Raw genomic sequence first — 54,999 nt, 5'->3', positions numbered from 1 at the left:
TCTTGGACCTACCCCAAAAAGTGGCCGGAAATGGCCGATCACGGCGGTCGAAGTTTTGGCCGATTTTCAATTCGAAAATTGAGTTGCCTACGCTAAGAATCGATCTAATCCTACCCAACCATCAGCTAGAGCAGCTCGAGAGGTTCAAAATCCATACCTGGGTCGACGGAATTGGTGGCCGGAGGAGGGAGATCGACGGCGTTGAAGTTCCGGCGACCTCCGGGCGAAAATCGCCATTTTCCGGCTGCTGGAGCGGCGGCCGATGGCGGGGATGGGCTGAGTCGTGACGCCGAGGTCGAGCCGGTTCTTTTGACACCGGCCCCGTCCGCAGCCGCGGCCGGTGGCCGGAGTTACGAAGAGAGAGAGAGGAGAGGAGAGGCCGACGGGAGAGAGAGAGAGAGGAGTCGCGGGAGAGAGAGAGAGAGAGAGAGAGAGAGAGAGAGAGAGAGAGAGAGAGAGAGGAAAACCAGATTTTATAAAAAATCCCATTTCGAAATATTTACGATTATGCCACTGGGCTTCTTTTGACCATATCTCTCTCGTTACAACTCCGATTCGAGCCCACTACGTGTCTGTGAACTCGTCTCAGTACGACCTATCCAAAAATACAAGTCGCGGTCCCAAACTCTCTCCGGTTAAAAATATGACTAAAATACCCTTAAATAATTAAATAATTAAATAAGGATTAAATTTGGGGAAATTTGGGGTCGGGGTGTTACATTAATTATGTGATATGATGAGTTTTTACAGCATATAAAGATCATGACCAGAAGTTCCTTGATCCTTATCATATAATTACATCAGGACCTAAAGATCCTTGATGATGATAATGATATGACAGCTGGCAATCTCTCCGGTACTATATTTGTAAACAAGTGATCGGACCTGAAGATCCTTGATCCTTGACATGTAAATAAGAACCTGGAGTTCCTCGATGATGTAACAATACCGTATTGGTCAAAAGTGCCGTACACATGAATAATAACTATACTGACAAATGTACTGTACACATGAGTAGAAGTATTCATGACTTGATGAATAGTATCGTATACATGAATAGTGACGTATGCATAAATATTAACCATTTTGGGTAAATCGTAACTATATACAAAAGGGAACCTGCAGTTCCTTAAACTCATGGATGAACAATTAAATGAGATGTCAAAAATTCCTCAAAAATATGGACACTTATGTAAGGGTCTGAAGTCCCGAAATATGTACGGGAAATTATAAAAATGTCCATGTCATGAGAATATGTGATTTTGGCCTGGAATTCAAAATCTAACAGTATTGAGAACCTGAAGTTTCAATAATTAAATAGACAACCCTTGAGGTATTATTGCAAATTGTGGTACACCACATATTTCTTTGGCATAAGAAAATAAGGAATTTAATAAAGTTCGATTATGTTACAACTGACACCTCAAGGAAGAAATATATGTTCTGAATTCCATTGAATGACATCAGGATAAACCTCAAAGGATGAATTGAGGCTCCCCACATATTTTGTCATATTATTTGATTAGGGCCGAAAGCCCATGGATCCCAATATATGAAAAGTCCCGAACCTGAAGTTTTGGGTATATATTAGTTAATGCTCTTCACTATTATATTGCAATAATATCATGACTTTTCCTCAATTCATATTTCATGCCTATTTGAAAAAGGTAAATAAATTCTGAGGTTGTGTTTAGCCCGGGCCAGAAGTTCCGGACTCACATGCGTTGAAATATGTAATTTGAGATATTTGATGTGTTTATTTGAACCTATAAGGCACAAGATTCCAAACCGTCATTTTGAAAAGACGTGAAAACCAAAGGTGCAAGTTTAAGAATTTGCCCAATTATTATAATAGGAAATGAGCATACAATAGATAGATTCTTTTCACCTGCAAGGAAAAGCAGCCTTTGTAAAATTTATAAAATTACATTATGTTCAGGAAGCCTCTGAAGGTAGAGGACGATGCCTCTTAAGCTTAGCCATGAGCCTCTCGTGGTCTCCTAAAATTTTTTCATTGGAAATCTGCAGCATGTCAAGCCTTGTATGCGTATCAATGGAGTATGAACTCACCAGTTTCAACAAGGCCTTATTTTCCTCTTTAAGTTTCTCAGCCTCCTGCTGAGACCTATGAAGCATTCTCTGAAGAGACGAATTTTCAATGTTCAACTCCCGAATCTCATTTGCTCTGGCACGCAAATGATCAGCCATATTAGAAACAGAAGCAACACTTTGAATGCTAAAAGCCATTGTCATCAATAGCCTATTCGTCAGGCCTTCCTGTTAATAGAATTTCATCTATAGGAGTAAGGAAATTCCTAGCTACTATGACAGCAGTCGTATCATTCATCATCACAAAATCATTAACCGTGAGATGACGATTTTGGGATACAAAGGATGGATGCCAAACTTTGGCGTCACAAGTTGTTTTGGGAGCAACATTCAAATCAATATGCTTTGGGGGAGCCATTTTTAGAAGGTTTCGAGGAAAGTCTTCGAAAAGCTGTATTTCAAAAAATGGAGAAGTTGAGTTGAAACGCAGTTACTCCAATTAGGCCTTGCAAAGGCAGTATCTATAAACGAAAATGTGGCACCATTTTCAGGATCCCAATATGTTCTCGGATCCCCATATTCTCTTTTTCCTTTTCCCAGACTCCAAAACTTCATGGGGCCTCCATTAATGTCTGTCGGCAGTGTAGGCATTTTCAAGAATTATTTCGTCAAAGCCGATCTTGTTTTGCGGATTTAACGGAGCTACTTTTCAAAAGCACCCTGAGAATCTCGCAAATTTTCTATAGTTAATTTGAGATTCACTGGACCTAACTATTCTTCTCATTTATGTATAAATATGTTACTAACGAAATTTTCTTTGCATAATACATCTAGTTTTCTCCAGTTTTCTCCATATCTAGTGTGCAATATCCACCTATTTTTCCTATCAGTGAGCACTCGATGTGCTTGAGAAGTGAGACTATCTCTGATCATCCATTCAGGAAGCAAGACTATCCGTGATCATATTTCTGCTAGATCAGGGAACTCTAAGGATGACCACATGCTCTGATCTCCTAAAACTCTTCTAGGCTAAGAGAAATAAGAGTTTTTGTCTGTTACCTCACCAGCTTCCTTCCTTGATTGCTTACCTTACCTTGCAATCAATATCACAATTCTTTGTATCTTTTTTTTCTTTTTATAACTCTCTATTCATAAGGGATTTGATTTCTTTGGAACGAACATCTGAAGAAAGAATCCATGTAGTGATCCTAAAGATAGAAGAATTGTGATTTTTGCTCTTGCAGGATATAACTAGATCATCAAGAGTTACATTATATTTGTTGGGCCGATACAAGCTTGAATGATACTTAAGCAAAGTTTCTCCCACCTAAGGATGTAAGCACTAATTGTGTTATTTCATGCTTGTACTCTTATTTTGATATTTTGTACGACATCCTTAAAGGTAACCAAATGGGGAGATAAGGCAATTCCAGAAGAATGACTTGCTTAATAGATCGTTCTAGAAGAACGACCTGTATTATGACCATTCCAAAAGAATTGCTTGTATCATTCTAATATGTATTCATGAATTATTAATGCAAATCTCACAGATTGCAAGTTCGATACATTAATGATACACTGCATAGATTAAAGTCCCATAAGAATAGAACATGGGTATAGCAGTGATCAATATGATGCACGCCTGTTGTGTAGCAAATGATATGGATTGAAATCCCGGAAGGACAATCCATTTACATGTCAATATTAATACGGTGCACGCCTAATGTTTAGCAAATTATCTGGTTTAAAGTCCTAGAAGAACAATTCATTGACATGTGTATATTAATTTGTGGCATGCCTGCAACATGCAGATAAATGAGTTCTAAATGTTCCAACTCCCTGAATGGACTCATCCACCGCCCACTGCAAAATAACGCTCCACTAGAGGTTATGATCCACATTCTCACATAATTCGTCCTATAAGAGATGTCTGGCTGGAAAGAGACAATAAAATCCCCTGAAGTGGCTTGGATACCCAAAAGCACATAAATACTTATAATTTATGCATGCGCATGAGAATGGTGGGATCATGAATTGATGAATGACAATTTTTTTGATTTTGGAGTAGCTACTCAAATCATCAATGGGCTGTGTTGATTGGAACCACATTCTATTATTAAATGTCGACAATATCATTGGCCAAAATGGAAAGAGGCAATTCCATTGTAGACGAGAATGAACGTGAAAGAACAAACTCATAGTACGAACCTCAAAAGATGTTAATACTGAAAGTTATATTGTCACGCCCCAACCTTGGGTTAAGACGTGATTCACACCTTAATTATAGATTTTAATAAAAACTATAACTAAAATGTGAAGAAACATTTAAATAAATAAAATAAATATTTCACATAGAATATTCAGTGGAAATGACAACATCTGAAACCTTAAAAAAATTACATTATTTTACAAGTTAGAACTACTCGAGAGTTCACTAAAAGAATAGCTCATTATTCATCCACAAGCTATGTACATAATGCACTCTATAGATATGCCCAAATCATCACAAGCTCTAGATTTCAGGTTCGGTACCTACAAAATCTATTAGGGGTGAGCAAAACCACAGCTCAATAGGGACATAAACCTTTTTTTTTACAGGAAATTGATATAACTAAATTAAGTGACATACAATTATACAACCAAATATCACATTATTAATAATAATGCATGAATGCTCTACATCTAATCCCGTTAATTCATATAACTAGACAAGCAGACCTACACGTCCCATACCAGGCTTATACCACTTGGTCCCGAATGTCCATTTATATGAATTAACACCCATCTTAATCATCCCATAATTCCCCATTTTGTAAGTCATCTTGTCTAACTCCCTGTCGCCACTCCCGAATCACCCAATAAAAACCATGTGCACTGTGGGATCCCTGAGACCTGGTACATGCCAAGAGTTAGACTCAACTACACAAAAGATTATTTCCATTACCCTCTTTTCCACCATTATTTTCTCAATCCCAGAATTCTAGCCAAATTCCATGACATGATATAATTATGCCCTTCACAACAATGTAGCCATTTAAAATATCACCAATGCATATATAATTATGCCAACATTGTTCAAATATTAAGAGTACGTAAACACTCAATACAAGGAACGTCAATCAAACAGTACCACGCATAATATAATGCTCACGAAATTTAATTAAATCAATCTCTGTGTAATAGGCCCTCTAAGAAACCCTACCTGTGTGTAACCTCTAATATTACACAAGGTTATTATCTAGTGTTTTCAACAACAATAGAGGGCCTATTTATACTTAGAGAATGTCGGTTCTTACTAGTGCTTATTTGGCAACCACTATGGATAGGTTTAAACAAAAAGGAGAACTTGCCTACTTATTCTCCAGGGAAGAATATCTACTCTATTTAATGTTTTTATACTTGCATGTGGATGCAGGTGTTGATAAAATGAAAACTAACTTGCCTCCTTATGCTAAACTGATGTCAGCTAGTAGTAAAAGGCTACTTTAACTTTACTTGCTACTTAATCTTAATTCAAATACAACATAACATATATGTATAAAGGATAGGTCGGCTACCATTGGCGGTTTATGTACTTTTTACCCAAGTAAAGTATATATATATATCAGAGAGCTTCCATTGAGGGATCCCTCAAATAAGCTTATTTGAGGGACACCCCTTGTAGGCCTCACTCCGGATTGTATTTCACTAATCCAAACGTCTATTTTGTAGATACTCATTCAAAGATCATCTCTACAAAAAATCACTTGAATCCGATATCATGTGACCACTCAATTGAGTTATTGAAATTTTAGTACTTTTCTTAAAGCACCGTGTTCATTGATTTTGTAAGACACAATTGGATGTCGAAACGGTTTCCGATTTGTCTAATTTTTTGTAAGGATGATCTATGAATGAATACCTAAAAAATAGATGGTTTGGATTATTGGGAAAAGAATTGTAGGGTACCCTAAAGGGTGTCCCTCAAATAAAATTATTTGAGGGATCCCTCAATGGAAGCTCTCTGTATATATATACACACACATATATAATAGAATAGGATATATGTAGTAGAATCAGATAAATATTTCTTACGTAAAACTATATATATAACAATTATAATTATATTTTAATACTTATCAAAGTAATAAAATATTAATATTTTTAAAAATAAGGATTCTCACATATACTTGGGTGTTCGGAATAAAAAGGAATATACCCACTTTGTATGACACAATGTTTTTGGCAGAAACAAGGAATATTGAGTTTCTCCATATTTACAGATGCAATCTTGCCTCCTTATTGCACATTTACAAAGACCAACATGTTATCTTTAAGGGTTATTAAATGTACAGAGCATATTGCTAGAAGCGATTCCCTAAAGATGTATAAATAGTTGGGTTAAAGCTTTATAATGTGTCATAAAGTGTAATCCCTCAAATAAAATCCTTGAATGATTGAAATTGCATAAAGCAAGTACCTAAACGACATGTGCCTGAAGCACAAATTTTGTACTCAATACTAATATGTATAAATTGCCTCAGTGAGTACATTAATTATGATATGGTTGCAACACATTACAACTCCTGAAGAGTTGATAATTGATCAAAACTCCAGAAGAGTTAATACTTGGTTAAAACTCTTGAAGAGTTCAATAAATATTTATCTCGGCCTAAAGATTGAGCATTATGCCAACGAGATTCTTGCTTATACTAAGAATGTATTGAAGCATTTTTATGTGATTATCTGTTAGGCACTTAAATGATTTTCCGAAAGTATACGAATTAGGTGGAATACAGTGATCTAATCTACACATCAAATCTTTCAAATGCCAAATTTGGTAGGGGACCAATTAATTATTGATGGTGCTCTACTTATTCTCTCGTCATTTTCAAATGGCAAATTGGGTGAGGGGACCAATTATAGTGAACAAGGATAGTATCTATGAAAAGTAAGACGAGAGCAAATGCAAACCAAAGGAAGGAAAATGGAGCACATCAAAACCAAGTCTTTTCTGTTCTTTCTTTTACCTTTTTGCTTGGCAAATATTTGTACCTCATCGCAAATTAGCCAAACTGGGAAGAAGCATTTTGTGTTGATCCATGGAGATTGTTAGGGAGCACGGTCTTGGTATAAGGTGACAACTCTGCCCAAATATTCAAGTCACAATGCACAGCCCGACTTGGGAGCATCTGGCATTAACCCAATTCAGATACAACAACTCCCTTTGCTGTCGGAATATGTCAAGCCATTGACGAAGCTCATGTCTTTGCCTGGTGGTGGAGCCAAGATTTCACATTAGAGGGGACCTTTAAAAAACTTGTCTTCTCTTTATAATTATCATGAATTTCATATTTTAAATTGGTTACATACTAATTTCATCATCTACACTATTAAAGATTTAAAAATTAAAATTTTATATTTCAACAAAGAAAAGAAATAGAAAAATAAAGAGTTCATAAAGCACAATATTAAGGTACCCAACTCATACACAAAAAAATGAGGAAACTAAAAAATTCACAAAGCTTAAAACAAAAGAGGAAGAAGAAGAAAGGTTAAAACTTTAGGAGTTTTTAGTGCAAATGTCTTAAACTAACCTATAAGATTTAAGGGAAACGAGTAGAAGAGAGATCAAAAAAATTTATGGTTAATTTGTAGACTAAAAGAACCTAATATATTATTTTATTTTAGGGTAAATATCCTAAAACTAATCTAACATATTATAATATTATATATCATATATAATATACAAATAGAATAGGTAAAAATAGAGTGAGGGCCTAAGACCACACTGATCCCATGCTGGCTCCGTCCCTCTTTGCCGCCAAAGGAGAAGGTCGTCATTGTAGCTCACAGCTTGAGTGGGGTTGTCCTATCTATTTTCCTGGAGAGGTTTCCTGAGAAAATTGCTGTTAAATTTGAATTGGTTTTTCTAAAATGTCTTTGCAACTAAAATGTACAGGTTGGTAAAAGATTGGACGACTTGGACACTCAATATAGATACTCCAACGTCCTTTCTTTTTGGGCCCAAGGCCTTGGCAATAAAGTTATACCAGCTCTCACCACCGGAGGTGAGTCTCAATCCAGCTTAGAGTTGCCTTGCTACTGCTTTTCCTTTGTTTGATGATGTTTTAATGGACATGATTTAACACTAGGGTCTTGTTAACATGACATAAAGTACTCCATGTAAATCTTGTATTTCATTTTCTAATGAGAAAAAGTAATAAGTTATATGATTGTGAGATTCCTCAATTTTGGGAAATTATTATATGGTATTGTAATATCATTATGTGGTGCAATTAATTTAAATGTTAAAATTTGAGTGGAGTGTAACATCATGTGTTCATGTTACGTTGAATTGTACCTACATTTATTTTGTTTTTAGAAGAAAATAAATGAAAATAAATAAATAAAGCACAATAAAGGTCTAAGCGATATAGCAGCTAGCCTCTTATGCCCAAACCAATATTATTTTGAAAGGCCATTGGCACAAGCAGGCAAGACAATTGCCTATGGTCCCCAAATTAGGCCCAAACCAATATTATTTTTAAAAAACTATATTATATAAATATTATGTTAGGCGCAAACTAATTATTGTAATATAAAAAAATTACTTAATTATTCAATTTAAAATTAAAAAGAGGAAACTCAATAAAGGTCCATTCATTGTAAACAAACAAAAAAAAAACTTTGCCCAATTACTCAATTCAAAATTAAAAAGAGAAAACTCAATAATGACCCAATTATTTTTTAAAATTATAGCTTAAATCAATTAACCTAGTTGAATCAATTAGGAAATTGAAAAGGACAAGATAAAAAAAACTTGATTATGTAAAATTAATTGATACTTTTGAATAGAAAAATGCAAGCCGAGTGAAGTTGCCACCTTATACCAAGACCATGCTCCCATGAATCAACACAAAATGCTTCTTCCCACTTGGGCTAGTTTGGCTTTGGTTTTGAGGGTTATTAGGAGGTGGCGGCGATGGCGATGAGTTACAAATTTTTGTAAAGCAAATAAGTAAGAGATAAAAGAGAAAAGGCTTGTTTTTCAAGTGCTCCATTTTCCTTCTCATTACCATCTCCTTCCTTGGGTTTGCGTTTATAGGAAATATCCTTCTTCACTATACAATTGGTCCCTTCACCCAATTCGGCATTTGAAAACGACGGAGTAATAATTAGGGTTCAGAAGATTTGAGGTGTAGACTAATAAACTTCCACGTTGCAAGCGAAGTCTTTATTTCTATATACATTTTTGGTCAAGGAGTAAACAGAAATGTAGGTAGAAATAAAGACTTCGCTTGCAACGTGGAAGTTTATTAGTTAGTTTATCAACAGTTCTAATGCTGCCACATGTTAGAAGATTGAAGAAAAGAGTTGTTGAAATATTGTTAAGATTGTTAGGCAGTTTAGGCAAAACAGTTAGTGTTTTGTTAAAGAAGTCAAAGGTTAAGAGGTTAGAAAACGTGTACACAAAGTTTTAACAAAGCTAGCATAAAAACCATCAATGTACTGTGTTGAGAAATTATTAATGAATGAATACATTAAATGGTTCTGTCGTTAATTTTGTTAGGATATGACCATTTGTCCTAACGAAATTGAAGTTGACGAACCACGGGAACCATTTTGAAAATTGAGGTACTCAAATGCAAATCGGATCTAAATTTAAGGACTAATAAAACGATTAACCCTAGAATTTATTAGATGATGGAGTTTTGTGGATTTGAGAGGACTTTTGAGTGTAAACCAAAGTCATGATTACTCTGGCGCTGGCCTCCCCTCCGTAGGAAGGATTTCATACAGAGGTTTAAAATATATTATTTATGGTTATAAATAAAGAAAATATATCATGTCTGATTTTTTTTTTTTTTTTCAATAAACTCGATAGGATACAAGTATGTTAACAAAAAAAAACCACAACAAAACTTAATACGAATTATACCTACAATTATTTTGTTTTTAAGAAAAAAAATTTGAACATCAAAAGATAAATTGAAAATAAATAAATAAAGCACAATAAAAGTCTAAGCCCGATATATAGCGGCTAGCCTCTCAATGACATTTTGAAAGGCCATGGGCGCAACTACTAGAAAGAAATAATTTTCCAAGATATATATGTTGTGTACGAAACAAATTCTGTACAAAAAGTCCAGGCAATGAGCACGTTGAATAATTTTTTATTATTATTATGCGGATTGGAAATTTATATGTTTACTCCTTGACCAAAAATGTAAATAGAAATAAAGACTTTGCTTGCAACGTGGAAGTTTATTAGTCTACACCTCAAATCTTCTGAACCCTAATTATTACTCAGTCGTTTTCAAATGCCGAATTGGGTGAAGGGACCAATTGTATAGTGAAGAAGGATATTTCCTATAAATGCAAACCCAAGGAAGGAGATGGTAATGAGAAGGAAAATGGAGCACTTGAAAAACAAGTCTTTTCTCTTTTGTCTCTTACTTATTTGCTTGGCAAAAATTTGTACCTCATTGCCATCTAATTACCCTCAAAACCAAACCCAAACTAGCCCAAGTGGGAAGAAGCATTTTGTGTTGATTCATGGAGCTGGTCTAGGAGCATGGTCTTGGTATAAGGTGGCAACTTTACTCAAAGATTCAGGCCACAATGTCACAGCCCTAGACTTGGGAGCATCTGGGATCAACCCCATTCAGATACAACAACTTCGTTCGATCTCGCAATATGTTGAGCCATTGACAAAGCTCATGGTGTCTCTTCCACCAAAGGACAGGATCATCCTCGTAGGTCACAGCATGGGTGGGGCAGTCATATCTACTTTCATGGAGAGATTTCCTGAGAAAATTGCTGCTGCAGTATACGTCACGGCTTTCATGTCTGGTCCTACTCTCAATTACTCGACTATATTGACAGAGGTAATGAGTTCACAAGCACACACCAAAGTTGCAGCACCAAAATCCATTGTGTATATTTATTAACAAATTATATTTTCGAAAAATGTACAGGTTAATAAAAGATTGGACTATTTGGACACTCAATATAGATACGATAATGGGACCAACAACCCTCCAACTTCCTTTCTTATTGGGCCTAAGGCCTTGGCGTTGAAGTTTTACCAGCTCTCCCCAGCACAGGTGAGTTGTCTCAAAAATAATTCAAAAATTATACTTTTTTTTTTTTTTAATACAAGCAATAGTCTAACCTACAAGGAGAATGTGGTTTATTAAACACATTACTAAGGTATTATGGGGATTCGAATCTGAGATCACATTTCTACCTTTTTTTTTTTTTTGGTGAGAAATTCTATGATTGCATTCATAATTTAGCCAAAAAAGTCACTAGCCACAAAATACTAATACAAACTAGGCACAAAATGGTCATTACAATAACAGAGCGGTCTAACATCAAAATTAAGACAATCTAGTGCACCTCTACTAACGATCACGCAAGATCGAAGAAACTCTGGCATAGGCATCCTAACTAAAATTACAAAAAGAGATAAAGCTTGAAAAAACCAATTCATAAAAATACAAATAAAACTCTCACAATTGAGATGAAAAACTCTCACAAAAGAGGAGAGGTAAAAACTACACAGATCCAATGTCGAGACGCAGTAGTCTGTGATGGTTGGACGAAAATCATAACAAAACGAAGACAAATAGGAAAAATCATCTGTCTTTGAAAATGGAGAAAGAGGTGAAGGGTGGAGGAAGAATAATGGGCCTAAGTAGGCCATGGGCAGATTTCTTTCCACGTTGCTGCTACTTTAATTTCTTTTTCCCTTTTTTTTTTTCTCTTGTTGTTTTTGACATTTTGTTTGGTGACATATTAATGGACAGGATAAAACGCTAGTGTCCTCTTTGATAAGATTTTCTCCTCTCTTCAATTATGATGTAATAAAGCTCACCAAGGAGAAATATGGATCGGTTCGTAGAGTATTCATTGTGTCTGGGCAAGACCAGGCAATAGTGTTGGATGTGCAGAATTACATTATCAGGAACAATCCACCAGATGAAGTGAAAGTGATTAGCGATTCTGATCACCTGGTCATGATCTCTAGACCATTGAAGCTCTTCTTCCACCTCCAAAACATTGCTGAGAAATATTCTTAGAAATGATTTAGGATATGTTAGTACTATTACACACCGTCATTAAAGAAGGTATTACAAATAACCATTTGCCATCACTTTTTTCTAGCGTCAACTTTGACGCTGAGCAACTTGATGTCAAATTTATCATGAATTTAAATAGTTTGGTTGAAGTTTTAAATTGCAATAAATAAAAAAAACAGAAGCGCTAAAGAAGGTCCACCATGGATTTAACTTCTCGACGTGACATGTAAATCTTGTTTCCATTTTCTAATGAAAAAAGTATTAAGCCATATGACTGTTAGATTCCTCAATTTCGAGAAATTATTTTATATGGTACTAAAACATTGTTACGTGGTGTAATTAATGTAGATGGCATGATATAAGTGGAGTGTAACATCACGTCATCGTGTTATGGTGTAATGCAAAAATTATTTATAAACTTCTTGTATCAGAGAAAAATGTAGTTGCAACCAGTTATATATGAACATTTAGTTACTATTTACAATACAAATTGTAACATTTTATTGTTGGACTAGGTGCTCCAACTACCTACCGTGACACTTGTATTTAACTGTGGTATTGGTGATTTGTCTTATGTATAGCTTGGAATTTATATAGGGATTTTTTGGAAATCTTTATGGAGGTTGATTTAATTAAATTTCGTGAATATTATATGATTGTTTGAAATTATTAAATGATGATATTTTTGATATTATTTGATTGATGTACTTGAGATTGTTTGGATATCAAATAAATTTTCGCATATGCTTATTGATGATTGGTGATTATAATTGGTTTATATGCATATGAGAATGGACTGGTGAAATTGGGAATTATTTGAGGAGACATGTGACATTCCGTCCCAAAATGTCGTTTTATTTAATTTAATATTTCTAAAATTGCAATTTTGACCTTGGGCATAGGGGGATTTTGAGCACTTTTTGTTCGGAAATAGTTTTGGGAACTCTCACACAAATTATTCCCTCATCTTCTCAAAGAATTCTCTCTCAACTAATCACAGTATTCCAAACTCGTCAGATCTGTTCATATGTCTTAAACTTTATTCTTCACAGCTTAAATCGAAATATTTGCTTTTTTAATGTTGTTCATCTGGTTGTCTACTAGAACATATTTGAAAGGCTTTTTATCACAAATGGTCTCTGAGATTTGCAAAATTATCACCTGGTCCTTTATGTTTTTTGGTGACATTATTGGTCCTTTATGTTACACCTCACACATCAATTTGGTCCCGTCATCATATTTCGTTAACATTTCCGTTAGATTGTTGACGTGGATGCCACATGGATTAAACAATGCTTTAAATATTTTGAGTTTTCTCACAAATGGTCCCTGAGGTTTGCGAAATTATCGCCTTTGGTCCTTTATATTTTTTCAGACATTATTGGTCCTTATATACCTCACACATCAATTTGATCCCACTGTAAGATTTTGTTAAATTGTTGACATGACACATATGTGGTGCACACATAGCCAATGACAAAATGTCAAGTGGATCTAAATGAAGAAATGTTTAAAAAAAAAAAATAGTTTAACATTTAAAATCTTTTTTTTTAAAAGTGAGAAAATTTTCAAAACAACATTTTTTTATTCAAATCCACTTGGCATGTTATTAATGGACATGTAGGCTCCACATACATGTCGCGTCAAATCTGTTACGTTTTCATTGGTTTCTACAATATTGGCAGATTAGATTGGATCAGAAAAATAGAAATCCAATTGGATCGATTCGGATGGCTGATTGAAAATTGAAAATCCAACCTAAACCGAACCATTCCAATATACACATTAATATACATTCATATTGTATAATATCTACACCTTCATCTTGTTTCTCACTAATATATTAATTTTACTTTCAAAAAAATAAAACGTTAACATATTAAATATATTATTATATTTTACATTAATATATTAATGTCATATCTTTGATCATATTGAATTTTGTATTATATGTAATGAAAGATTATGAAGTTTTTGGATTGGATTGGTAAAAAATCATTGGTTTCAAACCGATGCTCACCCCTAGAAAACTCACACATGGGTACTATGGAGAATTGAACCCATAACCACTTAGAGAACTTCCACCTCAAAGGGCAAGGGCAAGGCAAGGTTTGTCACTATTCATGTGAATAGTTGCAGCCTTGCCTTTTTTGATTTTACCCCAAAAGGCAAGGGCAATGGCAATTACTATTCACTTTAATTTATATTCTATTTTTTATACTTAAATCATTAATTTTGATAAGTTTTTCAGATAAGATTTTTGGTTGTCACGTGTCAATATTTATTATAAAATTCTCACCTAAAAATTTAGATAACATTTTCAAATTAAATTTTTGAATAAGATTTTCGGTTGCCACGTGTCCATATTTATTATAAAACCCATATCTCACTCATCATACAATTGAAATACCTACTCATTCATCATACAATTGAAATACTCCCTCATAGTTTGACACAATCGAGTACAAGGACGACTCAATCATTGGCAGAGGCGATTCCACGTGATTATGACGTAAGGGAGTATATTCCTTTGGATGACGTAATAGTGCCATTATTTTCGACATGAAACGCACCACTGGAACCAACTGCATGCATTGTTCACTTGAGAAGCCATGTGTAATGGTTTTCCTCTTTTTTGTTTTGCCTTCAATAATCTATTTTTTTTTAAAATGAAATTGGAAATGCAAGAAATATATATTTAAAAAATGACATTAAATTGAATAAAACAGCACAAAATTTTTTTTTACCTCGTCACCGAGATTTTGACCTCTTTGAACGTTTGTCCACGACCCTCCAGCTTCGATGGAAGAGGCCATTTGTATTTTAACACAAATAAAATTTTGTAGTAGAAAATTTGGTATGGAAAGTGAAAAATATTGGAATGAGATGAATTTGTATGAAGATTTGGTGTGGAAAGTGAATAATATTGGTACGTATTTGTAGAAAAAAAAAAATCTGAATTTTTTGATATTTTTTTCAATTTTTTTAAAGCCAAAAATTGGGCATCCGTTGGATTGGGCATGATTTTTTTATCGGAGGTTCCAAGAGAAGCCACATGGCTTGTAGCCGTTGGGATATGTGGGCTGGTGCGTCAGCGCTGATGTCACACTGACATCAGCAGCCTTCGGGCAACAGCACAGTCCATTTTTGCATGTGGGTTTGCTTGGGCTGGTAGGTCCCATGCCTTGTCCGTGCTGGGTTTTCTACGTTGAAGGTGGAAATCGGGCCTTGGGGGGACTTTTGCCACGGCCATGCTATGGCTAGAGGTGCTTTTAGGTGTATTTATCAATGTGAATTTTTAAAGAGTCTAAAGTGTTGAGGTATTCAATTAGGACTTTTCACAAAAAAGCTAATGATATTCAATTAGGACTTTTAGTATTCAAAAAGTTAAATAATTTTGTGTATTTTGGAAGCTATTGAGAGTAAATTTTATTATACTAAAGTCACGAATTTTGCAGCCGCCGCCCTCCGTATTTGAAAGGAGTTCTGATGAAGGCAAGAAATTGTGGCTATACAGAAGAAAAGAGACTATTTTCTTCCTCTGTTCTCTGTTTTGCCGGCCGCCTTGCTTGTTTTGTCTTCCCAAAGAAAAAAGGGTGCTGGAGTGCCAATTTCTCACGGCACTGCCACTGGCTAGTGCTACGGTTTGCTCCTTGACCAAAATGTAGTTAGAAATTAGGACTTTGCTAGCACTTGGAATGAAAGATCAAATCTTCTGAACCCTATTGTTGCAGACACGGCTCTCTAGTCGTTTTCAAATGCCAAATTGTATGAGGGGACCAATTAGCGAATAAGAATAATTTATATACAAGTAAGAGACGAGAGCAAATGCAAACCAAAGGAAGGAGAAGATGTTAATGATAAGGAAAATAGAGCACATCAAAGACAAAGAGAAGAATTCTATTCTATTTTTTCTTTTATTGGTATTTTTCTTGGCTAGGGTCTGTTCTTCATCGCCATCCCCACCCAACCGGAGTGGGAAGAAGCATTTTGTGTTGATTCATGGAGCTGGTCACGGAGCATGGTCTTGGTATAAGGTGGCAACTTTGTTGAAACATTCAGGCCATAATGTCACAGCCCTAGACTTGGGAGCATCTGGGATAAACCCAATTCAGGTGGAACAACTCCATTCGATGTCGCAATATGTTGAGCCGTTGACGAAGCTCATGGTGTCTTTGCCACCAACGGAGAGGGTCATTCTTGTGGCTCACAGCATCACTGGGGCTGTTATATCTATTTTCATGGAGAGGTTCCCTGAGAAAATTGTTGCTGGGGTTTATGCCACGGCTTTCATGTCTGGTCTTGGTTTGAGTTATTCAACTATATTTGCAGAGGTAATGAATTCACAAGCACACACCTACAATAAATATGATGAATAATATTCTTCTCTCTCTCAAGTCGCAGCACCATATCCATTGTTGTTCAATTCTTTCTGTGACTCCTGGCGAGTAATTAACGAACGATATGCTCGAAAAATGTACAGATTAACAAAAGATTGGACTATATGGACACTCAATATAGATATGACAATGGACCCAAAAATCCTGCAACCTCCTTTCGCTTTGGGCCCAAGGTCATGGCGTCAAACTTTTATCAGCTCTCGCCACCAGAGGTGAGTTTTTTATTTTATTTTTATTTTTTAACTGGGTTGCAGTTTTTATTATTATTATTTTATTTTTTTGGTTGTTTTTAATTTTTTGTTTCGTGATTTATTAATGGACAGGATTTAACACTAGGTTACTCGTTGGTAAGATTTTCTCCCGTTTTCGATTTTGATCAAATAAAGCTCACCAAAGAGAATTATGGATCGGTTCCTAGAGTATTCATTGTGGCCGAGCAAGACCATGCAATAGTGTTGGATGTGCAAAATTTTATGATCAAGAACAATCCGCCAGATGAAGTCAAAGTGATTAAGGGTTCTGATCACATGGTCATGCTCTCTAGACCAGTAGAGCTCTTCTCCGACCTCCAAGACATTGCTGAGAAATATTCTTGAAAATGATTCGGTACAACTCGTGTTAATTTAAAAACGGAAGAAAATTAAAGAAGTTGCTATTGAGATGGAGACCATCATTAAAATAAAATAAATAAACATTTGCCATTACCTTTTTCTAGCGTCAATTTTCAAGCCCAGCAGCTTGATGTCAAATTCATCCACAATGAATTTAATTCATCGGTTGAAGATGCTCTTAATGATAAGTTGCTCAAATTACATATACTTAATTAAATTTATGAAACTCAACCCAGCGAATGCTTTCGTTCTTATTAATTAATTTCCTTCTCACTACAAACCCAAGTTCCATAAAGCAATAGCTACACACCTCTTCCAAGCTTCTAGTTTGTAATAAGCTCCCTCTTCTATTGTATTTTTAGTTATAACTAAATTACTTTATTTTAATATACTAAAAAAATACTTTATTTAGCCTTATATTTTTGAACAAATATTCACGGATCAGCAACTGCATGCACTTATATTTTTAGTAAGTTTGTACGTAAAGTAAATTTAGCCCATCCTAGTTCGAAATCTTGGATCCGTCCTTAGTTGTATATGATTATATGCCTATTTTTCAAATCACGTGATAAGAAAGATAAACACATAATTATACACAACTTCTAATAATGAAGTTTTTCTCCTTTATTTGATTATGGTATGCATCATATTGATGTCTAAATCATATCAATGTTTTTTTTGGGTTGTTGTCGATTTTGATTTTAGGCTTACTGACAGGCCTCTCCTTGGTCAATTAGGGTCCAAAATCGAATCGACCCGAACCGTATATCAGTCGTATGTTTGTGCACGTGGGATATACTCACCAACCTAATGATGGCCAAACAGACACTAGCGGGAATCATACAAAAGGAAAATAGAAAGGACCTCACTGAGATGCTTCGAATTGACCATATAAGAACTCAGAATGAGACTTGTAACAGCCCAAATGGAATCTTAAAGATTTGCCTATCTCACATAACGTACGTACGCGTTTCAATATGACTCTTCATACCCACGCACGTCAGCAGCATGCAACTTTAGACAAACCAATGAAAAGAAATTGAAGAGATCGCAGAGGTAGACAAGTTCCATTGAATTTGTTTTTCTTGCAACTTATGTGCACACCTAGCGTTAGGGGGCGGATATGGGCCGGGCTAAAGCCCAATTAAAACATCCTTTTCCTAAGTAAGAAGATGGGAAACAGAAGAGGGGGGGCAGGCATTATTAGACAGACAATACAACATGGCTAATATATAATGTCCAGTGTCCACCACACAATTCTTTTCACGATAAGGTTTTCCATCACTTCATCATTCTTCTTCTGGGTGGTGGCTCCCGCCTCTGCTAGTACCACTTGTATCAAAACAACTAAAGCAGATGCAATTCCCATTTTAACTTTTCTTACCGACTTCCATAACCCTTAAATGGAAAATTTTAAGTTACTTGCCAGCTTGGGGGCGGCACCACATGATTATAGGTATAGCTTGACACTACTCGCCAAAAGACAAAGTTGTAATCAAGGTCTAAAATATCGATTATATCGGAAATATTGGTAGTCTAAAAATATGGAAATTTCGATGGAAATATCGGGATATTATCGATATCGATAAAAATTGAATAAAAATCACGGAAATTGTAAGAAAAACTTGAAAATTTTTATTGAAACTTTGGAGAATGTCAATTATCTATGAGTTTATCACAAAAAATTAGAAGGAAATGTATTGCATGATGGATTTAACTAATTTAAGTTGATTATACAGCAAGCGGGCAAACACTATGAGTGTAAAAAATATGTAATAATTAATGAAAAAAGATTAAATACACCGTAATCATTCATATATAATGATTTACTATAATATTTTACACTTTATACATTGCATGGTAAGATACATGAATGACTTAGTACCACATAGAGTTCATACGATGTTCAAATTTTTCACTATCTTCATCATCTCTATGTGTAGAGTAAGTGTATTGTGAAGAGTAGTCATCAAATGATAAATCCCCAAAATAGTTTTGCATGTAATTGTTAACATACCACCCATATAAATATAAATATTTTAGCATACTATCACAAAAACATAAGTGATATGGTGTTTAAGGTGTTGGAGGAGTAAAATGGGAGGGGTTTATATCCCCTTTGTGCTTTTTTCTCCCCTTTTTCCCTTTTTTTTATTTTATTTTTTTTAATAACTTTTTTTTTCCTTCACATCGATATTTTCGATATTTTAGCGATATTACACCGATATTTTGACAAAATATTGCTGAAATGTGAGCGAAATTATCGACATCGATATTTTCCGATATTATCGTCGATATTGTCGATATTTATATGATATGTACATGGATATTTTCCGAAATATCCGTGATTCAAAAAAACCGAAATATCCTCGATATTTCCTCGATATTATCGATATTTCAGACTATGGTTGTAACAAATTAGTCTCTGGCCACAAAGCCAACAGATTTTGGATTTATTGAAAGGTTTAAAACAAGCATTACAATATTTTCTCAGCCACTTCACATAAGCATCCACAGAGTTGTTCGGGCTTTGAGAGCATGACCATATGACCAGCTTCTCTAATCAGTATCACTTGTGCAGTCGGACCATTCTCAATCATCCACCGTTGAAATTCTTCTTTGACAACTTCATCTCCTTCGCACACTACAAAAACCTTAGTTACTGACCCGAACTTCGGTTCTGTTAGCTGGCACTCTTTGGTCATGAAGTCTTCCAAGAACAACCCGGATGGCCTTACCAAAATTTTAGCTAATTCCAGATCCTGCATGCAAAGACACCTAAATTCAATACTAAAATACAACTTTGTTGTTAATTATATAGTCATTTCATCATTATAAATTAATCAGCATAAGAAACTAGCCTCTGGTTTGCACTGCTGGAACAATTTTTCTGCCATGTATTGTGGACCAAAGACAACTGAGGTTAGTGGATTTTCCTGGTTTTGGCCAAACTTAAGCTCACAATCCAATAATGATTCAACTGGAGTCCCTTTGAAGTACTTTGTTTTCCATCACATGAAAAAAAACAAAGAGATTGAAATGAGCATCTGAAGCAGATTCACAATAGATAAAATAAGAAGTTTGTAAGAATGTAAGAAGTTTTTTTTTTTTTTTTTACTTCTTGTATGAGAACTCCAGGGGAAGAATTGTAATGAGGCATATAGGCTGTGACAAAAACAGCAGCCAAAACCTTCTGAGGAAAGCTCTCCATGGCCAGAGATATAGGAAGGCCGCCATAACTATGGCCAACCAATATGACCCTCTCCTCGAGGGAAATAGAAGCCATGAACTCCATCAATGGCTGGACATAGTCCCAAACGGAAGTGATCTCATGTAGCTGCTTGGAGTTGATCCCAGAAGCACCAAGGTCCAAGGCAGTGACACGGTGACTGGCGTGCCGGAGGAGAGTGACAAGCTTGTACCAGCACCATGCTCCATTGCAAATTCCATGAACCAAAACAAAGTGTTTCGGATTCTCCATTTACCCCCCCTCTCTCTCTCTCTCTCTCTCTCTCTCTCTCTCTCTGTCTCTCTCTCTCTCTCTCTCTTTGCCTGTATATAAGAACACTTCCACCTATTTGTCATGGCAAAAGAAAATGGGAGATAAGGTCAATTACTGTTCATGCAAATAGTATCTGCCCTAGCAATATTTTTATTGTTTTTCACCCATTGCTATATATGGCAACCAAAGAGCAATTACTATTCACATAGGATTAATTTTATTTATATGTATGATATTAATAATATTAAAAATTTGCTAGGTATGTATAAAAAAATTTATTCTGAATTTATTCGTATTTTTAAGTATTTTTTCAATTTTTTAAATTTCTTTTCATTTCTAATGTTATGTACTTGTTGGAGCTGCATTTCTTGGCCTTTTGCCAAGGCTGAGATTGCTCTAAAGCAAGAGGACAAATGAGAAAAAGACCTGAAGTATGGGCTGGCTTTATTTTTCCAAATTTGCCAATTGCATTGTCAACTTTTTCCTATAGAGGTCGCGGGTGAAATTCAATTATTAATGGAGACGTGTCCTTTTGTTTCTCTCTGATTTGTCGATTTGTTCTGATTTGTCGATTTCACAGTGCAACCACACGAAATTGAAATTCTGCCTACCTACCAAGCTTTTCATTGTGATTTAACTCCACCCACCTCCTTCTTTGCTTTTTAATTACCTCATTATCAAGCTTTTAACTCCACGTCTGATTCATACGAGTCTGCTAGTTCGATTACCTGATTGGCCTGCTTGGATCTTTCTTTGGCTTTTCCGAATTACAAATTATATGTATTGGCTCTTGTGTTAGGGAGATCTTTTTCCGTTTCTTCTTTTTTTTTTTTCTTTTTTTTTTTTTTTTTTAAACCCACTCTCTCTCACAGATTTAACCACAAAAAATAGATCACGTGCCAATATTATGGTTGAGGACAACTTGTGCACCATCAGTGAAGGAGCAAACCCAACCATAAAATATGTATAAAGTCGCAATGGACGTGCCAGAAAGGATAAAGATAAATGGAAGCAGAATTGGAAGGGAAGAATATTTACATAAAGAAAGGGCAATCTACCCACTTAGAATTCACTTCTTTACATACAAACAAACCTTGCTTGAAAAGGTTACCGACTCGACACATTCATGTGCGTTTCAAGTCACCGTGAACATGAGAATCAACTTACTTTCAGAAGCAGATCAGCAAAGCGGTACGTACGTAGCTCACGAAACTAATCAGCTAAGCATGGTTGGATGGCCAGTCTGCAGCATCCTTTTGATCATGTCCATTCCAAATGCAGAATCCGAGGAACTGAACAAGGCATCGCAATATTAACTCAGCAGTCTAATCATATGAGATTCGGAGAAATTTTCTAAACAGTCATAACATTGACAACAACAACAACAACTACTACTACTTCTTGTTAAGAAAACAAGAGCAAGATGTTAGGTGCAGTCAGCCATATTCGTCAGTTTGCAAAGAACAAGGACTCATCTATCTGTTAACTAGACACTAGCACTCCAACCTAATGTTACAACAGAGTGCTGCTTTTGGTAGATGGAGCAGGTGTAAACTGCTATGACCAAGTCACATTATGATACATAAGTCGTAATAAAGTAGACCTGCATCAGGCTTGAAGATTCAGAACTTACAGTTTGGTGACTAATTTATTACTCATTGCTAAGTAACCAGTCCACAATTTTGTATCAACCTTTTAAACAAAATACTTTGCCAAATTTTGTATTAATCAATTGTCAGTACTCAGTACATACAATATAGTAACTTAAAATTCTATTTTCACAGAGTATCTTTTTTGGCAGTAAGGCATTTCATAGTAAAATTACTGCATTTCAATTGATCGCATCAGAGAACTACCAACCCCATTCTGCCTTAACAAATGTCTGCAAAGACAATTACATTAATTAAGGTGAAAAAATATTATTAGTGTCAAACAGTGATTGTTTTTCCTCACTCAAAGAGAAGATGTAAGCTATGTGTGCCATGTTTGAAAAGAGATATGAACAAAAGGAGAACCAACCTTGGGATAGTAATTTCATGGGGAAACCAGACTACACCCTCAAGATTCGGTATAGGGGGAACATGATCTTTCTTTTCATTCACAAATTTTATTATTTGGAACAAAACTTCATGAAGAGATGCTTCAAGCACGGCTCTGCGAGCCATTCTCTCTTCCAATGCACTCTCTGCACTCATACATCAAACAAATGTAAAGGTGAGGGTCAGCATAGCTTCCTGAAAGTGAAGCATTAGAAACTATAAATTCAGTTCACAATAGTAACTGTACCTCCTGGATCAATTACGACTTTAGAATTATGAGATTTGCCAGAATGTGCTTTGGGGTGTTGGGCCACATTCAAATTAATATACCACTGTTCCCACTGTAGCCTTTCTGTTTTAGGAGTGAACCATTTTGCCTGTTTGTTTTTTACTTCAAAGAAAGACAAGCAGATCTGCATCACAAACGATGGCAGTTTATTAGGAGTTCTTTCAGAAAAATATTTTGATACTGATGAAAAGCTTTAATGGAACAATGGGAGGATATAACTGGATAAAGTTTTGGATGAGAAATCAAAGAAGTGATCCAAAAATCTTGGTTGAAGAATTCCGTCTCCTAGCATAAATAAATTCTACCTGCAACAGTATGATTAGTTAAAGCAAATGAGAAGCACAAACCTGACTTTTCTTGTTTGGGTGTTTTTCTACCCAACTAATGAATTGCTCAATCTTCTCATCTATTTTCTTCTCAAGTTCCATATCACCACATTGAACCTATACCCAAAACAAAAAAAAAAAGGTTTACGTATAATAATCATACATATCAAAGGCTAAAGATCAGAGTGTAGCCTTTAGCTCAATCCCACATTGAGGATTATTTAGAATGTGGAACCAATACAATCATGAAGATTCATCTCAGAAAAGTAACACACAAGGAAAGAAATCTGATGCCAAAATTACTAGGCAAACAAAAAAAACATGATGAAGGAACTTCATTTCCTGTTGAGGTGTCATTAAGATTGCAACAGAATTTGCAGTTGGAAAATTCATTCAAAGTTGATTAATGTTAACTAACATGCACCTGCGGAAATGTTATACTGAATGGAAAAAAACAAACATTCAGACTTGAACTTTGTTAACTGACATTCATGATGCACCAAAGAACCAATATTTGGTGCATAAAAAACTTACATATGTAATTTCAAAAAGTTCCAAATCAACGTCTTTGGGCCGCACAAGACCTAAAGCCCGATGAAACACTATTGTGTGAAGTATGCCTGCACTCAAATTTAAACTGCTGTAAGCTCACATGAAAACAAATAAAATCATAGCGCAGTGAGTGCAGGATTATGTATTCTACATAATTAAAGGCAAACCGGAGATAAATAATACATTTGTTTACAAACCAGCACAAGAGTTCATAGACCAGACCCAAAAAATGCCCTTTGTTCTGTTGATCATACTATGGTTTACCACGTATCAGGAAATGACCAACGAAATTTTTTCACATTTGCAAGCTCAATTCTTTGAAGCATTATTTTTCACTTCTCAATCCCCACGTTTGATTATAGTTTGGTGCGGAAGTTAGTAAAGTATGTAAAAAAACAAAATTCAGTGTCCTCTACTGCCATTATAAACACAGATTCTTGCAGTATAGAATTAGTTGTTCAAAATCACTGTCGCATTGCCTCATAAAATGCTGACTTTTGGCTAACGGCCACTGCAAATCCAAAACAAACTGAAGGAACGCCCACGCTCCCAGTCTTAAACAAAGCTTATTCTACATAAAGACACTTCCTCGTCCCACGAAACAGATATACCTAAACACGTATCTTAGTTGAATTGCTCAAACAAGTTCTACACTGTACAATTTTTAATCTGCAGAGTTTACCATTGGCAAAACTGATTTGCATAACCATACTAATTATACACAACACATGCGCACATATAAAATACACAGATAAAGTAGGAAAGCACGTAAATTGAGTAATTTGAAATCAAATGTACAAAAAAAGAACCTGATACAGAAAGAAAAGAACAAATTCAATTGGAAACTTACAGCGCAGAACTTCCCGTATCTCAAAGTGCTCAACTTCCTGAAGCACCAGCAAAATTTCAATTTTCAAATATAAATTAATTCCTCAAATTTCACAAATATACTAAGAGAGAAAGATGGAAGAGAGAAGCATACCAATTCTTTGAGCTGGCAAACTTCACAGTTCATGGTGCGTTTGGCGATGAAAGTGAATTGGAGTTCAGAGTGATTACGAAACCCTAGCTTTCTGCGAGAAATTACAGTGGGCGTTTCGTATGTTGAGGAGAGCGATTGGGACTTTTGATCGGAGTGTGTCTGTTTAACTTCAAGTGATCGAAGTCTTCAACTGGAAGTCTAATCCTAATTGGCTTTTAACTTGGCGATGATGAAAGAAACAAGGTTCTAATTTAAATTTGGGCCTCTTGGGGCCTTTTTCGAAAACATAATGGGCTTTGGCCCATGAGACTGGCCTCATGATAAAGCGGTTTAGCCTAATGTTCTTTCTTATAGATTCCATGTGAACCCACAAATTTATTCATTATGCTCTCCAAACTGTTTTCAATTATTTTTCTTAACCCATTTTACCCATTAAGAAAACTTGTAAAACAAAAGTAATACAAAATATTGACCATTTTTAGAAAATATTCGACCAGAGAAAAGACCAGTGGTAAAACACGTGATTGTTACAGTCTATTACAAGAGTTCGAGTCTCATCTTCCTTCTTTTTCTGGAGGTTGGATCTTTTGACTTAAAGACCTCACACAATGGGCTGAATACCACATGACTAAAAGTGTTATTTGATGTTGATATTTGGATTCATATTGCCTTAACCTTACTACACTAAATATATTTTTCAATTCTTTTTCTTACCCCATTTTACCCATTAAGAAAACTTGTAAAACGAAAGTAAATAAATACAAAATTTTGACCATTTTTAGAAAATATTCGATCAGAGAAAAGACCAGTGATAAAACATGTAATTGTTACAGCCTATTACAAGAATTCGACTCTCATCTTCCTCCTTTTTTTAGACATTGGATCTTTTGACTTAAAGACCTCACACAATGGGCTGAATACCACATGACTAAAAGTGTTATTTGATGTTGATATTTGGATTCATATTGCCTTAATCTGACTACACTAAATTTGTTTTTTCAATGCATGGCTAATGTGGGATTCAAAGGTACGTACAAACCTAGAAAGAAAAATTCTCATTAGACTAAGGAAAGTTGTGTGATATAAAGCATATACAGGTGAAACGCATGTTGAGAGACTAATGTTTATTTATTGAAAATATACCAAACCGGTTGGTTCTTATCTTTGTCGTTGACAAGAGAGAATTTTAAAAAGTAATGTCAGCATCATATTATAAAGTTAGAAAACAATTATAATAAAAAGACAGAAGTAGAAGAAGAAAACCAACCATATATTTGTATGTGTGCTTCAAATTCATGAGTGTAATTAGTTGAAAGTGATATATAAATCCTCAATCTTGAATTGTTAACTGAATATTGCTTGCCTCCTTTCCGGTAAGGAGATAAAGAGATACTCATATTTCCAGCAAACACAATATATTACATTGTTGTTAGCAACAGTGGCGGAGGTAGAGTTTAATATTTGGGGGGGCCACAAGCTTTAAAACTATAGGATTTTTTGTGCAATCTATGCTATACTCTTTATACATTCAAAGAGTTTAGAAGATGATGGGGGGGGGCCCAGGCCATCTCAGGCCTATGAATAGTTCCGCCCCTGGTTAGCAAGCATGAATGTATGTAGGAGTTCCTACTTACATGATAAGGAGGAAAATAGTTTCGTTGTTAATTCAGAGTCTTTCAAGAGTGGGATATGCGATAGAGTAAAGAAATTAATTAATTAATTTAGTGTAGTGGAAAAGAGAGATGTAGCAATATTGCGGACAACTACTTCCACCTTATAATTAATTAGACAAATAGACTTTGGAATCTTAAAAAATAATTGTATGAAGAAGCTAGGGCGGCTTGCCTAGCTAGATTTTGACAGTCTTGACCTGACCTACAGTGGCTGGCTGGCTGCCGACTTGTTTATTTACCCACACAAAAACGTACGGGGCAGTTGAAGTTGAAGATATTGCAATCTACGGTAACTATATGGTGTTGGGCAGTTGGGGGTATTCTCAAACGACGTACGATCTTGTCCTGATTAGATAATACATTTATTTATTTATTTATCCATTAATTAATAAATATATTTTATTTATATGTATATATATATATATATATATATAATCTCAGTGGTGGTGTCTGCCGGCGTGATTTGGACCTACCTAAAACCTATTACTTTTATTTTGCCACAGGTCTTGGTCTTGCATTAGGTGAGACTATAAATTAGTATTGATTGAGAATGATAGTGATTATATTTTATGCTTTTCGCAACGATGTGAAACAAACCGAAAATATATACTAGTGTAATTAATTTAATGACAGGAGTGTCACCCTAGAAGGATAAGAATGTTCATAATATGGATTTCTAAATGCAATTATCCGTTCGAAGAACATTAACAATAAAAATTTCGAAATAAAAAATACTTGATTTCTTACATGTTATCAGTCATTTTCTTTACGAACAAATCACAATCGATATGTGTAGATTTTTTTTTATTTTTGTAATTTTAATAAGTTATTTTTACACATATGTATTAGTACCTTATCAATTGTGGTATCTATCCAAGAACTTGAGGCTCAAGTTTCAAGGTGGGTGGTGGTAGCTTGCTTTTATCAGTTATCTGAGTAGCAACAAGTTGCATATATGCTACGATTGCTTTATTTTCTCAAAGTGGTTTTGGAATATTATTTGAGAGCTTCGAGATGTATATCTTCTCGCTAGGGTGGGAGCTGTTGGTGTGTATTGATCAATTATAAGTTAATCACGCAATCACTGCTTTAGGGTTTTGTATTTATTTGTGGTGTGATTGTAAATCAGTCCAATTTATGGGATTCAGCCAATCTGGAGTTCCATAAAATATGAACTGTGGGGTCCATCTGTCAATTTCAGTAGAGAATAATTCAAGCCCTACCCCCATATGGTCCATACCACGCCACTTATCAGCAACATAACATTTGGCACTAATCATTTTCAAACTAAGAAATCTGCGTCCTAATAATTCAAGACTCTCGTTGAAACTTACATATCATGGTTGAACCTTGTCGGTATTATGCATCGCTATCTATTTTTGTTGTTCAACTCTTTATCAACTCGAAAGTAAGTGTTATTGAACTTGACCAAATGAAAAACCGAATATGTAAGTTTTTTTCTTAAAATTTGTTTTATTATTCTCGATCATTGAAAGTAATCTTAATTGGCACAAGAATCTCCTCACAACAATACTATGTGTACACTTTATTTATATTATAATATATATATAATCACCATGTCACGTGATGTTACGAACTATAATTTAAGACGGGATAAAACAGATGAGATGAGAGATTACTTACTAGAGTTTGTCCGCCTACCTGTCTGCTCCGATCACAAACTCCTATACATAGAAAACCAATCCGAGTCTTGGTAAGAGAAATAATAAGGATTTAAGACCCTGGTCGAGGACCTGGCGGTATGCAATAAAGTATACATCTATAGGGATCCAATTATCCTATAGGGCTGTATCTCACTGTCAGTGATAAATTCTCTCCGTTTGTCTACCTCTAAGGTAATTATCAGTCACACTGTTATAAGTTCCTCTGCTAACTAGCTATATCCAATAAGCACCAGCCCACATGCATGCAAAAGCTTTGCCAAGCGACATGATCTATGCAACTTCTGCACCAAGGATTTTGTCCATTCTAGCTTTTGTCAGGTTTGAAACCCTAGCTACCTACTTTGCTAGCCTCCCTCGGGTTTTGCTGAGCATACATATATGACCTATATATTTCATTTCATTATGGTTGCATTTCAATGGTGGTGGAGCCCATAGGGGAATGTTAGGATTAAGAACCATCCATTTTTCTCCTTTCAATGAATTTCGTGTCAACCTTTTCTCAGTAGGAGTAGGCCTAAGCTAGAATTCTATGATATGCGTATCCTTGCGAATTGCAAAATGTTGTTTGGATTCAACAGCTTGGAAAGAGAGAGATGTATGAGGATCCCAAGAGAGTTTGCAAAGGGACAACCCTAATGACAAGCTATTCTTTAAGTGACGTTGTGTTAGATTGTGAATAATCCAAGGAGAAATTTTTCTGTGTGTTGTACGAATTTGGGCCATCAATGGCCCTAGGGTATACATAGGAAGAAGTTGATTGAATTATAAGGTTTAGTGCAATCCAGTTGCAACGCATCGGGCCCCTCTATATGACCAAAGAATATTTGAAGTTTCTATTTGTAAGAATGATGTATAAGTTGTTCAAATATGTCACACGTTCATACGATAGTCAAAATGATCAATAATTCATATTTATGTTCATACGATATTCAACATGATCAATAGTTCAGATTTATAATCAAACTCATATTATTTCTTAAGTTGATAATAAATGAAATTTCACCAAATAAATTACATGACTAAGAATCCAAGTATTTCATTGGCAAACATCGATCATTAACTTGGACTTATTTGTGTTGGATTTTACTTTTCTTTTTTTTTTCTTCTATGTGTTGGATTTTATTTGTGTTGCATAACAAACATCAATAATTTATTAAGTACTCTAGATTTTGGTTTTATGAACGCAAAGGAAGTGAGAGAGAGAGAGAGAGAGAGAGAGAGAGAGAGAGAGAGAGAGAGAGAGAATTATTGACCACTTTAATGAAAAGAAAAGAGGAGGAAAGGTGAGGAGCCCTAGAAAAGCTGTATTGCCGCATAAGGAGAGGACACAGTAGTCTATTTAGAATGTGGAATTTTATCACATCCCATATTCCCATCTCCCCATATGCATATTCTCATGTCGTATCCACTCCCTACACTGCACTACTCACAAATTCTCATAATTCTCCAGACACTAATACAACATAATTAGGTTGTATATACTATTCTTGAAATATATGAAAGCATGTGATTTCATCTTTGATGAAGAAATTTAAATTCATTACATTACATTGTATCGTATATTTATTATCAACAATTGTAATTATTTAGTACGAAATCGAGTAATAATATTAATCATTATCAATACTCATATTTGATCTATCAAATGATATAACTTAAAAGTGAATTATCATGACTTAAAATTAGAATTTTTAATTCCGTATTCATCTCTTAAAATATCAAATTCATCACTTATCATAAAATACATACATCTTTGATGATTTCATCATGCTTGTTTGTTGGTTGTCTAAATTTTACATGGATATGGTCCATATAATTTATTATAATTGTAATAATAATGATAATCATATTAATAATTAAACATGGGTTTAGATTTAAGAAAATTGGAGAAAACAGAGAGAGAGAGAGAGGGAGCAATAGAGTGCCCGAGGATCGAGGAAGGACTGCCCCCCCACTCAAGCCACAGCAAGCATTGACGGCGACCTTGATTACCTGCCCCTTCTGCCCGCGCTGCCCACCCATGTGTATCACAAATCCTATAATCTCCTGTCGTTTTCTGCTGCCCGCACGCTGCCCGACCCTTCACAGATAAAAGCATGTCGGTCTGGTCTCGTCTCAAGTATCGCGCTCCGGACGGCACGCGCGGTCAGGTACGTACGTACACAGTACTACAACATCACCATCCATTCACCAATAATTTCCATGATTTGTTTTCTTTTTCTTTTTTACTTCCCAAAAAAATTTAAAAACTCAAAATTAAAAAAGAAAAAAAGAAAAAGAAAAGGAGGCAAGAGAAGGAGCTGTCTATTTTCATGTTGATCAACCCACTACTGGCAAAACCCAGCATGATTCATCATGGGACCCTTTTTTTCTTTTTTTGCTTTCCTTTTTCATTCACATTTCCTTTTTATATGTATACATGTATTCATGAATTAAGAACCAAAATAAGCTCCTTTTGATTTAACCCAGCAAGCAAGCCCTAGATCATTTGGGTTTTCAGTGAGTGCCTTGGTCAAAGTTGAAAGCTGAGCAGGTTCTGGCTCTGATGTGCATTTCACTTTACTTTACTATGCACACCCTCCCCTTTACTAACTCCATCTTCAATTTATTTGGCACTACAGTCATTAATATGGACTTATGGGTTTCCAAGTATTTGTACATCTTTTTCTTCTCTGTGAGAATGTGTAGTGAAATGCGTTTCATTTTCGAAAGTCAGAAAATTTTGTGTTTATAAGGAATTAGACTATTTCTCCTATTGTCAGTTGATTTTAAGAGGGAATCTCAATTTTCATTTGCGCTACAATCTTGAATTAGCTGTAGTATTCTTTTTTCGTTATTGCATTTTTCTCTTTTTCGGAATTTATTAAGGCCAAGTTTTAATGAAACCATATTATAGTGGCTCCTCTTTTTTGATAATTAAGTTGTTGACGAAGAACTTTATGTCACACAAACGAAATTGTAGTTTAAAATGAACCTAGTATGGGGTTGTATTAGTTTAATCTGTGGTGGGAATGGCCCTACCCTCTAACTAATCCATTTCAATTGCTTTGTGGAGTCAATTACAATTGATTTACTGTAGATTTTTAATTATTTATTAATTTAAGAGTGGGAATTTCCAAGATATCCGTAATTACACATTAGCCTCTCTAATATATTATATCTTAAGCGATAAGATTAGTGTTCATAATCAACAATCTTCAAGTCAAGATGGTGATTGACAAATGGTTCCGATAATTTGAGACATGTAGACCCCCACCCAACCCCATTTTAATTCACATCTTATATTCCTTCCAGATTTTCAAGCAATCTGCAAACATGGATCAAAAAGTAATTTGCATTCAAACCACAAGTTCTTAGAAGGTAGCTCTCGTTCACACAATCATGTAATTTACTGTGGGTCGTTGCCACGCAGAGTTAGAGCATGATTGGTCCAAATAAACTTGATTAGCAGTGATTGAATGGGCAGCTAACCGATAAGGGTTCCATCAGCTTTGATTAATTATTTCCAGTTTGTCTTATGCAGCATGTAATTAGGTAGCACAGTTTTTAAATTCACGCTCAAGCATACATGACCAAGGTCAAAGCTCTACTTTTTAAGCTTTTGGGACATTTCATACTTATTTTCCTCAGAATTTATAATGTGAACCAGTTGATTATGTGATTAAGTATTTGGTCAAGAATGTACTAATTAATTTCTAAAAATTCCATAAGTATGTTTCAAGATCATAGGTGAGTTATTTCTGATAGCGATCCACAGATATGTATTGATGTAAATCTCACTACGAGTTGCACATATATCCATGATTCAGAACCGTCGACTCACGCATAAACAGTATAAATTTGTCAAACTAATACCAACAAAACTCATGTGATCGAGTATGAACTGACTGCATTGATGGAAAGGAACAATGATGAATGTTTCAAATGCAGATGATGAAATGTGCTCATGTGGATGTGGTACTTGATATCAGACAACAAACCACACGTTTGAATAATTAGTTTAATTAGGTTTAAAATTACTCAATGTGCTGAACTTGAACACAGTGGCATTGGCTAGGCCAGCTCTTTGGTGTCGAGGTGGTGTGCGTGGCCATGGGTGGTGGTGGTGTGGGGAAGGCAAAATTGAAGCCATAAGTTTCGGGCAGTGGCTTTATAGTTGGTGTAGGGCCATTGGCTTTACACGTAGTTCCATGTGATTAGCCCACTCCATGAACTTGTAATGATGGTTCTCGAACAGCATCTTCAGGAAGAAAACACAAAAGACCCCCCCACACAACAAAGATTATTCTTTTAGAAAACTTGATTGCTATTATCATTATATATTCTCTTCTGCACTCCCCACTTCCACTAATATAATAAAATTTGGTCTCATTTTATAATCCCAATAGCCAAGCAAATCGCTTCTAATTGATACAAGCCAAAAGCTCTTGCACTAAGCCCCCTTCCCAACATCCTCGAAAAGATTGAAAAAAACACCTATTAGCTAGTGTGAATAATTAATTGTTCCTAATAAATTTGGCTGGGAAAGAGCTGCATGGAGAATACACAAGAAGGTGATTTTAATGCTTCCTTCAGCTGACTGTCATTGGAATCATTAGGGAAATAATGCAGTCTTGTCAAAATTATATTTTCTCATACGACAAAAACTTGGGTCATCAGGCTCCAGTGGAAAAGGGCATTGATTTGCAGATCAGAGGTCACAGGTTCAAATCTCATGGCATTATATTATTATGTGTGTGTGTGTGAAATCCCCCTCTCCTGTAGTTTATCGTTTGTACTAAAAAAAAAAAAAAAAAAAACTTGGGTGATCAAAGGGGGCAGGATAGACTGGGAATTTGAGAAAAGACCATTTACTTCCCTCCAAAAACCACCCACAACTGAATTCCAAATCCACAAAAATACAGCTTTATGGGAATCATTGTGTTGTTTAATTAGCTATATATACTAAAGTTGTGATATATACTTTCTTCCACATGCATTAGACCTATATATATATTAAAGCTCCCACTACCAATCCCCCTCCATTCTTTAACACCCCAAGAATATTTGGCCAACAAAGTCCCCTACAACTTAAGTCTTAAGTCACAAGGCAAGCCTTTTATTTGAATATCAAAGTTCCAACTCAATATATATCCTCTTACATAAATAGTAGCTAGATCACACATACACTAAATACACAACAAAAACCACTTTCTCATATCTCTTTTGCTTTCTCTCCACTAACTACTCCTCAAAAAAGATTTCATCTTTATTTGCTTTTTCTCTTTGTTTTTGGATTGTTGTAGATCTACAAAGAAGAGATCAGAAATTTAAGATGATCCAAGAACTGTTTGGCGGTGCAGGCCTTAGTAACATAGCAGGAGGAGGAGAGAGGAAATTAATCTCCATTCATGGTGGTACAACTTCTTCTCCTTCTCTTTCTCCTTCACAATCTCCTTCTTCTTCCACAACTACTACAACCACCGCGACCGCCACGACGACTACGACTACAGGTGAGAACTTGAGATGCCCGAGATGCGATTCTTCCAACACCAAATTCTGCTACTACAACAACTACAACCTTACTCAGCCCCGCCACTTCTGCAAGACCTGCCGCCGCTACTGGACAAAAGGAGGAGCTCTCCGGAATGTCCCAATTGGCGGTGGCTGCAGAAAAAACAAGAGTGCTACCGTGTCAACGACTCCCATAGGCAAGGCCGCCTCGGGGAAGTTGAAAATGGTTGCATCGGAAATTGGAAGGTCAGGATTCAGCGGGGGGTTCGACAACGATGTCCAAGCAAGCCCAATACTATGGGGCTCCCCTCAGAATTCTCATTTACTAGCCCTACTAAGAGCCAGTCATCAAAATCAAAACCCTAACCCTAACCCTAATCCTATATGCAATTCTGTAAATGTGAAGGAAGAGGGGGCTATGAATATGATTGGATCCCACATGATGACCACTGAGCCAGCAATGAGCACTGCTCGAACTCTGGGGTTGGATCCAGTGTGCCAGGCTCCTTCACTTGGTCTGTGCAGCTCTTTCTGGAGAAACAACAACCAAAATCAACAACCTCCACACCACAACCAACAAAACGGCTTCCCAGTTGGTCATGAGGTGCAAAGCAATATTGGAATTCAAGAACTGTTTCAGAGGCTAAGATCATCGTCGTCGTCATCATCAGGAGGTTATTATTCTGATCATTTAAATAATGTGGTTATGTCATCTTCTTCTTCTACATCCTCCATTTTGGATTCAACTCCGGCTGTTGGTGGCGGCGAAATGGGCTACTGGAACCCGGCATTTACAGCCTGGTCGTCAGATCTTCCCACAACCAACGGTGCATATCATTAAGCCTTTTGTTAAGGGGATTTTTAAATTTGTGTTAGCTAGCTAGGTTCTTTTTTTTACTTTTTCTTTTTTTCTTTTTTCTTTTTTTAAATTTTGGTTATGTTTGTGTGGGTTGTGATATTATGATGGCTTTAGCATCAGTAGCTAATAGCTATCCTTCTCTTTCTTCTCTATCTGCATGTGTGTTTTAAGGTGTAAAGGATATGAGGGTGTACCAATTAAGGACCAAGAAATTAAATTAAACGTTTGTTATTTGTTAGTGTTAATTTCTTGATGTTATCGCATTATTATTTGGCATAAAATAAGAGGGGTTATGCTTAGATCCCTTAGAAAAGTGTAATTCAGCAGTTTAATTATCTTAGTCAAGGGTAATGTGACAAATTTTGGGTTCCCCCTATATAGCTGGCTACAATTAATTATATTTCCTAAAGATCTAAATAAATTTATCTATGTAAGAAAATATCTGGAATAGTTGATTGGATCAATTGAGAGAGAGAGAGAGAGAGAGAGAGAGAGAAACTGCAATTTTGTGATAGAAAAAGTTCACCACTATGAGTTCTTGGTTGACTAAACAAGTTTAGTTATTTGAGAGTTTATTTGGATTATATTAATTGATTAAGTGAAGTGAAGGTGAAAGTGGTGGTGTACAATACTGTTGGGGTGGTGGAAGGCACATGAAGATTCAGGGGTTGTGTTTGGTTACGAGAAAGTGAAGAATGAAGTGTAAAAAAAGCAGCCTTTGGAAAGAGTTTCCCTTTTATGCAGCGATTTGATTCTTATTACAGTCGGCCGTCAGAGGATTCCTTCTATACTTGCAGCCTTTGTAAAATCTGGTGTCTGCTCTCTGCTCTAATTGCCTGCTTCTCTGGAACTTGCTCATACTTATTTATGCCCTTTGGGTGCTCAAACATCAAAAGGGCACCATCTCTCTCTCTCTCTCTCTCTCTCTCTCTCTCTCTCTCTGTGGTATGTTCATAATTCTTTTGGTGTGAGCATGCATCTTTTTGAAGCTTAAAGTTTGCATGTATCAGAACACTTGAGCAAATAGAGGGGGGAAAAAAAGAAAGAAAGGTAAGAAGAGCAAAATTTGGATAATATTCTGGCTAGGCCTATGGGGCATGTTTTTAGTATTTATCCAATATATATAGAACTTTAATTGAGGAAAAAATAAACTATATGAACTCGAGTTTTGAGCAATAAGGATATATCATATAGTTAGCTACTTGATGAGTCGAGGCGCTTGACAAGACCATGATTGTATGATTGTATTGTGGCTGCACAATGCACATGCTGTGTACGCTGCCAGACTATGCTGGTTATGCTCCTATGGTCCCTGATTGGGACCCTATTCAGGATGGGCCTGCTTGCTTTCTAGAGTTGTTAAACCTGGACCTTCATTGCCCTCTTATAGAAAGGCATATAACTACGTCTTTGTAAAAGTCTAGTTGGGGTCCAGGTTTATCAAGAACAAGGAGAGAGAGAGAGAGAGAGAGAGAGAGAGAGAGAGAGAGAGAGAGAGAGAGAGAGAGAGAGAGAGAGAGAGAGAGAAACTGCAATTTTGTGATAGAAAAAGTTCACCACTATGAGTAACTAAGAGGTACCAATTGTCAAAAAAGATTTGCAGCTCAAGTGGTTAAGAACATTCGAATCTCTCCCCCATTGTCGCTTGAATCCAAAAACGAAAAATGAAAAGAGGGTACCATTTGTCTGACCCAAATTTCAATTTTGTTACCGTAATTTTCTTGGTAGTTTGAATTTTCTATAGTTTGAATTCAAACAACTGTGGAGGGAAATGTGGAGCTCTGCTCACTGGGCACCAGTAGGCCGCTCTTAGAGGGGAATCTGCTCTTTTTGCTGATGTTAATTAATTAGATGGCACTCTTTTCGCTTGATAATTTCCTACTTGATTGCTTATTGCACAATGAAAAATCTTGAAGACATTTCTGACTGAGCAAATAAAAAGGAACATCAGTTTTTTTTTTTTTTTCTTAGTAGAAATTGCTGGTGCTCTGTTCGGTCAATGCAGCTTGAGCTTGTGGTTTGAACTCTAAAATGAGTTCTTGGGTCAAAATCACGTTGGCATGTTAAAAGTCCTAAATGTGTGACAAACTTTCTAATGAGACTAATTGAAGCCAATCTTCTGAGCACCATTGTTGGACTTATTGTATAGAAATGAACATGTCCTATGATATTAGACATGAACATGTAAGAGAAATTAATCCTTTTTGGGACTGTGGCAGTAAGAAATCTAACACAATGACACTTCAAAACATCTTATTTCCCTCACCCTAAACCTGTTTCCCCTTTCTTTTTTCGACAGTCACACCCTCGTAACTGAAACTTAAGAACTACCCAATTTTAAGAAAGAAAGAAAGAAAAATGAAAGAACATACAGAGTTACATGATCAAAGAGTAAATAAATTGTCTATCAGTGCTTGGCCTTGCCGCAAAGCAACGCGTTCAGAGGCATATCGTTCTCAGTGAAAAGGCTGTGTTCGTTGTTCCAGACTCTGACATACAATTGCTGTCCCAAATATCTCCTAGACCAGATTGCAGACCTTAAATTCCACATACCCTTGTTATCCAAAGACACTAATACAGCACTCCATCCAGTTGGATATACCTGTCAATTTTGTACACCAAGTAACATTTCAGTAATGATTAACGTAGGATTAAATCTCCGAAATTCTGCATAAATGGGATGATTATATCAGTACAAGTTGCTAAGTTTCAATTACCTGAACTGTGTGTCTAGATACACCATCTACCAAATTGTAGCGTCTCCTCATATCTGGTGTCCAGTTACCAGAGCCATATCTGAATATTTGAAGTCCAACAAAAAGTAAAAGGCAAATTATCAAAACAAGATAAGGTTTGAGCAATATTTTGTTGTAGTTGTACACATTATAATTGTACATAGAGAGGCCTACCCAACAACATAGAAACTGTTTCCATCAAGATGCCAAGATTGGAGCGTGGGCTCGGTGTTCTGGAAGACGATTTCCACGAAGTCATGAAGGGTGGTTCCTACAACAGAGGCGCCAAATACTGCAGGGCCTGGAGTAGGTGTGTCCTTGATTGTGTCCAAGTTGAAGACACCGGGGATGTTAAGCCAATCGGCGAGTTTTAATGGTGTTGCTGGATCAACATAAGATATCTTATTCACAGCATACCGAAGCTTGCCACCGATCTTAGCAGCAGTGTTGGCCAAAACTAGTCTCCTGACAATTGGAATAGTTCCATAATGGAATGACCCCTGTGGGTTAGGCCGGGCTGCATTTGCTGTCAAATTCAATCTTCACGCACAAGAAAATAAAAACAGTTAGTTAGATGACTATCAAATCATTAATCAAATACTGCTAGAAAATGTCACATCATTTGATATATATGTATGCTTCTGAAAAAGGGCAACCGAAAAGATCTCAAGAAAATTATAGCTACCTGATTGTCCTGGCTTGCTTCATAGACCAGTGAATGTGATAGGTTGGACCAATTGGCAATGGCCCTGAAGCAGGGGTGTTAGAACCAGCGTAACGGAGATATCCAGTGGTTGCGAGGATTGGCTTTGTGAATCGGGAAGAGGCAATGATAAAATAGTCCTTGAGTGAACCGTGCAAGGTGACCAAAACAGCTACAGATTGGCCTGGATGAACGTCAAGTGATTCATAGACCTCTTGCAAGGTATGAGCTCCTTCAACTTCAACAAGTGTCATTGTATGGCCCTGAATTCTAAAGTTAATTGAAGTTGCAATGCCAACATTTGAAACCCTGAACTTGTATGTCTTTCCTGAAAGAATCCAACAAAACTTTTCAAATCTAATATTTATGGCATACAAACACTTTTGAGGAGGGCTAATATGGTTACCTTTTTCGCCAGTGAAGATGGCGGATTTATGATGCCCATTGATAAGAAGACCATCAGGAAGAGGAAGAGTCTTGCCAGAGTCCAAGGTTTGCTGCAATACCTGAAAACATAAGAGCATCCATCAGTAATCAGATCATTCTTCTTGATATAAACTTCTTCCTATTGTTCCATTTATGAACAACATGTTATGTTACTAGCCTGTAAATCTAGACCACTCCAACAACATAACATGTCATACTCAACATCCAAGCTCAAAAAAAAAAAAAAAAAAAAAAAATTGAAGTAAAAGAAAATGTGAAATGATCCATGATCTTAGAGTTACATACCTTGTGGCTGTTCTTGTACCAATCACTAACAAGCAGGGTAAATTCTCCAGCGGGAATTGGATATGGGACTGCTATCACAGACCTGTGTGCAATATTGAAACCCCCAAAACCACCAACAGCCCTGTGCAGTTTGGTAGAAGGGAAGTAGTTGAAAGTTCCAATCTGATCTTTGGCTTGAAACTTGTATGTCCAGTTTGTGTTTGGAGGAATCGGGCAATTTGTTCCCAGCACTCCGTCTTGCCATGTGGTCTTTCGCTGTTTGATCCCGTTCCTGATTTTCACACAGAGCAGAAAATTAGTCCCATGAGGAGGAGCCAAGCATCACAAATTTTTTTAAAAATTTACAACCATAACAACTACCAGCAAAAATTATCACCATGTAATGAGGAAAGGCTCATCCAACTTGTTAATGACATTAACGATTATGTTGTCATTGGTCACGGCTTCGATTGTTGGGCCAGGAAATTGACCATTGATAAGGATACCCTGCATAAATTAACCAGAACTTTTAAATAATTAAGCACAAGAAATACATAACAGAATCGGATGATAAATAAAAGGGTCAAAAGCCAAAACCTTTTGAGGGATGCCCAACGGAGAAACAAGTCCATATGTAACTGTCCATGTATAATACAAATATGGGTCTTCTGCATTAATGATGCAGAAAGCACTCAAGCTAACCAATATTCCCACCAAAAAATGCAAGAAAATGGTTGGCCTCATTGTATCAGCTTCTATATATTAATCCTTGAAATTTCTGAATTCTGCAGAAATTAAAGAACATGTCCGCACAAAAACTAATTAGTACCGAATACCAATTGGGGAAGGCAAGACAATCATAGTTGTGGAGTACATAGTTAGAAAGATGAATGAGCATACGTACTGAATTGTTGCCAATCTCCCCAAAGAGCAGAGGAAGATTGAAGTGCAAGTGTGTAGCCGTATGGTTGAGTTGTGCAAGTTAACAGATGGAGGGGCTTATTTAAATGGGCAAGGAAAGGAAGCAGCCATGAAGAGCCTCGGGGAGCAATGCCAGCGTGGCTATACGGATGTGCACGAAGACCGATGGGAAAAATCGAAGCTCATTTGCGGCGCACTTCATGCTCAAGCAGTCAGCTACCTGCATATGCTACTCATTCACAACTCATGATATTGGCTCACACATTATTGATGATTAATTACTATTTTTACACATATAGTGTACAGAGTGTTTATACGCCTATGCTGCTATGCATGTTGGAGCTTATTAATTAGATTTAGTTTCTTGATGTTGCAAAAACCGACCAATGAATGAATGCTATTTTCTTTGTTTGAGTTTTTTTTTAGTGATGGAAATGTGTTGTGTACGTGAGGCTTGGTGTTGGTGGGTGGACTTTGGACGTCGGTGGCCGCGGTGGCGGGAAGGAGAGAAGAGATCAAAGAGGCAGAAAGCAAGCGGGAGCTGCGCAGCTTAGAACGGATCCATATTCATTGCAATTAATATATGATAAGTTTTTTTTTTTTTTGGTTGGTATTAATTAATTTTTATCTTTAGATTTCTTGACTGGTCTTTGAGGAGTTGAATTAAATGGGGGTTTTAGATCTCTCGCAACCTCACATGACGAAAACAAGCAGAAAAGCGAAGACAATGGAAGGGCAGAGTGGTCAATTTCCAGCACGTCCTCTGTTTCTTCATCTTGTTCAAGTCCCTGGCCTCCTCTTTCCCGCCCTGTTGGCCCTTTGAGTATTGACAGTTGAAGGGCGCAAGTTGGGCTTCTTCAGTCTGGAACAAACAAACACACTTTGCTAGCTAGCTACTTGCAACTTTATATTTAGACCCTTTTCTTTTCATTTTAATGGGGAGGGAATCACGTTCATGATCTGTACTAAAGAGTAACTACGAGTACCAACTACGATTTCAACTTTTTAATACTAACGGCCGTGATACATGACGGTTGCTTATTGATTGTAAATAAATAAAACTTATCGTGAGTTCATATATAAGCAAATGAGATATTACCATATCAATTAGGATTTAAAAACTTAGAATATGAGTTTATAATTGGAGAGTATAAGGATGTCGTTATTTTCCTTAAATTAAGGACATTCTATTTATAGGTTCTAAAACCAATACTCGAACCTATTCAACTTTTATGTTATTTTTTTAAGGATTATTCATGCAAAATATCAGTTAAATCGGAAATTGTTTAGCTATCCAAGTATTCATATTTTTGTTTCACTTTTATCTAGCAAACTACTTTTTTTTGCGTATTTTAGATGACCAAACAAGTTTCGATATGGATGATTTTTTGTGTGTAGAAATAACACTTGAATTGATGACCTAAAACATAGACAGTTGAAATGCGTTGTTGTGTAGCCCTAAGAAGGATGTGTGGATATTTCGTACAAAGAAATGCATCCTTAACATAACCGTATAACTTAGCGTACTCAAATTATTATAACTAAAAGCAAAATGAACTAACCTAACATGTGCGAGTTCATAAATGCATAGTCAATTTAAGGGAGAAGGGTGTAGAATATAGAGACTGCTAGTCCGAGCGAACCTACATCTTACCCTATGAGACATGGTATAGACTAGTGTATTGAACAAAATTATGTTCCATATGTACAACAATAGAAGTCGATGGAAGAAAATATGTTACATTGATAACTTAGGACATTGAGAAGTCAATTTTTATGACATTATTAGTTGTATTTTAAGTATATTTGTACAAGGATATATAGAGCATTTAGAATGCTACACTAAACAATTAAACATCTATTTTCGACAATTAGACTGTGTTTATAAATTATACTTTTAAATATCCTTCAACCAATTGAACAGATTATTAATGTTAGTATGAACACCCTCCTAGTACATGAAGTGTAAAGTCAATGAAAAGCTTTTTTGATGGGCAAGTCAACTTTTAGAATAGAATTGGCAATGGATCCCAAGAACAGATCTGATGGGGAAAACAAGAACAAGATCCATCTTCTAGGTTTTGTTAAATAGTATGATTTGGGGGCATATCCAGGTGTTAACTTACACATGGCACGTAGGTGGACCTCAATTCCAACACACGTGACATTCAATTCTCATCATGTGCCCGTCATGGGATTTTTAAGCCACCCTTCAACATTCATACCAATTACTCGACTGTGCTCTCTCAATTCAATCATTATAAACATAGGTCAAATGTTCTTGTAGGTTTATTGCTTATATTGGGTAATCTAATTCCGAATTTGGGTAAAACAAGTGTTCTCAAAGCTTTGAGCAGTGGCAGAACAATTCACCTCATTTTTGTTATTTTTTCCTCTTTTTACTAAATTCTACCAAACTTAAGCTTTGGGCTTGATCAAGCTCGGGCTGCATGCACAAGGATTCTAGAAAACTATCTCATTTTGGTTATGTTTTTTTATATTTAGAATAAGTGATAATTGTATTCATAATTTAGGCATCAAAATTATCCGCCACAAAGGCATAGACAACTAAAAAAAAAAGATTAATACAAATGTGGAAGCACAATAGCCATGCATGGTTATTCTAGATACAGAGACATACACCATAAGGTATATCTTCACTAATAATGATATAAAGCCAAACAAATTTGAGCATAAAAAACCGCAAGAATGAACAAATCAAACATTGACTGCAGGCCTCATTTTGGTTCAGCTGATTGTGTTGCTAAGCTTGAATATTTGACCCAAAAAACGCTTTGAATATGCTTTTGAATTCAAGTAAAATCCTTTGGGGAAAACAAAAATCAGTTTAAGCCTTCACCATGAAGTTTTCTTTTGTTTAGTGGGTTATGCTATGAGCCAACAGTTTAGCCCTCAATAGCTGCATTTTGAAACATCCTCCAGTCCATGTCTTTCCTTTGTCCCAGAGGATCTGCAAAAAGCAAGCCCACCCTTGGATGTCCTACTAGGCTCATGGGACAGGACCCAAGCAATTATTATTATTATTTTTAGTACTTATATTGGGTAATCAATTAGAGTGCAATTGTGTTTATCACCATCTTTAATCATCACCATCTCATGTGCAATGTGATAATAAGTTAATAACTACAGTTAAACTTTCACAATGGTGACGGGTGATTAGTGGACACCGTAATTATTAGTGGAGTAGTAAATGGTGAATCATAATTAAAAATGGTGAGCAAACATAAACTCGTACATTTTTCATCGATCATTTTAAAAGAAAACATAAATAATAATAATTTATAGAAAAACAAAGTTTATACCTTAAAAATATATTATATAACCATAGCATACAATATTTTCCAGTACAAAGGCAAAGGAAAATTCATCTAAATTTAGAATTATACAACTAAATATGAAAAAGAAAACATTAAATAAGAATCTTCTCTTTTACTTTCCTTTCTGAAACATGTCTTCACTTCAGTCAAACTTTCATGACTCAAGAATTAGACGCCGAAGAATTCAAGGTCATTCTATGGGTGCCGGCCAAGAGCTTTGCCACACAGAAGAGTATTTGAAGGAATGTTATATTCATTAGCCAGGCTGCGGACAGGATTCCAAACCCTGAGATAAAACTGTTGACCAAGATACTGCCTTTCCCATATAGCAGACCTCAAGTTCCACATACCTTGGTTGTCTAGGGACACCAATATTGTGGTCCAAGAGTTTGGATACACCTTCAAAAACAAAACAAAAAAGATTACATTTTAGTTAACCAAAATTTGAAGCTAATTTGGAAGGTCCTACAAGTAAGCATATGCTGTCATTTCCAGGCTCTCTTTTACCTGAGCAGTATGTCGGGTAAGAGCATCAACTAGATTGTATGTTCTTCTCTTGGCTGCTGTCCACTGTCCGAAACCATAGCTGTATTTGTTCAAACAATAAAGATTTTAGTCTATCCGTTGATCTCACAAAAGCTTAAACTGCAAGAAAGCACATTTGACATACCCAACAACCCAGAAATCATAGCCGTCTAGATGCATAGATTGGAGGGTGTTTTCATTGTTTTGGAAAACAATTTCGAGGAAGTCATGGAGTGAGGCTGGCACTACAGGGGTAGCTATGAATGTGGAGCCACTGGAGGGAACGGTTTGGATGGAATCAGAGCTGTAGACACCAGGGATGTTAAAATAATCAGCAAGCTTTAGAGGGGTATCGGGGTTCACGTAGGAGACTCTGTTGAATGCGTAACGCTGCTTTTCATTTATCAAAGGTGCTGAATTGGCTAATATAATTGTCTTTGTTGGGGTGACTTTGCCATAATGGTATGAGCCCTGAGGATTAGGCCTGGCTGCATTTGCTGTCAAATTCCACCTGCAAGAAAAAACCAAGTTCAAATTACCAAACTAAATCATTATAGCCTAAAGTCCAACACATCTAAGGCTCCTTTTGTTTGAATAATCTTTAATAAATACCTGAAAGTTCTGGCTTGCTGCACAGACCAATGTATTTGGTAAGTAGGACCAGCGGGAACGGGTCCAGAAACTGGGGTGTGAGAGTTTGTGTAGTGTAGTACTGAAGTAGCTGTAAGAACTAGCTTAGTAAATCGTGTGGATGCAACAATGTAGTAATCCTTTGGAGGTTGATTTAGGGTTACAAGGACAGCCACTGATTGGCCAACATGTACGTCAAGAGAGTCATATGTGTTCTGAATTGTGTGAGATCCTTCAACTTCAACTAACTTCAGCGAATGGCCCTGAATCCTGAAGTTTAATGAGGTTGACAAGCCTACATTTGAGATCCTGAACATATATGTTTTGCCTGAAATCATAACAAGGAAAAAACACAGTTGAACATTTTTCATCAGAGTGAAGGTTAAAATATTTCCCAGAGAACTAAGAATGGCCCAAGTGATTGAGGATCAAGATTGAGCATTACCTTGATCACCAGTGAAGGTGTTACTTGTCTGCCCATTTATAAGAACACCAGCAGGAAAAGGAAGAGACTTTCCTGAGTCCAAAGTTTGCTGCAACGCCTGCAAACATCAAAACAGGATAACTTAAGTAAATTAGAATGCAAAAATGTTTATCAACACTTTCAAAGCAGTAAGATTGGACAGTACCAGCAGAAAAATATTCTTAACAATATCATCTGCTTAATATATTTCAACAATTTAACAAAAACACATGTAGAATGGCCTTTATCATGCTCATATTTGTCTTACCTTATGGCTGGTGTTGTACCAATCACCAACAAGTAAAGTGAAATCTCCATCAGGGTTTGGAAAAGGGATTGGGATCCGAGGTCTCTCGTAGATATTGATGGCTCCAAACGCTCCAGCAGCTCTGTGCAATTGCGTTGATGGGAAATATGTGTAGGAACCTATCTGATCCTTAGTCTGAAACTTGTAGGTGTAGTTTGAGTTTGGCGGGATGGCGCAATTAGTTCCCAATACCCCATCTTGCCATGAGTTCTTCCTCTGTTTAATCCCATTCCTGGTTGTGGCCAAGAAAATTTGTTGTTATGCACATGTCACTATGCTGAATGCCACAATCATTCAGACATTGAATACAAGAACAGAAATGAAGATTTGTGAGATATATAACAATATGATTCTTTTCATCATTTCTATAACTTTTTAACCATCCCAGACATGTAAGCCAGTGCAATCCATGCTTCAACTATGCAAATCCTGAATTAAGAGGTGCCTAATTGTTTCGTCGGTGGCACAGAAATGTTGGGGAAAAATATATGAAACAAAACTCAATTAAGACTTTCAAGCTCAAATTTCCCATCAATTAAAATCTAGGAACAAAATCCTCCACACGAGTAAGCATAATGCAGTCTTTTGGCTTAAATTTCTTTCCAATTGTCATCCTAAAATTTCATAGCAGATTAACATAAATTTAAGGGAAAATATTCCCCTTAGGGCCGCTACCAATCCTTTATTTCTGTATGTCGGATACCAAACCAGCATTCTGGCTGTTCTGAGTTAAGCCCTGAACTAGAAAAGCATGGAACTTTTCATTGCCTCAGTAAATAAAAGTTCTTTAATTTAAATAAAAAAGGAAAAACAAAACAAAAAGAAAAAGACTAAGGCATTTGAGCTAATAGACTGGGAAAGAGAACCCTGAGCCAAGAACTACCACAACATCAACAAAACCAAAAACAGTAAAGCATTAGAAGTAGATGGAAGGCTGAACTCACCATGTTAGGAGAAAAGGTTGGTCCAGCTTGTTAATAAGGTTGAGGATGATGTTGTCATTGGTGACCACATCAAGTCTAGGGCCAGGAAATTGACCATTGATAAGGATTACCTTCAAAACACCAAAAGACACATTTTATCAGAAAAATCCAAGATCTCCAAAAACAGAACTGACATTGCAGAAATGGCAAAGACCACCACCTGTTGAGGAACGCCAAGAGGAGAACGAGTCCCATAAGTCACAGTCCAAGTGTAAAACTTATATGGGTCTTCTGCTTTCACCACAGCAACACTGAAAACAGCCAAAACCCCACAAACCAAGTGGAGCAAGACTGCCTTTTTCTCCATTGTCGTCCCTGCAAAATGCAAATTCTCAAAACCAGGTATTTGGGTTTTGGGTTTAATTTAATCCCTTTTTCTTTTGGTCAAATTGGATGATGTGGGTGCAGTAAGTGCCAGCCTTTTTATAGCAGCAGCGCGGGAAAAAGTGCTTCACCAAATGTGTCCTGCTTCTGCTTTTTCGAAAATAAAATCTGTTTTTAATTTTATCCAGCCATCAATGTTCTCGTATTGGGTGCATAAACGCGTTTTCGCTTTGATGATAATTCTCCATTGCTTAGATTCGAAGCCAATTTGAACCCATCATTCGTGAGCTAAAGTGAAACTGCGTGTCACACTTTGTCCATAAACCGCCTCTAATTGCGCCAGTGATGTTGAAATTATATTACTTTTCCTCCTTTCGGTCTGTTTTAGTGTTTTTCTCTTTTAATTTTTTTTGACTCTTCCTTTCATTGAACGTAGGGTTCTCTCATAAATATATTGGATAATGAAACTCATCATAGGTAGTTCTATTTGTGATCCCAACACATGCCTACAGTTAATGTGAAAGCACAATGCTTGTTCAACAAATTAAATGCAACCCCACTTGTTTTTGTTTTGTTTGGTTCTGAGGCTTTTGCAGTTTGTTTGTTCGTTTTTTTTCTTCTTCTGGAAATTAGCTTATGTAGTTTTGTTAAGAAGAAAACGAAACTAATCGGTGTCACATGCAGATCATATTGTTTCTGCCATTTTTCATTTCCCACAATTCTGCAACTTTGGAAATAGCTGTAGCGTGTTAAGGCTGTAACGCAGAAATATATATAAAATTTCAGGACCAAAATTGCCCTTTTGGGCTATCCACCAGCCACAAGGACAGAGAACCTCTTTGTTTTCTTTTTCGGTGAATAATGCGGCAGCTGAATCCCAATGAGTAATCTACATTAAAGGTTGTTTTTTGTGATCAGTTATTCATGTTCATATGTGGTACTGATTAACTTTTAGTTTAGTGCTATTTGTCTTCATTTAGTTGGAAAATATCTTAAGTTCGACTCAAATTGATGATGATGAATTTAATAGCTAGTTAGTTATGACTAACCCTATTTTACTGATATAGTCTTCTTGTGAGTGTGTGGACCCATTATAAAACTATCATGTAAATATTCAACCGTTTGTGAAAATAAATCATAAAATCTACGTTCATGTGATATAAATTAAACACTTAATTACAATAATTCATATGGAATTAACAAACACATTAACAACTAATGTAAGCATTTTGTCTCTGTGAAAGACACAATTTAGGTAGACAGACAATTTATATATCTGAGGCAGCAGCTAGATACTTGCCATCCGGATACCATTCAAGGTTTTCATGGGACTTGTCCTCTTCCTTCCTTTGCACTTTTCAATATGGTATTATTAGGGTGGGGCATGTGCATGACATAGTTGGATGCTGAGCCCAATCCAGCTCATATATAACTGGGTTTTATAAGGTACAACGTGGTTCAGTTTAAATGGTGAATTGACTGTTGACTAAAGCCATGCATGGACGAATCAAATACAAGATTAGACCCACTGATGCTTAGTTTATGAATCATGGCCTGACCTGCCCAGGTTGCAGCCTAATGATAATGCAGTGTAGGGTAGAACTTACGTGCATGTGCTGCATAGGATTCATATCCCACTTGCTCTCTTCCATCTCTCAAAAGCTTTGTTAGACTCAGAATTTGGCTAGGTCAACTGATCCCCTGTAGGAAAGCAACTTGTTGGGGGGAGGGGGGGAGAGTAGCTACGAGAAATATTCAATGATGGTACATCCAGTCTCATATTTTTAATCACAGTAGAGTTCAAATCTTTCAACAAGCTTAAATTAAGCACAAATCTTCGTAAGCCTGTTGGGTTGGATTTGTTAATTCATATTTCATATACAATTGTTGATGACAGACATATAATTTGTTTCTATCGTTTAGCTAGTTCAAGGCAATTTTATTCTCACTCTTTGTTTGTTATCTTACAATATTGTTACGTGAGCATTTTAGAATAGTAAAATATTAATGTTAATTTTTTGGATATGAGCCCGAAAATGGCTACTGTCAAATTTTATACACGAGAGCGGAACCATATTTAGGCATGACATGCCCCCAAATTTGTTCACACACCTTTAATGTTAGAAACATGTTATGCTATTAAGAGAGAATGTGAATTTTAAGTTCATGGCCCCAAAAAATTGGAAGTGGTTCTTACCTCTCTTTTGTTCTTTCTGTCATTAAATTGGTGTGTACTAATTATAAAATATTGTCTTGTTACGTGTGCTTTGGACGTTCAAAGTAGTCCTAGCTCTATCACTGTTTATATATACGATAAATTTATTGACAAGAAAATTATTACATCGAAGCATAGAATCAAAATTTGACAATTTTATGATGAAATAACAATTACTCATACATCTGGTATGCTGATTTTTTTTTTAAATCCAATTCCAGTCACGTAGTATGTTTTGATCATCTGTCCTTCAAATAAACTTTAGAGTGAAAAGACTTAGAAATAGAGTGAAAAGACGTAGTATGTTTTAGAAATATTTGGATTGAGAAATTATTTTAACAAGAAATATCTTATTAAAAATTGGGGATTGGGGCGGGTATGGGAGACACTTCCCCGACGGGGACGGGGACGGGGATTCCCCGAAAAGCCTAAATCGGGGATTGGGGCGGGGACGGGGACGGGAATGGGGAGCGGGGACGGAGATGGTATTGCCATACCCGGCCCCTAACCGGCCCGTTGCCATGCCCACTGGGGGGCCTCTAATCATGTCACCCATGTGGATATTCAGTAATTGCATGCCTGGATTTTTGACCTTTTACCATCCAAGTCGGTAGAAGGAACCAACTACCACAGGGTCCACACGCAAGCGCCCGGGAACTGTATGATCTTATCGCCATAATCTTGCAAGTGAAAGTCGAGGTGCAACTGTTCATGTTCTTATTTATATGCTTTAAGCTTAGGATGGATGGGGTTGGATTATCATATTGGAGGAATTTATTTGGTGCGTTATGAGTTAGGGTGGACATCAATCCGAGTAAACTGCGACTAAATCGGAATGTAATATGTGATTATTATTTTGTGCTACTAAAGATTATTGTCTAATTTGATAACGTTTTTTGTAAGTTACCACATGTTAGAGGTTATTGCTTATGAACCTTTCCATTTATATGCAATTTCCGATCGGAGGGATAAAAGGAGAAGTAACAAATTCAGCATATTGCGTAAAAAAAACCATAAAAGCATGAAGAATTGGTTGAGGCAATAAGTGAGACATTGTACATTATCATGAGGCTTCGTCGTGATGGAATCAAAGTGTTGTAACTGTTGGGAACATCATGGACCCAAAAATAATTATGGAGCATAATCACTAGCGTGTTATAAAATAACGGGGATATGTGCGAATATTGAGCTGCACGTAAAGTAGATGAGACACAGTATTTAACGAGGTTCGGCTATGCCTACGTCCTCGAAGAGCAGCAGCAGTAACTTTTCACTATATAAAATAATATGGCTACAATAGTGTTTACAATATGTGTGGCTCACTGAATTTTCTCTCTGCTCACTCACCCTCTTTCTTCCTTCTCTTCCTCTTCTCTGCCTGACTCTCTTTCTTTTCTCTTTCCTCTTTTCTTTTTCCTCTTCTCTCTTTCCTCTTATCTTTCCTTTTTTCTCTCTTTTCTCTTTCCTCTTCTTTGTTTCTTTCCGTTTCTCCCTTTCTCTTCTGTCTTCTCATTTCTTTCACTTTGCAGGTTGCCTATTTATAGGCAGATTGGTGCAACTCTCGTGAGTGTGCAGTAAGAAAAAGTTGCTGACAAACTCTACCCAAAGTCTCCAAATGAATAGTTAGTGGGCTCCACACAAAGACTTTACAACACTCCCCCTTGGAGACCACAAATAATATGTCAGTTGCTTCATCAGACTTTGCTTGGAGAAAACCTAGTGAGATAGAAAACTGATGGAAGGAAGAAAGAAGAGTACAACAATCTATATAGCATACTTCTGGATGCTCCCCCTGATGTCTTCATAACTATCTTTTGGAGTGAGAATCTTTCGGAGTGAGTGAATGATGTAGCCACCAACAATTCATATAGTAAATATATTTTCAGTGAGCTATCTCTATGTAAATCATAGAAATTTTCAGAGTCCGCGTTTCTAACAAAACTTGGGCTATTTGTAAGTTCACTTGAAAGAATATGCCCGTACAAGGTGTTATGAGGAGATAGCATCAAATATACCTCACATCATTCCAAAATGATGGTGATGGAGTTGAGCCCTATTTGGAAAATATGATGTCCGGTCCAATATACTTCCGGAAAATCATTAAAGTGTCCAACGGATAATCCTCATAAAAATGCTTCAATACTTTCTTAGTATAAGCAATAATGTCGTTGGCATAATGCTCGATCTTTCAGTCGAGACAAATATTTCTGGAACTCTTGAGAAGCTTTAATGTGTTGTAAACACATTATAATCAATATACTCACTTAGGCAATTTATGTACATTAACATTGAGTACAGATTTTGTGCTTCAGGCACATGTCATTCAGGGACTTGCTTTGTGCAATTTCAATCCTTTCAAGGATTTTGATTAAAGGGATTAAACTTTATGACACATTATATAGCTTTAACCTAGCTATTTATACATCTTTAGGAAATCGCTTCTGGCAATATGCTCCGTGCATTTAATAACCTTTAAAGATAACATGTTGGTCTCCGTAAATGTGCAATAAGGGGGCACAATTGAATTTGTAAATATGGAGAAAACCCAACATTCCTTGTTTCTGCCAGAAACATTGTGTCATACAAAGTAGGTATATTCCCTTTTATTCCGAACACCCAAGTATAACTTTTAATATTAACATCTTTTGGGGTTCGTACTGTGGGTTTGTTCTTTCACGTTCATTCTCATCTATAATGGAATTGCCTCATTCCATTTTGGCCAATGATATTGTCGACTTTTAATAATTGAACGTGGTTCCAATCAACACAGCCCATTGATGATTTGAGTAGCTACTCCAAAATCAAAATTTGTCATTCATCAATTTATGATCCCACCATTCTCATTTGCATGTGCATACATCAATTATAAGCATTTCTTCGCTTTTGGGTACCCAAGCCACTGCAGGGGGCTTTTATTATGTGAGAATGTGGATTATAACCTCCAATGGAGCGTTATTTTATAGTAGGGCGTGGATAATCTCCATTTAGGGAGTTGGAACATTTAGAACCCATATATCTGTCATGCTGCAGGCATGCCACAGATTAATACATACATGTCAATTAATTTATGGGACTTTAACCCATACAATTTGCTACACATTAGGCGTGCACAATATCAATATTGACATGTCAAAGGATTGTCCTTTCGGGACTTCAATCCACATCATTTGCTACGCAACAGGCGTGCATCATATTGATCACTGCTATACCCATATTCTGTTCTTATGGGACTTTAATCTGTGCAGTGTATTATCAATGTATCCAACTTGCAATCTGTAAAATTTGCGTTAATAATTCATGGATACATACAAGCCATTCTTTTGGAACGGACTTATCTCCCCATTTGGTTACCTTTCAAGATAAAATATCAAATACGTATATAAGCATAAAATAACACAAGTATTGCTTACATTCTTAGGTGGGAGAAACTTTTCTCAAGTATCATTCAAGCTCATATCAGCCCAGTAAATATAATGTAGCGCTTGATGATCTAGTTATATCCTGCAAGAGCAAAATCACAACTCTTTTCTCTGTTAAAAACAAATAACCCTCAGAGTTATGATCACTCCATGGATTCTTTCTTCAGATGTTCATTCTAAAGAAATAAAATCTCTTATGAACAGAGAGTTACAAAAAGAGAAAAAATGCAAAAAAATGTGATATTGATTGCAAGGTAAGATAAGCAATCAGGGAAGGAAGCTGGTGGGAGCAGACAACAAGCTCAGCAATCAAGGAAGGAAGCTGGTGGGAGCAAACAACAAGCTCTCATTTCTTCTAGTCTAGAAGAACTTCCGGAGATTAGAGCATAAGGTTGCCTTCACAGTTCCCTGATGTGGCGGAAACGTGATCAGGGATAGTCTCGCTTCCTGAATGGATGATCAGAGATAGTCTTGCTTCTCGGGCATATTAAGTGCTCACTGATAAGAAAAATAAGTAGATATCGCATCACTAGGTATGGAGTAAACTGGATGTCTTCTGCAAAGAAAATTTCGTTAGTAACACATTTATACACAAATACAATGAATAGGTAGAACCGGTGAATTTCAAATTAACCATAGGAAAATTGCGAGATTCTCGGGATACTTTTGAAAAAGTAGCTCCGTGAAATCCGTAAAGCAAGATCAGCTTCGAAAATAATACTTGAAAACGCCGAAAGTGTCGACAGGCATTATCAGAGGCCACGTGAAGTTTTAGACTCTGGGAAAGAAAAAGATAATATGGGGATTCGAGAAGATATTGGAATCCTGGAAATGTTGCCACATTTTCGTCTATAGATATTGCCTTTGCAAAACTTGATTGGGGCAACTGCGTTTCAACTCAACTTCCTTCATTTTCTGAAACTTTAGTTTTTGTAAGACTTTCTTCAAAACCTTCTTAAAAATGGCTTCCTCTTCTTCCTGCCCAAATTATTTCAATTTAAATGATGCTCCCACAACAAAGAGTGACGCCAAAGTTTGGCGTCCATCCTTTGTATCCCAAAATCGTCATCTCACAGTTAATGATTCTGTGATGATGAATGATGCTACTGCTGTCATAGTAGCTAGGAATTTCATTACTCCAATGGATGAAATGCTGTTAACAGGGAGGTCTGAGGAAGAGGCTATTGATGACTCAATGGCTTTTAGCATTCAGAGTGCTGCTTCTGTTTCTAACATGGCTGATCGTTTGCGTGCCAGAGCAAACGAGGTTGAGAGGTTAACTACTGAAAATTCGTCTCTCCAAAGAATGTTTCATGAGTCTCAACAGGAGGTTGAGAAACTTAAAGGAGAGAATAATGCCTTGTTGAAACTGGTGAGTTCGTACTCTGTTGATACACTGAGAAGGCTAGACATGCTGCAGGTCTCCAATGAAAGAATTTTGGGAGACCATGAGAGGCTCATGGCTAAGCTTAAGAGGCGTCGTCCTCTTCCTTCAGAGGCTTCCAGAACATAATGTATTTTTATAGATTTTACAGGGCATGCACCTTCATTGCAGGAAAAAATCTATCTGTTGTATGTTCCTGTAATAATAATTGCGCACATTCTTAAACTTGCACCTGTGGTTTTTACGTCTTTTCAAAATGACGGTTTGGAACCTTGTGCCTTATATGTTCAAATAACCACATCGACTCTCCCAAATTTCATATTTCAACGTATGGAACTTTTGGCCTGTGCTAAACACAAACTCAGAATTTATTTGTCCTTTTTCAAATGGACATGAAATATGAATTGAGTAAAAGCCACGATAATATCGCAATATAGTAGTGAAAAGCATTAACTACTATATACCCACAACTTCAAGTTCAGGATCTCTCATATATTTGGATCCATGGGCTTCCGGCCCAGATATAACAAAATATGTGGGGAGCCTCAATTCATTATTTGAGGTTTATATTGATATTATCTATTTCGCGGTGTATTCTTAACAACCGAAATTCACAAAATATATTTCTTCCTTGAGGTGTCGATTATAACATAATCGAACTTTATTAAATTCATCATTTTCTTATGCCAAAGAAATATGTGGCGTACCACAATTTGCAATAATACATCAAGATTTAATTGTTGGAACTTCAGGTTCTCAACACTGTTAGATTTTGAACCTCAAGCCAAAATCACATATTCTCATGGTATGGACATTTTTACAATTTTCTGCACATATTTCTAGACTTCAAGCCCTTACATAATTGTCCATATCTTGAGGAACTTCTGGCATCTCATTTAATTGCTCATCCATGAGTTTAAGGAACTGCAGGTTCCCTTTTTGAATAGTGACAGTTTACCTAAAATGGTAAATATTTATGCATACATCACTATTCATGTATATGGCACTATTCATCAAGTCATGAATACGTATCTATTCATGTATACAGTACATTTGCCAGTACAGTTATTATTCATGTGTACGGTACTTTTAACCAATACGGTACTGTTACATCATCAAGGAACTCTAGGTCCTTATTTACATGTCAAGGATCAAGGATCTTCAAGTCCGATCTCTTGTTTACAAGTATAGTACCGGAGAGACTGCCAGCTCTCATATCAATATCATCATCAATGATCTTCAAGTCCTAATGTAATTGTATGATGAGGATCAAGGAACTTCTGGTCTTGATCTGCATACTGTAAAAACTCATCATACAGCATATTTAATCCATAAAATAAATTGCTTGTAAATTAAATTATTGGTAAATGAATTGCTTGTATGGACGATAAACCCGCACCATACGTTAAATAAAAGTAAATGTGCAGTAAAGTAAATTCATAAAGTATGAGGGTTAATTCCTCATCATACTTTAAGTAAAAGTAAATGTGCGGTAAAGTAAATTCATAAAGTATGAGGGTTAATTCCTCATCATACTTTAAGTAAAAGTAAATGTGCGATAAAATAAATTACTTGCTATATGGACGTTAATTCCGCACCATATCTTAAATAAAATTAAATGTGAGGTAAAGTAAATTCATAAAGTATGAGGGTTAATTCCTCATCATACTTTAAGTAAAAGTAAATGTGCGGTAAAGTAAATTCATAAAGTATGAGGGTTAATTCCACATCATACTTTAAATAAAAGTAAATTTGCGATAAAGTAAACGTGCTTGTATGGGTAATAAACCTACATCATACAGTAAATAAAACAA

General features: G+C 36.2%; 7 protein-coding genes across 8 annotated transcripts; 3 read left to right on the top strand and 4 right to left on the bottom strand.

The window, feature by feature from the left end:
• On the top strand, nt 10,428-12,385 carry LOC18769458 (salicylic acid-binding protein 2). The gene is made up of 3 exons (XM_007204711.2): nt 10,428-10,919; nt 11,010-11,138; nt 11,844-12,385. Exons 1-3 carry the CDS (start codon nt 10,428-10,430, stop codon nt 12,114-12,116), a joined length of 894 nt encoding a protein of 297 aa, XP_007204773.2. The 3' UTR covers nt 12,117-12,385.
• Nucleotides 15,919-17,334, top strand: LOC18769532 (salicylic acid-binding protein 2). Its single transcript, XM_007202328.2, has 3 exons — nt 15,919-16,450; nt 16,600-16,728; nt 16,840-17,334. The coding sequence occupies exons 1-3, from the start codon at nt 15,968-15,970 to the stop codon at nt 17,110-17,112; spliced, it is 885 nt and encodes a 294-aa protein (XP_007202390.1). The 5' UTR covers nt 15,919-15,967; the 3' UTR covers nt 17,113-17,334.
• Nucleotides 19,476-20,773, bottom strand: LOC18769435 (methylesterase 10). The gene is made up of 3 exons (XM_007202405.2): nt 20,246-20,773; nt 19,989-20,126; nt 19,476-19,889 (listed from the first exon to the last, which is right to left on the bottom strand). The coding sequence occupies exons 1-3, from the start codon at nt 20,606-20,608 to the stop codon at nt 19,605-19,607; spliced, it is 786 nt and encodes a 261-aa protein (XP_007202467.1). The 5' UTR covers nt 20,609-20,773; the 3' UTR covers nt 19,476-19,604.
• LOC18769302 (autophagy-related protein 101) lies at nt 21,566-25,014 on the bottom strand. The gene is made up of 7 exons (XM_020568766.1): nt 24,818-25,014; nt 24,686-24,722; nt 23,818-23,903; nt 23,305-23,400; nt 22,916-23,081; nt 22,649-22,814; nt 21,566-21,921 (listed from the first exon to the last, which is right to left on the bottom strand). The coding sequence occupies exons 1-7, from the start codon at nt 24,848-24,850 to the stop codon at nt 21,846-21,848; spliced, it is 660 nt and encodes a 219-aa protein (XP_020424355.1). The 5' UTR covers nt 24,851-25,014; the 3' UTR covers nt 21,566-21,845.
• LOC18770664 (dof zinc finger protein DOF5.7) lies at nt 32,972-34,772 on the top strand. Its single transcript, XM_020569381.1, has 2 exons — nt 32,972-33,264; nt 33,461-34,772. Exon 2 carries the CDS (start codon nt 33,490-33,492, stop codon nt 34,507-34,509), a length of 1,020 nt encoding a protein of 339 aa, XP_020424970.1. The 5' UTR covers nt 32,972-33,264; nt 33,461-33,489; the 3' UTR covers nt 34,510-34,772.
• On the bottom strand, nt 36,672-39,650 carry LOC18771826 (L-ascorbate oxidase homolog). Of its 2 annotated transcripts, XM_020568664.1 has the most exons (9): nt 39,581-39,650; nt 39,274-39,461; nt 39,074-39,183; nt 38,698-38,968; nt 38,372-38,471; nt 37,948-38,293; nt 37,437-37,802; nt 37,245-37,323; nt 36,672-37,129 (listed from the first exon to the last, which is right to left on the bottom strand). In XM_020568664.1, the coding sequence occupies exons 2-9, from the start codon at nt 39,418-39,420 to the stop codon at nt 36,935-36,937; spliced, it is 1,614 nt and encodes a 537-aa protein (XP_020424253.1). In that variant the 5' UTR covers nt 39,421-39,461; nt 39,581-39,650; the 3' UTR covers nt 36,672-36,934. The 2 variants fall into 2 exon arrangements, with proteins under 2 accessions (XP_020424253.1, XP_007203632.1); XM_007203570.2 differs by lacking the exon at nt 39,581-39,650 and having other exon boundaries at nt 39,274-39,507.
• Nucleotides 42,901-46,338, bottom strand: LOC18771185 (L-ascorbate oxidase homolog). The gene is made up of 8 exons (XM_007204764.2): nt 46,004-46,338; nt 45,805-45,914; nt 44,822-45,092; nt 44,536-44,632; nt 44,073-44,418; nt 43,606-43,971; nt 43,443-43,521; nt 42,901-43,334 (listed from the first exon to the last, which is right to left on the bottom strand). Exons 1-8 carry the CDS (start codon nt 46,148-46,150, stop codon nt 43,131-43,133), a joined length of 1,620 nt encoding a protein of 539 aa, XP_007204826.1. The 5' UTR covers nt 46,151-46,338; the 3' UTR covers nt 42,901-43,130.

This window comes from Prunus persica, chromosome G7, assembly GCF_000346465.2.
Source record: "Prunus persica cultivar Lovell chromosome G7, Prunus_persica_NCBIv2, whole genome shotgun sequence".
NCBI lineage: Eukaryota > Viridiplantae > Streptophyta > Magnoliopsida > Rosales > Rosaceae > Prunus > Prunus persica.
The sequence above is the reverse complement of the archived record's forward strand: the minus strand, read 5'-3'. Positions and strand labels throughout refer to the sequence as shown.

Bases quoted from the DNA above. Each gene is read 5' to 3' on its own strand.
- LOC18771826 (XM_020568664.1), bottom strand. From the start codon at position 39,420: ATGAGGCCAACCATTTTCTTGCATTTTTTGGTGGGAATATTGGTTAGC. The intron at 38,294-38,371 runs GTAACCATATTA...GGATTCTTTCAG, and splicing joins CATCTTCACTGGCGAAAAAG to GAAAGACATACAAGTTCAGG. The intron at 37,324-37,436 runs GTAGGCCTCTCT...TCAAATATTCAG, and splicing joins AACAGTTTCTATGTTGTTGG to ATATGGCTCTGGTAACTGGA.
- LOC18769435 (XM_007202405.2), bottom strand. From the start codon at position 20,608: ATGGAGAATCCGAAACACTTTGTTTTGGTTCATGGAATTTGCAATGGA. The intron at 20,127-20,245 runs GTAAAAAAAAAA...TGGAAAACAAAG, and splicing joins CTGGAGTTCTCATACAAGAA to TACTTCAAAGGGACTCCAGT. The intron at 19,890-19,988 runs GCTAGTTTCTTA...CTTTGCATGCAG, and splicing joins TCCAGCAGTGCAAACCAGAG to GATCTGGAATTAGCTAAAAT.
- LOC18771185 (XM_007204764.2), bottom strand. From the start codon at position 46,150: ATGGAGAAAAAGGCAGTCTTGCTCCACTTGGTTTGTGGGGTTTTGGCT. The intron at 44,633-44,821 runs GTAAGACAAATA...TGATGTTTGCAG, and splicing joins GGTACAACACCAGCCATAAG to GCGTTGCAGCAAACTTTGGA. The intron at 43,522-43,605 runs GTATGTCAAATG...GAACAAATACAG, and splicing joins TATGATTTCTGGGTTGTTGG to CTATGGTTTCGGACAGTGGA.
- LOC18769302 (XM_020568766.1), bottom strand. From the start codon at position 24,850: ATGAACTGTGAAGTTTGCCAGCTCAAAGAATTG. The intron at 24,723-24,817 runs GTATGCTTCTCT...CTGGTGCTTCAG, and splicing joins TTTGCCAGCTCAAAGAATTG to GAAGTTGAGCACTTTGAGAT. The intron at 23,082-23,304 runs GTTTGTGCTTCT...TTTGTGATGCAG, and splicing joins ACCCAAACAAGAAAAGTCAG to ATCTGCTTGTCTTTCTTTGA.
- LOC18769458 (XM_007204711.2), top strand. From the start codon at position 10,428: ATGGTAATGAGAAGGAAAATGGAGCACTTGAAAAACAAGTCTTTTCTC. The intron at 10,920-11,009 runs GTAATGAGTTCA...AAAAATGTACAG, and splicing joins ACTCGACTATATTGACAGAG to GTTAATAAAAGATTGGACTA. The intron at 11,139-11,843 runs GTGAGTTGTCTC...ATTAATGGACAG, and splicing joins ACCAGCTCTCCCCAGCACAG to GATAAAACGCTAGTGTCCTC.
- LOC18770664 (XM_020569381.1), top strand. From the start codon at position 33,490: ATGATCCAAGAACTGTTTGGCGGTGCAGGCCTTAGTAACATAGCAGGA.
- LOC18769532 (XM_007202328.2), top strand. From the start codon at position 15,968: ATGTTAATGATAAGGAAAATAGAGCACATCAAAGACAAAGAGAAGAAT. The intron at 16,451-16,599 runs GTAATGAATTCA...AAAAATGTACAG, and splicing joins ATTCAACTATATTTGCAGAG to ATTAACAAAAGATTGGACTA. The intron at 16,729-16,839 runs GTGAGTTTTTTA...ATTAATGGACAG, and splicing joins ATCAGCTCTCGCCACCAGAG to GATTTAACACTAGGTTACTC.